General features: G+C 42.5%; 1 protein-coding gene across 1 annotated transcript; it reads left to right on the top strand.

Annotated features, from left to right (window-relative positions):
- The first annotated feature begins 20,280 nt into the window (after nucleotides 1-20,280).
- Nucleotides 20,281-62,126, top strand: LOC149194401 (uncharacterized). The gene is made up of 4 exons (XM_089407664.1): nucleotides 20,281-20,482; nucleotides 39,964-40,168; nucleotides 40,256-40,557; nucleotides 62,065-62,126. The coding sequence occupies exons 1-4, from the start codon at nucleotides 20,281-20,283 to the stop codon at nucleotides 62,124-62,126; spliced, it is 771 nt and encodes a 256-aa protein (XP_089263790.1).
- Nucleotides 62,127-72,089: the final 9,963 nt, after the last annotated feature.

Here is a 72,089-nt window from a genome sequence, read left to right as displayed (position 1 = left end):
CGACCCCTCTGCCACAATCTCCACTGCAACATCTCGTGTCGACCCCATCATGTGTCCCCAATGTGAACCTCTGCCATGATACTCTAGCATGATGCCAACGTATCTCTGCACACTTCTGGACCTCATGTCTGAACTAGTTGGGTAGCTAATCCAACCATCACGCTCAATCCATGAGAGTGAACATCCTCATGCCATCATCAGCTATTCCTCAAACATCTGCTACATCCTTGACTCCTCAAGAATCCATCTCCATAATCCATGCTCAGGTCCATGGAAGCTCCATCCATCTCATCTGGAACATGTCATGATGCTTGATGCCAAGCCATCCCTGCACCATCAGTCATACCTGCTCAACCATGTTTAAGGACTCACTGCCATGAGCAGCTAACAATGAGCCCCATCTTCTTCATCCATCTAAGAAGATGTAGAGGGAGTAGAGCCTGAAGGCTCTCCCTCACTAATCAATTCGATCCACCTATCAGAATCCTCAATCTCCATCCTTTGTAGATAAGCAACCCGGTCTTCCCTCTGGACATCCGGCCTCACATATAACTCCTCATCATCATCATCATCCTCCACCAACTCTAGCCTTCTTGTCAAATCCAAGATGCTATCTGAAAGTGTCTTGATGACCAATGACTGTTCCACAAGCTTTGTCTCAACACTAGACAACCGCTTGTTCACCTTCTCCTTATCCTCCATTTGCATCACTCCCAATTTACAATTAGGCCTTGTCACACCAATGGTTGGTACACCAATGGGTACATCTTCCCTTCCATCATAAATGTAGAGCTTCTTCAAATGTGGAACGATCATAGCATCAAATTGTTTCATGAAATCCATCCCCAATACAGCTTCATAGTCATCAATCCACACTATAGTGAAGTCCACCTTCCCGGTCCATTCACCAAGTGTAGTGTCCACCCTTTCAGCTATACCAAGAATCTCAATAGGAGGAGAATTCACTGTCTTCATTTGTGCCTTTGCCGGTACAAATTTCAGCCCAATTCTTCTCGCAGTATCTTTGCCCATGAAGTTGTGAGAAGCCCCACTATCCACCATAGTGAGCACATCAGCACCTCCAACCTTCATTCGAACATACTCCAACTTGTTCCTTTCAGGATCTCTTCTAGAGGCCACTTCCGTAGTAGCAGAAGCACCAAGTATCTGCATCATCCCCACAGAAGCATCTTCATTCTTTCCATCAGACTGTGCAATAGCGGCCACCTTCGGTTTAGAGGGACAATTCTTCACCATGTGTGGTCCTGCACATATCCAACACTTCAAAGGTTTCTTCATCTTCGAACCATCATCCGATTTCGAAGCATCATCCTTCTTCTTTTCTTTCGGCTTGTCGGACTTCTTTTTCTCATCAGAAGTCTCATCATAATGATCCACCAACCTATCAACCGCAGCAAAAGCCTCCTCAAGTGTCCTAATCTTCTGCCTCTTCACCTCATTATGTGCGCAAGGCTTCAACCCAATAATGAAGTTGAACACCTTGTCCCTTTCCGCCATGTCGGGAAGTTCCAGAGCTGCAGTTGCAAAGTCTCGCTGGTATGATTGTAGGCTTCCAGTTTGCTTGATGTACTTAATCTTCGTCCTTGCTTCCCACGTTTCATCCTGAGGATTGAAATGGGTCTACAAAGCCTTCTTCATGTCATCCCACGAAGTGATGTCATCAGCACTGCCATTGACAATCTGATCCACCCTCCTTCGCCACCACATCTTAGCATCCTTTGTCAAGAACTGAGCAGCCACCTTGACTTGTGTCTCACCATCAGGTAGACTCAACCGTTCCAAGTACTGCTCCATGTCCCATAGAAAGTTTCCAAGAGTCTTTGCATTCCTTGTGCCATCATAAGATTCTGGTTCCTTGACCTTCACATGAGGCACTCCTCCACCTGAGTTATGCCTCACGGCCTTCTTCAACACCGCGATCTCATCCTTGGCTTCATCAAGAGATTTATTTACCCTGTCAAGAGATCCCTTCAAGTTCACGATCTCTGCAAGACCTTGATCCCTTGCTTCTTCGACCTCTTTGGCCCTTATCTCGAGTTGTGTACACATAAGATCAATGTACTCATGCTGCGTTCGGAGCTCATCAAGTTCTTCCCTTAGCTTCGAGCTGGCCTCTCGCTCCTTAGTGAGCAAGACCTCCCTCGTATCCCAGGAAGACTCCATGGCTTCCATCCTCTGCAGTATTCTTTCCATAAGTGATAAAGTCCAGGCTTCATGGCTAGACCCAACTTGAGACCCGGCTGCCATCTCTAACAGCTTCTTCTTCCTTTGCGATCTAGTCTCCACCATCCAACACCCAAACCTGTTCGAGCTCTGATACCACCTATCACGCCCCTACACCTGCGGTAGTCTTCCAACCGCTTGTAGCAAGGTGTGGCGCCACCGAACGCTTTCTTTTCACCAATACTAACATTCGTGGACTACACCTACTTCACATTAACATACTTAGTTTATGTTTCACAACCAAGTAAAATGCAATTATCCTTTATACTTAATGAAGCCCATACTCATTCATTATCATCATGCAATTATACCAAGAACAACAACAATTGCAACAAGTATAAAGGGAAGGGGCAACTCCCCGTAATGTGAGTCTGCCCGAAAATATATTAAGAATATCAGTTTTACAATGTACAAGTGTGCCTTGCCAAACCAAGTCTACACTTAGCCAAATATTACAACGGAGAGGCAACCCTGCCTTTTACAATACATGTGCACCCTTGCACAAAGAGAAGTGCTCACCCGAGCCACTTAAAACCTCTTCACCAAGTCCTGCACAAATCTGTACATCCACCGCACCTCGGGCACACCTTGCCCACTCCTCGACTGACTCAAGATCACCTCAAGATCACCTTCAAGTGCACCCTCAAGAGGAGCACATGAGATATGCGTAGCTCCTCTTATTTCTGCGCACTATTCACTTGTCTCTTGATCTTAAGTGTAGAAGAGATGTGAAGTTGATTGTTTTAATGAGCTCTCAAAGCTCTCACATATATACCCAAAATTGCGTGGGTTTACAAGGGGTGTGCAGCCCCTTGGCCGACCCCCAAAACCACTATCCATGCGCCCCAAGCTTCATTTGTAAGTCAGCTTGCACAATTCTTCAATATCTCATATATATGTAATACGCTCCACACTTAGTCGCATAAGTGTTTTGCATATCGTCGCAAATAACGTCACATTCCGTCGGACATTTTGTCGGTGCCCCGTCACACATTTTGTCCGCGTGCCCGTGCGCTCGCCCACACGCCCGACTGCGTGCACGACTTTCCGGTGCCTGTCGCACTAATCTCCCGAAGACCTTACACGGGCGGCCCGGGTGGCGCCTGCACGAGGGGGGGCACCCTCGTGCAGGCGCCACTCGGGCCGCCCACGCCCTCGCCCGGCAGGCAGGGCGATTCCCAGAATCGCCCTGCCTACCGGGAGAGGGCGCGGGCGGCCTGGGTGGCGCCTGCACGAGGGGGGGTGTCACGCCCCTACACCTGCGGTAGTCTTCCAACTGCTTGTAGCAAGGTGCGGCACCACTGAACGCGTTCTTTTCACCAATACTAACATTCATGGACTACGCCTACTTTCACATTAACATACTTAGCTTGTGTTTCGCAGCTAATTAAAAGCAATTATCCTTTATACTTAATGAAGCCCATACTCATTCATTATCATCATGCAATTATACCGAGAACAACAACAATTGCAACAAGTATAAAGGGGAGGGGAAACTCCCTGTAATGTGAGTCTGCCCAACAATTTTATTATATCAGTTTTCCAATAATACAATCATCAAGTATACTTGGCAAAACTCCAAGTCTATACTTAGAATATTTTACAACCAAGGCATAGAACAGCCTTTCACAATCATGTGCACCCTTTCACAAAGAGAAGTGCTCACCCGAGCCACTTATACCTCTCCACCAAGTCCTGCACATACATACATTGAACTCCTGGGTATACCATACCCTCGCTTCAACCGGCACAAGACAACTCTTGAAACTGCACTTAGATAATGCGCATGAGTTATGCGCAGCACTATCTAAATCTGCACAGGTTTTTACCCCTTACTTGTGCGTAGAGAAGACACCAAGTTCGTTGGTGCAAATGAGCTCAAGGCTCTCCTCAACTCTGCGTGAGTTTGGAGGGGTGTCCAGCCCCATGGCCGACCCCACAGTTCATTACCACATGCCCACATATAACTCTATTACAAGTCGGCTTGTATGTAATTGTTTCATCGCATATAAAGGTGCGCTCCAACACTTAGCTGCACAAACACTTCGCACATTGTCGCACGTATCGTCACACTTATGTCGCATTATTTCCGCACTCCGTCGCAAGTCCGTCGCATCGTGCGCTCGTGCGTCCACCCACGTGCCCATGTGCCTACCCGCGCGCCCTCGTGCACGACCTCACTCGGCGCCCGCAAATCGAAGGCCTTATAGGGGCCGCCCTCGTGCAGGCGCCACCAGGGCCGCCCGCGCCCTCTCCCGGCAGGCAGGGAGATTCCGGGAATCGCCCTGCCTACCGGGCGAGGGTGCTAGCGGCCCGGGTGGCGCTCGCACGAGGGGGGGTGCCCTCATGTAGGAACCACCCGGGCCACCCATGCCCTCGCCTCGTAGGCAGGGCGATTCCCAGAATCGCCCTACTTACCGGGCGAGGGCGCGGGCGACCCGGGTTGTGCCTGCACGAGGGCGCCCCCACTCGTGCAGGCGCCACCTGGGCCGCCCGCGCCCTCGCCTGGCAGGCAGGGCGATTCCTGGAATCGCCCTGCCTTCCAGGCGAGGGCGCGGGCAGCCTGGGTGGTGCCTGCACGAGGGCGCCCCCCCTCGTGCAGGCACCACCCGCGCTGCCCGCGCCCTCGCCCGGCAGGCAGGGCGATTCCCGGATCGCCCTGCCTGCCGGGCGAGGGCGCGGGCGGTGTTATAGACATTTTTGTGCCTTACAACTCCAAGCATGAAATGTCCATAAACCAAGGGCTCCTAAGTCCCTAAAAGTGTTGTTCTAACCCCTAAAGGAACAAGGTCAACAGATTACAGCTTCTCCCAGAAGTTCTCCACCAGAAACTGCTCAGAATTGGTCAAAACAGGATCATTTCAGCTGCTCCACTAGCTAAGTGCGTTGCATTGCACCTAAATACACTATGAGGGTGCGTTGCATTGCAAAAGTCCCTTCTGTGGGGTGCGATGGGTGAGAAATGACAAATGGCAGTGTCATTCCGCGAGGTGGAGAGATAATGGAAGCTTCCAGAATCTTCTCCTGTGACACTTGCCTCACTAAATTCGACCAAGGATGAGTAAGAGGCCTTCAGTCTCCAAGTGGAAGCAAGAACTGACAGAGAGAAGACACTAATCAAATCACAAGCTGACTCATCCTCCTTACACATATCTATATATGGATCCCTCATCTCAGAGATCCAGAGGCTGGAATTTTGCATATTGTAAGGAATTGCTGTTGGTTTTTGAGAAAAACATCAGAGTATTGGGTGATCCATGCTTTGTTTGAGGTGAAGAGGGGCTTCTTTGCTGGGAGGTTGATGCTGGGTCAGGAACCATCGGTTGTAACTCCTCCTGGATCTTTTCTTGTTTATCAATAAAAACTATTTGAGTTTTGCCTCCATGCTTTTGTATCATTGATGCTTGTTACATTTGTATGGTTAACTTAAATATGATCCTAGGTTGTTTATGAATATAGATCCATGTCTTTGTATAGTGTTCTTCTTTTGTGATCTTACAAGTACTTGGTGAAGCTGGGCAAGTAAGGGAGCAGGTAGCTGGAGACTGTCAAAGAAGAGAGGGATTGGATCAAAGGATTAGCGCAAGACACAGGTTGGTTCTTTCTATTCCTCTCTACCTATAGTTCATAAAGGAAATACAAAAGTAGTTTTTCTCTATTTGTTTCTAAGGCAGCTGTCACACCTTAGTGGGATAGAGCAGTTCTAAATAGACACTTTTCCCTGTAACAAAATGGCGACTGCACTGGGGATTGTCTAATTAGTTTGTTTGTGTATCTCTTTGTTGTTTGTTTCATAAACTTATAAGTAGCATTCAAACTGCATTTTCCATAACAAATGCAAAGTAGACATCTGCTACTTCAATCCATTCACTGGATCTGTTTATGTTCTGAATAGCTGATTCACAAACTATCTGATTGCCCTTGTGATAGCTCTTAGACCCTCCTTAGATCTACCCCTGATTGTGCATTACTGATTGCTTTTACTCGGCCAAAAACCAAAGACTGAACTGCAAACTGTGACCCGGAACCCGGACAGATTCTCATTTCTGGCCCAGTGTAGGTACTGTTAAGAGATCCTGAATTTCAGCGCACTTCCTGAAAGGGCAACCTGCACTGCATTTCAGATTCTCTGTGTTACAGGTGCGCTGATCAGACTAGCCCTGTGCAGCTGTGGTTCTTGTGCTTCATTCTTTCCAGATCTGTCTCTGAATTTTGCTGCCTGTGATCAATATATGTCTGTTTAAAACCCCTTTTCCTTTCTGTTATTCCGCCTCCTTTGTACAAAAGAACTGTAGATGTTTTTGTGTGTTTGTTGAGTCGTTTACAGTTTTCCATTGCAAAAGTAGAATAGTTGTACTGTCGTCCTTTGATTTGGATCTGTCGCAAGTGTCGATTTCGATCATAGGAGAAAGTTTGATTGCTACTGATGGTCGATTATACTGTTACTATTGCCTTTGGTCTGAATTTGTGATTTTCTAGTGTCAAGAACAAGTGTTCATTTCAAAATCGCAAGGTGTCGTAATCATCTCTGTTTTTGATTTCGAAAAAGAGCTTGTTTATATTTGTCGCTTGAAAAGAAATTCAGATTTGTACATCAACTTTATTTTTAGCATCAATACTAAGAAAGTCGAAAACAAATACATGCATGTGCATTTGCATATAGACAGTCTGTTTGGCTTGATTTGCGAAAGTGCATCTACGGTGTGCTCTTTGCTCTTTGTGAAAAGATTGTGTCTTTCTTTTCCCCTAGTAGCTAGGATTTTCATTGCACAAAAGAGATAAAAGTTTGTTTATCATCTTTAGATTGCATTTTAGGAATTAAATCTACATCTCGTGGTGAACCCAAAAGGCAAACTTCATAAGCAAGATCAACTTAAAATAAATTCAATGAATCTAACAACGCTTTGGAACTTAATGCACAACATTTAGAGGTCTAGGCTAGAGACGTATTGCGGCGTCGTAAAGCCTGGTAACTGTTGTCCTCACTGATGGTTGGGTGATTCCTCCACTTTGAGGTGATAAGTGCCAGTACGGACTTGTGCCCCCACGTACCGTCGAGTATATTTTGGGAGACCCCTATAGGATTAAATCCTTTATCCATAGGAAGCCGTGTCTGCCGCCCTATCGATCGCAATGCACTGAACACATCATTCGGGGAGATTGACTGCTGTACCGTAAAAAGTATTCTGCAGTTTTGCGATTGGTTTGGTACTCCCTCTACCTAGACCTCCAGAGTAGTCCCTTTCGTTCCTTTTCAGACTCCTTAACAGAAAAGGTCCATTTTAGCACTTGTCACTTCAGGCTCATTAAAAATCGAAGGCGACTAGAGTCATCTTTTGTTTTTTCTCGACTCTTAAAAACTGAAAAAACAAGTTGTGTCAAAGCGTCTAAAATTCATTTAATTCGGAAACATACCTTCCCTTTATTTTAGTTGATTGAGTAATCCGCAATCGTGGAAGAAAGTCAATTGAAACCCTGTCATTCGCGGAGGCTTACGAGTCAACCGTCTTTGTCTCCGAAATCAAGACCAGTACGGACAAAGCGAACTCGTTTAACCGGTTCCAAATCTCCTAACAAAGTTAGAACAAATGTTCCAACGACATCAGAGACTCCGATTACTCCAAACATTTCTGGAATCCCTGCCTCTATAGAAGAAGTTCAACAACCACAGAAGGACAGTGATACTGATCCTAGTTTGAGAATAAACACTTGTGTCTCCGAACCAGTTCCATCTACAACCGGTTCGGAGAGTCTTACTCTTCAAACATCTGTCGCTAACGATTTCACACCTTCTTCGATACCAGAAATATTTTACGGACCTGACAGTCTTCCCCTTCCACCTGGTCTGATTGCAATAGAAGAAATTGTAGAAGATCCTCAAACAAGTACTCCAACGCACTTTGGAGTCGGGATCACTCTATATCCTTCTTCATCAGAAGTTAGTCTACCACCAGCGGAAGCTCCTGTAGAATCGCTAGGTAATCTTTTGGATAGACTACAAATGTCTGAACAACCGTCAACATCTAGGACTGTGTCATCTAACACAGCGACGGCAGAACTCCCTGCTATCACTCCGACAATGTTCGCCGGTATACCATCTGTCCCGACTAGCTCTCAACTGCTAGAAGGAGCCCACTCAGGGGCTATTTCGACAGTATGGTCCGTTCCTATTTGTTCATCCAGAATAATATCCGGAAACTCTTATGTTGAGTCTCAACAAATTGATCCATTTGGAGGTCAATTTGGGTAGTCCGGTCCCCAAGGGCAAACAATTCCCTTGAGTTCTGGATTACCACCGTATGGGGGGCAGTATACCCTTTCATTATCCCCTCCGGGAGGATATCCATACGGGAGTTCACAACAACATTTAGGTTATACTGGAATTACCTCAAGTGGTTGGGTACCTATACTACCTCAACAACCAAGAGCTGTGTACTCAATGCAACAATGCGTACCTATGTCGAATATCCCGACTACACCAGCTATTGTGATCGTGTCGCAAGTTCAAGCGCTGCATGTTGTATGCCAACCTCAGGTTTCTCAGGTTGTAATGCGACATCCCCTTGACCCTACGACTCAACCACAATCGCCAATTGGTGGAGCGACACAGGTTCAGACGGGTACAATTACCCCTCATCTTGGTCAAACTGTTAGTATCCGGCAACAACACATGGCTTCACAACCATGGCTGGTGCAATACTAGCGACCGCAATTCCAATAAGTATACCAAGGTTCTGAGTAGCAAATCTTTGCTAACAGTGGACAACCGTACATTCAAAACGGTCAAAATCAACCATTTTACAATTGTCATGTCCACCAACCTTATCAAACATACCAGCAACATATGCATTATGCCGGTATGCAAAGACCAACTGCTCAGGCAATCCCATCTTACCCTGGGTATGCTTCACCTAACCTGAACCAACAGTTACCCTTTGTGGCAACTTTAGAGTTACCTGTTTTAAATCGATTAACAAATGATCCAATTGCTTACGCCCCTTGGTGGCCAGCGATTCCGCATAAAATTCCATCATATATTCCTAAATTTAATGGAAATCCGGGTGAAGATCCATCGAGTCACGTGATGACCTTTCATCTATGGTGTTCATCAAACACCTTAAATGATGATTCGATAAGACTTCGCCTCTTTCAAAGGACGTTAACAGGTCCGACGGCAAAATGGTACATTGAATTGCCTAGAGCTTCGTTCGACAACTTCAGTACCTTAGCCACAACATTTTTAACCCATTTTCAATTACTAATAAGGTATGAAACGAGAACAAAACTTCTTACCAACTTCAAACAGACAACGAACACTCACATATCTAATCATATACATGAGTGGCGACGTCGTCGTAGGATGGTAAAAACGTACGTCCCCGATCAGCTCTTAGCTGAATGGTTTATCAAGTCATTACTGCCTTCCATCATGGAAGATGTGGTAAAGGGGGGGGTGTCGTAACAGAAGAGCAAGTTATCGCTCATACGCAATATCTGGACTTGATTTACACTCAGTCCGGCACGCTCTACGACAAAATACCTGATGCCCCTAGACTGGAATTCTCAATTCCTCCTCCTCCTAAATCAAACAATGACTCTCATGCCGGCGATGGCGTGATTGGCACGACAGACACGAAATCGACAAAGGCTACATCCAAAAAGGCCCGTAAGATTTCAGGTCAAAATGCAAAAGACGAACTTCTTGCTTCAAAAGTAAATGCCGTATCGACAGATAAAGGCAAAGAAACCAAACAACCAGGAAGCAAGAAGAAAGGCAAAGGGAAGAAGAAAAAACAGGAGGAATCATTACCTGAAAAATCTTCTTCAAACCCTCCTGGAAATAGGAAACCAAAAAATCTGTGCTTTATATGCGATGAGGATCATTGGACCTCAGATTGTCCACACAGAGCTGAGCTTAAGAAATTCTTCAAGAATTCGAAAACGTCCGCAGTGTTAACTGATCCGTTTCCAAATCCAGGGACAAATCTGGTTGAGAGTGGAAATTCTTCCCCGTCTCAAGTGCTAATGTTGTCGGTTTCAAAACAGCAAAATGATGCTTTGATATCGACAAGGAACAAGGATTATGGGAATCCACAGCTGTCGAACAACAAGGATAAAGATCAACCAAGTAGTTTGACAATGACTTCGACAGAAGTTGTGCCACCCACCATCCCTGAATTGACGATAAAACCGCCAAAGGGAGTAGTACACAAGTCGACATTTAATCCCCGCGCTAGAGCAGCACAACATTATAACGTAGTGGAAGATTTGGCCTAATCACCATCCGCTATGTCGACTCTTGAAGTACTACAAAATTGCCCATCCCAAAGGCAGGCTTTATTATCGGCCATTGGTGGGATTGACCCAAAGGATTCCAATCTTGTATCCTTCGATCATAAGGGATACGATCCTCAATTACCAGCTCAACTAGCTTTCCTTGTTCAAGTGAAATGCCTCAACAAAACTGTTCATCAAACGATTATTAATGAGGGGGCATCTACATGCATTATGTCGATGAGTTGCTGGAAAACTTTAGGATCTCCAACCTTTTCGCGATCTTCGACGACATTAAAAGCATTCGACGGAAGGACATATACCCCATATGGTATCCTAAGTAACTTGAAAGTTGAACTAGGAGGGAAAATGGTAGAAATAGATGTTCAAGTCATCGATGGGAATCTTGATTACAACATCCTATTAGGAAGACCATGGATATATGCCATGGCAGCTGTTGTGTCGACCTATTTTAGAAAGATTGCATTTCCCTTTCAAGGAGGGATCATAATCATCGATCAACAAAACTTCCTCCCCAATGGTTCTCAAGTTACTGGAAGCATTCCCATGATCCATGGAAGCCCCCATTCGCTTTAGAATATCGGAGTAGGCCTACTAAATGATCCTATACTAATGGGAACTTTCGCTCTCTCACCTCCAATCAATCTGGCGCAAGTAGCGACAATAGGAACCTGCAACATGATATCTTCTAAAAAGATCTCAGAAAACGATATCGACATGGATCATGCAATGTTTTTGCCCCCAAGCCCAATGGAAATATTATAGCAATCAATGTTCCTAGCATGGGAGGCAAACCCAAATCAACGCTCATCAATCATTTGGATAGATAGGTCTAGAGAATATGGTACTCCTTCAGATCCTTGGTCGCGAGTGCATGTCATCGACGAAGGAATTGTCCAATCTATGGTAATTGAAGGAGCACCATGGAATGATTCCCACCATCGTTCTCTTCTTCCGGATTGTGGAGAAGATACTCAAAATGACCTTTATCATCCTTCAGTCTTTGATTTTCTGTCAAATACTGTAAATATGGTGGATTCCGAGTGAAACTTGTCCAACATTGAAGAGACTATAGCCATAAATATCTCGACCAAAACAGATGTTGTAGAGAATATTTATGTTGGCAAATGTTGTTCTCCTTCAGAACTGGAAATATATAACGCTCTTTTTCATGAATTCAGAGATGTCTTTGCTTGGTCATACAGTGAAATGCCAGGCATTGACTCGAGTATCGTTGAACACAAAATTAATATGTATCCAGATGTCAAACCAGTACAAAAACGACTAAGACAGGTGCACCCCAAGAAAGCCGCTGCCATTAAGGCAGAAGTTGAAAAACTTCTCCATGCTGGTTTCATCTACCCGGTTCCTCTAACCGATTGGGTATCGAATATTGTCCCTGTTATGAAAAAACAAGGGACAATTAGAGTGTGCGTCGATTATAGGGATGCAAGTCAAGCTTGTCCAAAAGACAAATACCCTACACCCTTCATTGACCAGATAATTGATGAATGCACCGGATGTGAAATCTTTTCATTCATGGATGGATTCTCTGGGTATAATCAAATAAATATCCGCCCACAGGACCAGTCAAAGACTGCATTTATTTGTCCATGGGGCACATTCGCATATCGAAAATTACCCTTTGGTTTAAAGAACGCAGGGGCGACGTTTCAGAGGGCAATGAATTATGCCTTCCATGACATCAAAAACATCGTTCAACCGTATCTCGACGACCTTCCGGCTCATTCGTGAAAGCGGACTGATCATCCGCAGCATTTAAGAGCGATATTTCTACGTTGCCGACACTACAAGATACGACTCAATCCGCACAAATGTGTATTTTGCGTCAGTTCTGGTCGTTTACTTGGCTTTGTAGTCTCCAAGGATGGGATTCGTCTCGACCCATGTAAGGTCTAGGCAATCATAAATTTGCCTTCACCTTTGAATTTGCTTCAGATTCAGAAACTCCGAGGGAAAGAGAACTTTCTGAGGAGGTTCATTCTAAATCACGCCGAACTTGCTAAAGGTTATACGCGTCTTTTGAAAAAAGAGGTACCCTTTGTCTGGGATCAGGTTGCGCAGGCTTCCTTTGATGCTTTAAAAGATTCCCTAATGAAAGCATCATTAATGTACGCCCCTGATTATCAATGGGATTTTAACCTGTATCTGGCTGCAGCAGATACGACCATCGCAATGGTTTTAGTTCAAGAAGTCGATGGAATTGAGCATCCTATATATTATTTAAGTAAAAACTTAAATGATACAGAAAGCAAATATTCTTACGTTGAAAAGCTAGCGTTTGCAGCTGTTCAAGCGATACAGAGATTTCGACACTATGTCCTCTTTCGGAAAACTACCATTCTGTCAGATTGCAACCCCATGACTTATATATTGTTGCGACAGTTGCTGGGGGGAAAATATTCAAAATGGATAGCAATCCTACAAGAGTTTGATCTGGAATTTGTAAAATCCAAGTCAAAGAAAGCTCTAGTTTTCGCAGAATTATTGTGCGATCTCCCATCGTTGTCCAACGATGAAACATCTGAAGAATCAATCGTGGATGAAAGTTTTTTTCTGATATCTACAAGCAATGAGTGGTATGGGAATATAATCATTTATCTCCAAACACAAAAATTTAGGCCAAACACCTCCCACTCTGAACAAAAACGTATTCGATACCAAGCAAAAGACTACATGATCGTCAGTGATACACTTTACCGTCGCGGTATCGATACAGTTCTGAGGAGGTGCCTCACCCATGAAGAGGCCGAAAAAGTCCTGAATGACTATCATTCAGGCGCGTGTGGGGGGCATCAATCCGGATATGCTACAACGCAAAAAATCTTACGAGCAGGATACTTCTGGCCAACAATATTCAAAGATTGCATAACCGCAGTCAGAAGTTGCCATGCTTGTCAAATTTTCGATAGCAAAACCAGAAGACCACCCGCACCACTGCAGCCAATAGTTGCTGTTGGGCCATTCGCCAAATGGGGCATAGATTTCATGACATGTAACCCCACCTCGACCGGGGGGCATGGGTATATCATAGTCGCAGTTGACTATTTTACCAAATGGGCCGAGGCGATGCCTACATTAGATAATACTGGTGAAACACCTGCCCTCTTCTTTTTCAATCATGTAGTTGCCAGATTTGTCGTAACACAGGCTATAGTCACAGATCATGGATCGCATTTTCACAATCACATGATGGTCGAGTTAGCTGCCAAACTAGGGTTGTCTCATGATAGCTCTACTCCATATTATCCGCAAGCCAACGGACAAGTTGAAGCAATCAGCAAGGTCCTGAAACGCATGCTGCAAAGGATGATCGGAGTTCACAAAAGAAGATGGCACCTAATCCTGTACTCAGCTTTGTGGGCTTACCGAACATCGGTAAGAAATGCGACCGGGTTCACACCCTTCCAACTGGTATATGGCCTGGAAGCAGTCTTACCAATCCAGTGTGAAATCTCATCTCTAAAACTCGCAGTTGATCTCCTCCCTGGAACTTCAGAAGAAGAGGCTCGTTTCTTGGAATTAATCCAATTGGATGAAACCCATCGTGACGCCGCTTTGGCTAATGAAGCCCATAAGAAAGGAGTCAAGGCGCAGTTCAACAAAAATTTCAAACCCTGTGTCTTCTCAGAAGGTGACTTGGTCTTACTTTACGATCAAGAATCCGATAAATTGGGAGCATGTAAATTTAAGTCTTTATGGATGGGCCCCTATATTGTTAAACGAGTGTTAGCAAAAGGAGCCTACGAGTTAATGGATTATGACGGAATTCTACTGGTGCAACCTCGTAATGGGTTGTACCTCAAGCGTTACTATGCGTAATGGTAACCAGTATGATTTTGTTATGTTTTTGTTTTCGCTAAAGTGTTTATTTTGGTCAAGTAATCCACTTTTTACATTTATTGTAGATGTCAAACCTATTGGAGTCATGCGTTGGATATGCCAACGGAGCGAGTCGTAGTTTGCGGAACCTGTCCTCTGCAGCCTGGGCCATTTTTGATCCAAGCGGCGAGTTAGTAAGTTTCAGAGGTGTATGTATTGGTCGATCAACGAATAACATCGCTGAGTATAGCGCATTGATAGAACTTCTCTCTGATGCCATCACTCATGGTATACGCCGACTAATTGTCAGGCTAGACTCACAACTCGTAATACTACAACTCAATGGTATATATTCCGTCCGAAACCCAGCTATTTATCGCATGTTCCTAAGGGTTAAGATTTTGGAAAGACAATTTGATCTTATTCAATATCAACATATTTTCAGAAACTTAAACACATTCACTGACTCATTAGCAAACTATGTGTTAGATAGACATTTGCAACATTTATAAAAAGAAACACATCATCAATGTTTTGCATGTGGATCATGTAGCTCAACCAAAATAAAACTCCGAAAATAAAAAATATATATAACTGTTTATGGTTTACACATAATGTTCTGTAACCAAGACAAAATCGGTCAAACGACCCAAAAACTCAAAATGCTAGGGGGCACCCTAGTCTAATGATGCTCGTGATAGCAAGTCACAGCCTGTGCGATCATGCATAAGAGACGAGTCCATCGTCTGGGCACACCAGTAGTATGCCGCTGTAACCGCAAAGGTAGGTCAGCGGTACTCACATCTGGAATACCGAGAGTGAGGCCCTCAACCTGCTCCTGCAATGCTGTGAGAGTCTTGGCCACATCGAGGTCACGAAGAATAGCCCTTCCGACGGCCTCTCTTACTGGGGCAGCAACTGGTACTCTCAGGCGAACTACTGGACGAACGGGACCAACATCTGCATGTACACATGAGTTTGATTAAAGTCTTGATAGAATAAAGCACAAGGACATTATAAACAAAAAATGATAAACAAGAATATGGTCAAAGATTTTACCAATGGCGCCCCATTGCTCGCCATCCGATAGTACTAAATCTGGATCACCCTGGAAGTCCATGCCAGCGTATGGATACTCAGAATGAACCATCTCCTGACGATAAAACCACCTGAAGAAGGTATCGGAAAATGAAATCTGAGACTGGCCAGCATGCTTAGACATATGGTCAACCCATCTTTGCATACGTGGTTCAGTAGGAGAAGGTAAATCAAGTGCAATGTACTGCGGCTGCATCAGTGGTATCTTCTCCAAGCAAAGGCAGTCAAAATAGAATCATACCCAAAGTTCTTCAACCTTCCGCTCTTTATCTTGGTCAATTGTTCTTTCATCACGAGAAGTACTGCGTCACACCAGTTGAACACCTTCGGTTGGAGGCATGCTGCATGTAAGATCGGTTGGCTACATGAAGAGCCGCACCACTGGCCATCCTACCAAAAGTAAATAGAATAGTTCTGAGGGACCTGTCAGTGACATCACGGATGATGATCTTGCCGTCTTTACTCAGCTGAGATCCTTCTCTGTAGTACCGGTGGACATAATCTCTCACAGAATTGCCTCCTCGAGCTGAACCTGACAAAGAGATGGGGGCACCCCGCCTCGACAAGCCAGTCAAGAAATAGATGTCTACTACAGTCAAGGGGATAGATTTGCCCCTGATCTGGAAAACCTGATTGGTAGGATCCCAAGCATCGAGCAAACACTTCAGTAAGTTGATCTACTGTCTCATGCTAGAAATGCGGCAGAACTTCAGCAAGCCACAGTTCCGCAGTGCCTTTACTGTAACTGGATCATGTAGGGGAAGCATGTCCTCTTCTTCATGCTCACGTTCTCACCATGTAATGGTCACATTACTCCAAAGATCTCTGAAAAACAAACAAGAGAGGAGTTAGATCCTAATTTTGGTGAGAAACGGGAAAAAATTCCATAAAAAATTGTGCATCAAATTCCCTTTTTGCGCCCAACGCACCTGCAACAGTGTTCTAAGTGCGTTGAATGTCAGATTGCCCTTAGACAGGCCAACATTCAACGTAGTTTTCGATACACTGAGGGTGCGCTGATGGAAGAACGAGTTCTTCAAACCCGAGGAACTCAGAAAAGCTAGGAATCAAGCTCAAAATGAAAAATGGAAACCATGAAATGAAAGAGCTCAGGTTTAGCTCCTACCTGGTCTAGACGGCGTCGAGAATCGTCCACAGAATCTCCCAAAATCAGCTGATGAAAATCGAGGGGGAAAAGCACCTCCAAAGCTCCGACAAACCAAGTTCAAATGAAATGGTAAAGTGAGAGGTTAAAAAACACTTTTTCATTACTTTTACGTAGTTCAAAGTAAAATATTAGTGTTCTAACTCGTTTTCAAGCAAATATTGTTCATTTCTGACTTGTTTGATGAAGCAGTTGAAAATACAGTACGATCTTTGAAAGGACAAAGCTATTTATGGTAAAATCAAAGCAAGACCATCTAATCGAGCATTTTTAGCACATAGTTCAAGCTCGTTAAAAAATAAACATAAGACATGAGCAAATGTTTCCACCTGCATTTAAGCTCGTTAAAAAATGAACTATTCCCCGGTAAATAACCACCGTGAATGTAGTACTTCAGCCATTAAAGCCTTGGTCGTGTTTGCACCATCACCTCCACTTTTTCATTGGCCAATCATTCACCTCCATTTGATTGTTTACACATTTTGAGGAACAGCTGCGAAGAGTGATTTCACTAGCCATCCTTGTGACACTGCCGTGATTGGAAAATTCCAAACCTTACCTGGAATAAACTGCTACCCATTTTATCACTCGTTCCTCAAAAGACGAGTCTCCTTTAAGCTCTTTTCAACTGACTCGTAAAATATGAAAAGATTGCCGAGTCCTTGGCCTTCCAGCTCATTAAAGGGACAGGAAGTGCTATCCTTCATCTAGATTTTAATCTTTTTGGACCTGAGGGATTATTGCACAAAAAGATCGAGCGCTTGTTTTGTTCGGCTCGTTAAAACTATCGAAAATTCATCCCTTCTGTATTGTTTTATACTTTTTCGGACTTAAGGGATTAGATGATGAAAAAGGAATTTTGGAGTTACCTTTACGTTCCTTTTCAGACTCTCTAAAATTGAAAAGGACCGAGTTATTTTTGTCGTTAAACTCGTTAAAAAGATTAATAACGACAAACTTGTCTTTAGACGAGAACGAGTTTCACTATCGCTAGGCTCGTTAAAACATAGCAATGGGTTTGCCCGAAGGGAAAATTATAGAACAAGCATATGTTATCCTCCTCAAGCTTGACAAAAATAAAGAGGTACTGTTCAGCAATGACTGGGGAAAATTGGGAAGAAAACTCAAAGAATATTTATTGGTAGCAAGTCGCTCTTGAACGTGACACTTCCACTCCATGTCTGAGTCGGGTTGGGTTGTTTCATTCACCGGTCACATCGCCATGGTCACGCCATACCATCCACATTTGGGGTTAATGCTACCAATCCATCACATCAGTGTCGCCGACATGTTCAAGAGAAGTCATCCAGAGAAGTCACCTGTGTCTCACCCACTACCATACATTATACTCCATTCTTTCATGACCTCCACCCTGAACATTATATCATCAGATCATTTTCACCTCCATCGAAATCATTTGCTCTGTTCCGTGTCATTGATGTGGGATTCATTAAGGCCCTCCTGTGACGGATCACTTCTTGTCGACATCAGCTCATTATCCAAGAAGTTGATCTAGGAACACCCCATTCAGTACTTTGAAGCTTGCATGCCTCAATGGCAAGTTTCTCACTTCCGGCAACAGGTTTACATCAATGACCTTCGACCAAAAGATTTTGCGTGGTGTTCGACGCCAAGTCCTTTATTCACACCACGTGAATTGTACTGCAGTACCTTGAGGATCATTATCATTATCGGTGATTCCTCTCGTGCTTGTTAACAGTTTACATCATTGACTGGTAATCAAGCGATGTCTTTCCATGTTCGACTTCAAAACATTTCTCACATGGATCGACTTGTACTTCGAGTAAAGATTGGACGAGATTGAAGACCCAGGATCTAGTTTCATCCATCCGGGCTGCGATATATATTCAGGGAAATAAAGACATCAAATGTACAGCATTGCAGCACAGATAATCATCCTACCAAAAGGATGATGGCTCTATCAGAATTATCAGTCTACACTCAGACGATTGTCTGTCCTATGTACATGAAAATGAATTTATAAAACTGAGCATGGGAATGCCCGCCTCAGCTAGATCATGAAAACAGTATGAAGATAATGTATTGTATTGTATCTTATTACAGGTCTCCTTCCAGCATTGAAAGAACTTTGGATCCTCATAATAAAGCATTTCACTCGAAACCAAAAGGTTAACGGCCTCATACTTTAGGGGGCAATTGTTATAGACATTTTTGTGCCTTACAACTCCAAGAATGAAATGTCCATAAACCAAGGGCTCCTAAGTCCCTAAAAGTGTTGTTCTAACCCCTAAAGGAACAAGGTCAACAGATTACAGCTTCTCCTAGAAGTTCTCCACCAGAAACTGCTCAGAATTGGTCAAAACAGGATCATTTTAGCTGCTCCACTAGCTAAGTGCATTGCATTGCACCTAAATACACTGTGAGGGTGCGTTGCATTGCAAAAGTCCCTTCTGTGGGGTGCGATGGGTGAGAAATGACAAATGGTAGTGTCATTCCGCGAGGTGGAGAGACAATGGAAGCTTCCAGAATCTTCTCCTGTGATACTTGCCTCACTAAATTCGACCAAGGATGAGTAAGAGGCCTTCAGTCTCCAAGTGGAAGCAAGAACTGACAGAGAGAAGGCACTAATCAAATCACAAGCTAACTCATCCTCCTTACACATATCTATATATGGATCCCTCATCTCAGAGATCCAGAGCCTGGAATTTTGCATATTGTAAGGAATTTCTGTTGGTTTTTGAGACAAACATCAGAGTATTGGGTGATCCATGATTTGTTTGAGGTGAAGAGGGGATTCTTTGCTGGGAGGTTGATGATGGGTCAGGAACCACCGGTTGTAACTCCTCCTGGATCTTTTCTTGTTTATCAATAAAAACTATTTGAGTTTTTCCTCCATGCTTTTGTATCATTGATGCTTGTTACATTTGTATTGTTAACTTAAATCTGATCCTAAGTTGTTTATGAATATAGATCCATGTGTTTGTATAGTGTTCTTCTTCTGTGATCTTACAGGTACTTGGTGAAGCTGGGAAAGTAAGGGAGCAGGTAGCTGGAGACTGTCAAAGAAGAGAGGGATTGGATCAAAGGATTAGCGCAAGACACGGGTTGGTTCTTTCTATTCCTCTCTACCTATAGTTCATAAAGGAAATACAAAAGTAGTTTTTCTTTGTTTGTTTCTAAGGCAGCTGTCACACCTTAGTGGGATAGAGCAGTTCTAAATAGACACTTTTCCCTGTAACAGGCGGCCTGGGTGGTGCCTGCACGAGGGGGGGCGCCCTCGTGCAGGCGCCACCCTGGCCGCCCGCGCCCTCGCCCGAAAGGCAGGGTGATTCCGGGAATCGCCCTGCCTGCCAGGCGAGGGCGTGGGCAGCCCGGGTGGCGCCTGCACGAGTGGGGGCGCCCTTGTGCAGGTGCCACCCGGGCCGCCCGCGCCCTCGCTCGGCAGGCAGGGCGATTCTGGGAATCGCCCTGCCTACCGGGCAAGGGCTCGGGCGGCCCGGGTGGCGCCTGCATGAGGCCGCCTGTAAGGTCCCGCGGTTCGGCCCGAAGTGCAACCGCGACTGGACTGAGGCGCGCAGTTGGAAAGTTAAACGAGCAGTAGGTTGAACGAAGTGCGAGCTCCCTTGGATATGCGATGGAGTATTATGCACATAATGAAGGTTGGGCGAGCTACTTATATGCGTGAGGCATGGTGTAAAACATATGGAGGCCGACCAACAAATGTAGTGAAGCCGACGGTGGGTGATACGTTTGGAGAGGAGGCCGACTTGAAGATTAGAGCATTTGCGATGGCGTATATATTGGAGGTGCGATGGAGGCATTTCCATCATCGCTCAACAATCACTCTTCGCTCATGTGAGTAAGGTGCAGGTCTAAGTGCGCAGAGCTAAGGAGAAGAGGCGCAGATCGGAGATGTGCCCGTTCCTGGGCAAGGCCGCACAAAGGAGACTTGCTTGACTCGGTTGTGGGTGAAGGGCGCGGGCAGGAGTGCCCAACAGTTGGGTGAGGCGTGCATGGGTGTGTGGCGCTTGGCGGTTGGGTGAGGCGTGCATGGGTGTGTGGCACCCGGTTTGTGCGATGACTTGGCATGGGTTCTTGGGTGACTCAGGTGAGCCCCCGCCCATCATGCAAGTGTGCACGGTGACTTGATGAAGTGTTGATATTGTGAACGGAGGTGTGTCTTGGGCAGAGGCACCCGTGTGTGGCGACTTGGAGGTGCGCCCAAGTTGGGAAAACAACACGATTGTGCGACGAGGTGAACAAAGGGTTGGTGAGTCGTGTGGCAATCGTGCGGAGGTGCCGATGAGCTAGGCAACCGAGTTTGCCGAAATTGAAAATTGGCTAAGTGTAAATTTGGGGTTTCCTAAGATTTAACTTGTAAAGCTTTGTAACATTGAAGATTGTATAGTATATTGATTCGGGCAGACTCATATTGCAGGGAGTTTCCCCTTCCTTTATACTGTTGTGCATTTCTTTTGTATAATGCTATTTATGTGAATGTTATGGGCTTTCACTTTTATAAAGGAATACATTAAGAATACTTGGTAATGAAAATAAAACTAAGTATGGAATGTTAGGCGTAGTCTACAATCGTAAGTATTGGTGAAAAGAAAACGATTGGTAGTGTCGCACCTCGCTATAAGCGGTTGAAAGACTACCGTAGGTGTAGGGGCATGACAGTTGGTATCAAAGCAGGCTGATGACTGGGTTGACGATGAAGTGATGATCCCACTGCACTATCGTGACAGGTGGTATCAGAGCTCATGGTTAGAGTTGGTGAACTAAATAGGGGAGTTGATTCTACGAAGACCGAAGACTTTAAAGGGAGCTCAAGTTTTGCAGGTGACAGGTGGAATATCAGGATGATTCAGGTGAATGGTGAAACAGGTTTAGCAGAGGCGAAGCTTAGTGCTTGGGCCAAGCTGAATGACAAGGCATGGCAGGTTTGGAAGAATGCAAAGGGAAGCTCTTGCTTACCTTATACAGGTTAAAAAAGATGAAAGAAGAGAATCCCCAGATTCGAAAGGAACTTGAAGTCTTGGAAAAGAATGTTGAAGACGAACTTCTTCAACTTGGTTGGACAATGGAGCAAGATGAAGTTGCAGATTGTGCTAACAAGGAAGAGGAAGCTGTGATGACCAAGGATGTTGCAGATGTGACAACGATGGAGGATGAACTTGAGATTGATCAAGTTGGACCAGGATTGTGCAGTTTGTAGACATGGGTGAATGAGGATACTCACATGGAGGAACCTCATGATGATGTAAGTACTGTTGATACTTATGTTTCACTTGAGCATTTGGTAGATGGACCGTATGCAGGGAAGGGAAAAGTCAGTTTGCCGATGCTAGGGAGGATCTTACCATGGATGTCTACGATGAGACCTTGTATGGAGAAGCAAGGGTTGTTGATTGTTGCAGGCCTTGTTGGGGTTGTTTGTGACCTTATGGTAGAAGGTGCAGAGGCCCGTGACAAGGGAGGAACATGATGATTGTTGTGGAGGATTGGGTCATGCTTTAGCCACATGGAGAATTGGCTAAGTGCCCGACATGACTCATGGATAGATTGAAGGGCACACACTTGGGTATGATGATACTTGGGTGGACTTCTCATGACCGAGACCAAGAGAAACTCTTGGTGGAACCTTCAGTGGGGGAGCTATGATGGAGAGACTCATGTGATGATGATATGGTTGGGTGATCGAGTTCACTAGACCGAATATTGCAGACTTGGATGGGGATGACTGATTATTGTGATGAGTCTACTTGTTTGGACTACATGGGCAACTTAGTCATGGACATCAAGGTGGGAGACATGGAGCATAGTAGTCTTATGCAGGGACATGATGTAGGAGCACTTGTAGAAATGTCATTTATGGGAATCCAGTGAGGAGTGCTAGGGCAGGAGTGTTGTGCAGGTGGATCTGCTGGTGTGACATGGAAACTTACTTATGAGCTGATGGAGAGGTTGTGCAATCTTGTACAACAAGGCCATGGAATTGGATGGAGTTATGAGCAGACTATGGAGCATTCCTACTACATGGAGAGCTGAGGCATCTTGCAAAGACCTTTGGGCTGAGACTTGTATGCTTGCTGAGATGTTGGTTGGAGATGACTCATGGAGCTCATGATGACATGAGGTTGTGACTTTTGGGGACTTCATATATGGTGGACTTTGGAGGATCTGATGCATTGAGGAGCTGAGGTTAGAGACATTGATGCAGGATGGGGTGCATAATTTCAAGTACATGTATGGGAATGGCTTGAAAGAGTGACTTGATGTGGAGGATCGATATGAGACACTTTGAAGTGATGGAGTTACAATGATGATGATGCCTTGGTGGCAACACTTGGGCATGGGTTGAGCCAAGATTTAACCGCTTTTGACACATGGGAGCTAATTGATATATGATCAGGGGCAGCACATGGATAGATGAGACAGGTGTATACTTGTTTCTATGGCAGACTTGAGGGATGGCACATTGCAGATATGATGGAGGTTGCTTCATGGACCTGGATGTGGCACATCGACAGTCAGAGTTTGATGAGATGGTATCTTCATGTTGAGAAGGCACACATATGGATGATGATGTTGGGGTAGATGTAGCTGATTTCATGCAGCACATTAGTACCAGACATCATGGACAACATGTTGCAAATGAGATGAGGGCTACTTCATGGACCTGAGCATGGCTTACACGTATATGGAGATGGATTCTTGATCGAGTTGAGGATGTGATGGGATGTTTTGAGAAACGACTGATGGTGGCATGAGGATGTGCATTATCATGGTTTGAGCGTGACAGTTGGATTAGCTACCCAACTAGTTCAGACATGGGGGTCGACATGTACAGAGATGTGTTAGCATTGTGTTGGAGTATCATGGCAGCAGTTCACATGAGGACAACACATGATGAGGTCGACACGAGAGGTTGCAGGAAGCATGTAGCTTGGATGGAAGGACTAGCCTTCCATGATGGGGAGCAACATGTGGAGATTGTGACAGGGTGATCGATGATCATGGATTGAGATGATTTCCGATGTATGACATACAGATGGGGTATATACCTTGGTATGGTGATCTTGGTGACAAATGATTGCCGGGACGAGACATGGTGGAGACAGTGGTTCTACATATGATGCAGAGATGTTTTTAGTATGTGGAGGAGATGACATCATGGATGAGACAAATATTGATGTTGATCTTGGTGGATGGCTACCAGGATGGTATGTTGTCGGGGACGACAACGACTTCAGGTGGAGGAGGATGTAAGGTCCTACGGTTCCGCCCGAAGTGAGACCGCGACCGGATGGAGGCGCGCAGTTGGAAAGTTAAACGAGCAGTAGGTTGAATGAAGTGCGAGCTCCCTTGGATATGCGATGGAGTATTATGTGCCTAATGAAGGTTGGGCGAGCCACTTATATGCGTGAGGCATGGTGTAAAACATATGGAGGCCGACCAACAAGTGTAGTGAAGCCGACGATGGGTGATACGTTTCGAGAGGAGGCCGACTTGAAGATTAGAGCATTTGCGATGGCATATATATTGAAGGTGCGATGGAGGCATTTCCATCATCGCTCAACAATCACTCTTCGCTCATGTGAGTAAGGCGCAGGTCTAAGTGCGCATAGGTAAGGAGAAGAGGCGCAGATTGGAGATGCGTCCGTTCTTGGGCAAGGCCGCACAAAGGAGACTCGCTTGACTTGGTTGTGGGTGAAGGGCGCGGGCAGGAGAGCCCGGCGGTTGGGTGAGGCGTGCATGGGTGTGTGGCGCCCGGTTTGTGCGACGACTTGGCATGGGTTCTTGGGTGACTCAGGTGAGCCCCCGCCCGTCATGCAAGTGTGCACGGTGACTTGGTGAAGTGTTGAGATTTTGAATGGAGGTGTGTCTCGGGCAAAGGCACCCGTGTGTGGCGACTTGGAGGTGCGCCCAAGTTGGGCAAAAAACACGATTGTGCAACTAGGTGAACAAAGGGTTGGTGAGTCGTGTGGCAACCAGGCGGAGGTGCCGACGAGCTGGGCAACCGAGTTTGCCGAAATTGAAAATTGGCTAAGTGTAAATTTGGGGTTTCCTAAGATTTAACTTGTAAAGCTTTGGAACATTGAAGATTGTATAGTATATTGATTCGGGCAGACTCATATTGCAGGGAGTTGCCCCTTCCTTTATACTGTTGTGCATTTCTCTTGTATAATGCTATTTATGTGAATGTTATGGGCTTTCACTTTTATAAAGGAACACATTAATAATACTTGGTAATGAAAATAAAACTAAGTATGGAATGTTAGGCGTAGTCTACAATCGTAAGTATTGGTGAAAAGAAAACGATTGGTAGTGCCGCACCTCGCTATAAGCGGTTGAAAGACTACCGTAGGTGTAGGGGCGTGACAACGCCCTCGTGCAGGTGCCACCCGGGCTACCCACGCCCTCGCCCGACAGGTAGGGCGATTCCGGGAATCACCCTGCCTACCGGGCGAGGGCGCGGGCGGCCCAGGTGGTGCCTGCACGAGGGGCGCTGTAAGGCCTTCGGGAGATTAGTGCGACGGGCACCGGCAAGTCGTGCACGTGGGCGGGTGCGCGGGCGAGCGCATGGGCGCGCGGACAAAATGTGCGACGGGGCACGGACAAAATGTGCGACGGAATGCGACGATATGCAAAACACTTATGCGACTAAGTGTGGAGCGTATTACATATATATGCGATATTGAAGAAGTGTGCAAGCCGACTTACAAATGAAGCTTGGGGCGCATGGATAGTGGTTTTGGGGGTCGGCCAAGGTGTTGCACACCCCTTGTAAACCCACGCAAGTTTGGGTATATATGTGAGAGCTCATTCAAACAATGAACTTCACATCTCTTCTACGCATAAGATCAAGAGACAAGTGAATAGTGCGTAGAAATAAGAGGAGCTGCGCATATCTCATGCGCTCCTCTTGAGGGTGCACTTGAAGGTGATCTTGAGGTGATCTTGAGTCGGTTGAAGAGTGGGCAAGTTGTGCCCGAGGTGCGGTGGATGTGCAGATTTGTGTAGGACTTGGTGAAGAGGTTTTAAGTGGCTCGGGTGAGCACTTCTCTTTGTGCAAGGGTGCACATGTATTGTAAAAGGCAGGGTTGCCTCTCCGTTGTAATATTTGGCTAAGTGTAGACTTGGTTTGGCAAGGCACACTTGTACATTGTAAAATTGATATTCTTAATATATTGTCGGGCAGACTCACATTACGGGGAGTTGCCCCTCCCCTTTATACTTGTTGCAATTGTTGTTGTTCTTGGTATAATTGCATGATGATAATGAATGAGTATGGGCTTCATTAAGTATAAAGGATAATTGCATTTTACTTGGTTGCGAAACACAAACTAAGTATGTTAATGTGAAGTAGGCGTAGTCCACGAATGTTAGTATTGGTGAAAAGAAAGCGTTCGGTGGTGCCGCACCTTTTTACAAGCGGTTGGAAGACTACCGCAGGTGTAGGGGCGTGACAGGTGGTATTAGAGCTCGAACAGGTTTGGGTGTTGGATGGTGGAGACTAGATCGAAAAGGAAGAAGAAGCTGTTAGAGATGGCAGCTGGGTCTCAAGTTGGGTCTAGCCATGAAGCCGGGACTTTATCACTTATGGAAAGAATACTGCAGAGGATGGAAGCCATGGAGTCTTCCTGGGATATGAGGGAGGACTTGCTCACTAAGGAGCAAGAGGCCAGCTCGAAGCTAAGGGAAGAAATTGATGAGCTCTGAATGCAGCATGAGTACATTGATCTTATGTGTACACAACTCGAGATAAGGGTCAAAGAGGTCGAAGAAGCAAGGGATTAGGGTCTTGCAGAGATCGTGAACTTGAAGGGATCTCTTGAAAGGGTAAACAAATCTCTTGATGAAGCCAAGGATGAGATCGCGGTGTTGAAGAAGGCCATGAGGCATAACTCAGGTGGAGGAGTGCCTCATGTGAAGGTCAAGGAACCGGAACCTTATGATGGCACAAGGAATGCAAAGACTCTTGATAACTTTCTATGGGACATGGAGCAGTACTTGGAACGGTTGAGTCTACCTGATGGTGAAACACAAGTCAAGGTGGTTGCTCAGTTCTTGACAAAGGATGCTAAGATGTGGTGGCGAAGGAGGGTGGATCAGATTGTCAATGGCAGTGCTGATGACATCACTTCATGGGATGACATGAAGAAGGCTTTGCAGACCCATTTCAGTCCTCAGGATGAAACGTGGGAAGCAAGGACGAAGATTAAGTACATCAAGCAAACGTGAAGCCTACAAGCATACTAGCGAGAGTTTGCAAGTGCAACTTTGGAACTTCCCGACATGGCAGAAAGGGACAAGGTGTTCAATGTCATTATTGGGTTGAAGCCTTGGGCATGCAATGAGGTGAAGAGGCAGAAGATTAGGACACTTTTGGCAAGGCACACTTGTACATTGTAAAACTGATATTCTTAATATATTGTCGGGCAGACTCACATTACGAGGAGTTGCCCCTCCCCTTTATACTTGTTGCAATTGTTGTTGTTCTTGGTATAATTGCATGATGATAATGAATGAGTATGGGCTTCATTAAGTATAAAGGATAATTGCATTTTACTTGGTTGTGAAACACAAACTAAGTATGTTAATGTGAAGTAGGCGTAGTCCACGAATGTTAGTATTGGTGAAAAGAAAGCGTTCGGTGGTGCCGCACCTTTCTACAAGCGGTTGGAAGACTACCTCAGGTGTAGGGGGCGTGACAGGCGCCCTCGTGCAGGCGCCACCCGGGCCGCCTGCGCCCTCGCCCGGCAGGTAGGGCGATTCCAGAAATCGCCCTGCCTGCCAGGCGAGGGCGCGGGTGACCCGGGTGGCGCCTGCACGAGGGGGGGCGCCCTTGTGCAGCCACCACCCGGGCCGCCTGCGCCCTTGCCGGGCAGGCAGGGCGATTCTCGGAATCGCCCTGCCTGGCGGGCGAGGGCGCGGGTGGCCCGGGTGGCGCCTGCACAAGGGGGGGCACTGTAAGGCCTTCGAGTTGCGGGCGCCGGGCGAGGTCGTGCACGAGGGCGCGCGGGTAGGCACGCGGGCGCGTGGGCGGGCGCACGGGCGCACGATGCGACGGACTTGCGACGGAGTGCGGAAACAATGCGACATAAGTGCGACGATACATGCGACAATGTGAAAAGTGCTTGTGCGGCTAAGTGTTGGAGCGCACCTTTATATGCGATGAAACAATTGCATACAAGCCGACTTGTAATAGAGTTATATGTGGGCGTGTGGTAATGAACTGTGGGGTCGACCATGGGCTGGACACCCCTCCAAACTCACATAGAGTTGTGTATAAACAAGGAGAGCCTTGAGGTCATTTGCACCAACGAACTTGGTGTCTTCTCTACGCACAAGTAAGGGGTAAAAACCTGCACAGATTTAGATAGTGCTGCGCATAACTCATGCACATTATCTAAGTGTAGTTTTGAGAGTTGTCTGGTGCCTGTTGAAGCGAGGGTATGGTATACCCGGGAGTTCGATGTATGTATGTGCAGGACTTGGTGGAGAGGTATAAGTGGCTCGGGTGAGCACTTCTCTTTGTGCAAGGGTGCACATGATTGTAAAAGGCTGTTCTATGCCTTGATTGTAAAATATTCTAAGTATAGACTTGGAGTTTTGCCAAGTATACTTGATGATTGTATTATTGAAAAACTGATATAATATATTGTCGGGCAGACTCACATTACGGGGAGTTGCCCCTCCCCTTTATACTTGTTGCAATTGTTGTTCTCGGTTTAATTGCATGATGATAATGAATGAGTATGGGCTTCATTAAGTATAAAGGATAATTGATTTTACTTAGTTGCGAAACACAAGCTAAGTATGTTAATGCGAAAGTAGGCGTAGTCCACGAATGTTCGTATTGGTGAAAAGAACGCGTTCGGTGGTGCCGCACCTTGCTACAAGCGGTTGGAAGACTACCGCAGGTGTAGGCGCGTGACAATTGGTATCAAAGCAAGGTTTGCTCGTGAAGATTGAAGCTTGTGAACAGGTTCAGGTGTTGAAGCATTGAAGCCGGTGTACACTTGACATGTGAGAACAAGACTTCAGTTTGAAGCTGGTGAGCAGGGTTGCTCGTGACAGGTACTTGCAAGTGAAGGAAACCGTTTCACACGAAGTGGAACAAGGGTTGGTTCAGGTCGCAGGTGAATTGGTAAAGATGTCTATCTTGCAGAAATTGGGTTATGCTACCTTTGAAGAATTTGAAGGAAGTCTACTTGAAGAGTCAAAGGAAGTAAAACAAGGATTTGCAGAATGTGGCAAAAGGTTGTTTGAAACAAGGGATGCTCTTCGTGCCTTGGTCAAGGAAGTGATTCTGATGAGAATAGGGAAGAAGCCCTTCAACTTGCAGAGGAAGCAGACTTGATTGAAGCAGAAATCAAGGAGCTTGAGATGAGACAGAAATTGAATCAGAGGAAGTGGGATTGCCTATCTCTTGAAGTGAGGTATCTCTTAGCCTTGAAGAGGAAGGTTGAGTCTGATGGAAAGAATGAAGATGCTTCTGTGGGGATGATGCAGATACTTGGTGCTTCTGCTACTACGGAAGTGGCCTCTAGAAGGGATCCTGAAAGGAACAAGTTGAAGTATGTTCGAATGAAGGTTGGAGGTGCTGATGTGCTCACTATGGTGGATAGTGGGGCTTCTCACAACTTCATGGGCAAAGATACTGCGAGAAGAATTGGGCTGAAGTTTGTACCGGCAAAGGCACAAATGAAGACAGTGAATTCTCCTCCTATTGAGATTCTTGGTATCGCTGAGAGGGTGGACACTACACTTGGTGAATGGACCGGGAAGGTGGACTTCACTATAGTGCGGATTGATGACTATGAAGCTGTATTAGGGATGGAGTTTATGAAACAATTTGATGCTATGATCATTCCACATTTTAAGAAGCTCTACATTTATGATGGAAGGGAAGATGTACCCATTGGTGTGCCAACCATTGGTGTGACTAGGCCTGATTGTAAATTGGGAGTAATGCAAATGGAGGATAAGGAGAAGGTGAACAAGCGGTTGTCTAGTGTTGAGGCAAAGCTTGCCGAACAGTCATTGGTCATCAAGACACTTTTAGATAGCATCTTGGATTTGACAAGAAGGCTAGAGTTGGTGGAGGATGATGATGATGATGATGAGATATATGTGAGGCCGGATGTCCAAAAGGAAGACCGGGTTGCTTATCTACAAAGGATGGAGATTGAGGATCGTGATAGGTGGATCGAGTTGATTAGTGAGGGAGAGCCTTCAGGCTCTACTCCCTCTACATCTTCTTAGATGGATGAAGAAGATGGGGCTCATTGTTAGCTGCTCATGGCAGTGAGTCCTTAAACATGTTTGAGCAGGCATGACTGATGGTGTAGGGATGGCTTGGCATCAAGCATCATGACATGTTGCAGATGGGATGGATGGAGTTTCCATGGAACTGAGCATGGATTATGGAGATAGATTCTTGATGAGTCAAGGATGTGGCAGATGTTTGAGGAATAGCTGATGATGGAATGAGGATGTTCACTCTCATGGTTTGAGCGTGATGGTTGGATTAGCCACCCAACTAGTTCAGACATGAGGTCCGGAAGTGTACAGAGATGTGTTGGCATTATGCTGGAGTATCACGACGAGGTTCACATGATGACATATGGATCGAGATGACATCTTATGGAGAGCATACTGTGGAGGTGCATGCCTTGGTATGGTGAGCTTGGTGGCAGTGATCATTGAGCCAGAACATAGTGGGGAAGAGTCTCTACATATGTTGCAAGGATGTTTGCCTTGCGAAGAGGAGTTCACATCACAGTTGAGTGATGATCTTGGTGGATGGCTATCGGATGATATGTTGTCGAGGACGACAACAATTTCAAGTGGAGGAGGATGTAAGGCCTTCGAGTTGCGGGCACCGGGCGAGGTCGTGCACGAGGGTGCGCGGGTAGGCACACGGGCACGTGGGCGGGCGCACGATGCGATGGACTTGCGACGGAGTGCGGAAACAATGCGACATAAGTGCGACGATACATGCGACAATGTGCGAAGTGCTTGTGCGGCTAAGTGTTGGAGCGCACCTTTATATGCGATGAAACAATTACATACAAGCCGACTTGTAATAGAGTTATATGTGGGCGTGTGGTAATGAACTGTGGGGTCGGCCATGGGGCTGGACACCCCTCCAAACTCACGCAGAGTTGTGTATAAACAAGGAGAGCCTTGAGCTCATTTGCACCAACGAACTTGGTGTCTTCTCTACGCACAAGTAAGGGGTAAAAACCTGCGCAGATTTAGATAGTGCTGCGCATAACTCATGCGCATTATCTAAGTGCAGTTTCGAGAGTTGTCTTGTGCCGGTTGAAGCGAGGGTACGGTATACCCGGGAGTTCGATGTATGTTTGTGCAGGACTTGGTGGAGAGGTATAAGTGGCTCGGGTGAGCACTTCTCTTTGTGCAAGGGTGCACATGATTGTAAAAGGCTGTTCTATGCCTTGATTGTAAAATATTCTAAGTATAGACTTGGAGCTTTGCCAAGTATACTTGATGATTGTATTATTGAAAAACTGATATAATATATTTTCGGGCAGACTCACATTACAGGGAGTTTCCCCTCCCCTTTATACTTGTTGCAATTATTGTTCTCGGTTTAATTGCATGATGATAATGAATGAGTATGGGCTTCATTAAGTATAAAGGATAATTGTTTTTACTTAGTTGCGAAACACAAACTAAGTATGTTAATGTGAAAGTAGGTGTAGTCCACGAATGTTCGTATTGGTGAAAAGAACGAGTTCGGTGGTGCCGCACCTTGCTACAAGCGGTTGGAAGACTACCGCAGGTGTAGGGGCATGACAGGTGCCCTCGTGCAGGCACTACCCAGGCCGCCCGCGCCCTCGCCTGGCAGGCAGGGCGATTCCCATAATCGTCCTGCCTGCCGGGCGAGGGCGCGGGTGGCTTGGGTGGCGCCTGCACGAGGGGGGGCGCCCTCGTGTAGGCGCCACCCGAGCCGCCCGCGCCCTCGCCCGGCAGGCAGGGGCGAGGGCGCGAGCGGCTCGGGTGGCGCCTGCAAGAGGGAAGGCGCCCTCGTGCAGGCGCCACCCGGGCCGCTCGCACCCTCGCTCGGCAGGTAGGGCGATTCCCGGAATCGCCCTGCCTGCCCGGAGAGGGCGCGGGTGGCGCCTGCACGAGGGGGGGTGCCCTCGTGCAGGTGCCACCTGGGCCGCCTGCGCCCTCGCTCGGGTGGCCCGGGCGGCGCTTGCACGAGGTTGGGCGCCCTCATGCAGGCGCCACCCGGGCCGCCCGCGCCCTCCCCCAGCAGGCAGGGCGACCCTACCTGTCACGCCCCTACACCTGCGGTAGTCTTCCAACCGCTTGTAGCAAGGTGCGGCACCACCGAACGCGTTCTTTTCACCAATACTAACATTCGTGGACTACGCCTACTTTCACATTAACATACTTAGCTTGTGTTTCGCAACTAAGTAAAAGCAATTATCCTTTATACTTAATGAAGCCCATACTCATTCATTATCATCATGCAATTAACCAAGAACATCAACAATTGCAAACAAGTATAAAGGGGAGGGGCAACTCCCCGTAATGTGAGTCTGCCCGACAATTTTATTAAGAATATCAGATTACAATACAACAGTGTGTCTTGGCCGAACCAAGTCTCACACTTAACCAAATTTTACAATAGACAGGCCACCTGCCTTTTTACAATACATGTACACCTCTTGCATAAAGGATAGTGCTCACCCGAGCCACTAATTCACTTTACCAAGTCCTCCACAAGCCATACTTCAAAATTCACCCAACACATGGCACGCTTGCCAACCATCAACCAAGATACAAGTCTGCGCAATCTCCAAGACTTAATGCGCATGAGATATGCGCATCTCCTTCTCCAAACTGCGCACTTTTCCCTCTTGCGTAGATGCTATGAGTGAATGCGTTGATTGCAAATGAGCTCTTCATGCTCCTTTATATATACCCAACTCTGCGTGAGTTTGGAGGGGTGTCCAGCCCCATGGCCGACCCCACAGTTCATTACCACACGCCCACTCATAACTCTATTACAAGTCGGCCTTGCTTCATTCAATCATCGCATATAAGTGGGAGTCCAACACTTAGTCGAATTAAGTGTTCCTCCATATCATCGCACTTTTATGTCGCATTTCCTCCGCGCTCCGTCACATCCGTCACACATCGTGGTTGAACGCACCCGCGCGCCCGCCCGTGCTTTTTCCCGTGCATGTGCACGATCGCCCGCTGTCGCCTTGCTGCACGAAGGCCTTACATCCTCCTCCACCTGAAATCTTTGTCGTCCTCGACAACATATCATCCCGGTAGCCATCCACCAAGATCATCACTCATCTGTGATGTGAACTCCTCTTCGCAAGGCAAACATCCTTGCAACATATGTAGAGACTCTTTCTCCTCTATGTCCCGGCTTAATGACCACTACCACCAAGCTCACCATACCAAGTTATGCACCTCCACGATGTGCTCTCCATAAGATGTCATCTCGATCCATGATTGTTGACCTCCTGTCTTCATCATGTGTCCTCATGCGAACTGCTGCCATGATACTCCAACACGATGCCAACACATCTCTGTACACTTCCGGACCTCATGCCTGAACTAGTCGGATGGCCAGTCCAACTGCCACGCTCAAACCATGAGAGTGAACATCCTCATGCCACCATCAGTCGTTTCTCAAAACATCCTGCCACATCCTTGACTCATCAAGAATCTATCTCCATAATCCATGCTCAGGTCCATGGAACTCCATCCACCTCATCTGCAACATGCTGTCCATGATGTTTGGTGTCAATGTGCTACATGAAATCAGCCACATCTATCCCAACATCATCATGTGTGTGTGTGTCTCCTCCATATGAAGAGATCATCTCCTCAAACCGACTCTCGATGTGCCACATCTAGGTCCATGAAGCAATCCTTCATCATATCTACAATGTGTCATCCCTCAAGTCTGCCATAGAAACAAGTATGCACTTGTCTCATCTGTCCATGTGCCAAAAGTAGTTGAGTCTCGGCTCAACCCATGCCCAAGTGCAACCACCAAGGCATCATCATCATCGTTGTAACTCCATCACTCCAAAGTGTCTCATAACGATCCTCTACATCAAGTCACTCTTCCAAGGCATGCCCATACATGTACTTTGAAAGTATGCATCCCATACTGCATCAAAGTCTCTGACCTCAGCTCCTCAATGCATCAAATCCTCTAAGTCCACCATGTATGAAGTCCCTAAAAGTCACAACAATCTCATGTCAACATGAGCTCCATGTGTCATCTCCAACCAACATCTCCATGTAGTAGGAATGCGCCATAATCAGCTCACAAATCCATACAAGTTCATGGTCTTGTTGTACAAGAGTGCACAACCTCTCCATCAACTTATAAGTGATAAGTCTCCATGTCAAACTAGCAAATCCATCTGCACAACATCCTTGCCTTAGCACTCCTCATTGGATGTCCATGACACCTCTACAAGTTCTCCCACATAATGTCCCTGCATAAGACTGCCACGCTCCATGCCTCCAACCTGATGTCCATGACTATGTTGCCCATGTAGTCCAACCAAGTAGATTCATCACAACAATCGGTCATCCTCACCCAAGCTGCTATATTCGGTTTAGTGAACTCGGTCACCCAACCATATCACCATCACATCATGAGTCCCTTCCATCATAGCTCCTCCACCAAAGTGTCCACCAAGACTATCTCTTGGTCTCGGCCATGAGAAGTCCACCCAAAACATCACAAGTGTGTGCCCTCCTCAACCTGTCCATGAGTCATGCCGGGCACTTAGCCATGTGGCTAAAGCATGACCCAATCATCCACAACGATCATCAAGTTCCACCCTTGTCAAGGGCCTTTGTACCTTCTACCATAAGGTCACAAGCAGCCCCAACAAGTCCTGCAACAATCGACAATCCTTGCTTCTCCATACAAGGTTCCATCATAGTCATCCATGGCAAGATCCTCCATAGCATAGGCAAACTGGCTTTGCCTCTCCCTGCATACGGTCCATCCACCAAATGCCCAAATGAAACATAAGTATCAACACTTACTTCATCATCATGAGGCTCCTCCTCATTCATCCATGTCCACAAACTGCACGATCCTGGTCCAACTTGATCATCCTCAAGTTCATCCTCCATCATGGTCATGTCTGCAACATCTTCAACTATCACGGCTTCCTCTTCCTTGTTAGCACAATCTGCAACTTCACCTTGCTCCATTGTCCAACCAAGTTGAAGAAGTTCATCTTCAACATTCTTTTCCAAGACTGCAAGCTTCTCTCGAATCCGGGGATTCTCTTCTTTCATCCTCTTCAACCTGCATAAGGTAAGCAAGAGCTCCTTTTCACCTTCTCCCAAACTTGCCATGCCTTTTCGTTCAGCTTGGTCCAAGCACTAGACTTCACCTATGCTAAACCTGCTTCCACTGTCACGAGAAACCTTGCTCAAACACCAGCTCCAACTGAGCTCTGATACCAACTGTCAAGTTGTGTATCAGCTTCAAACCTTCACAAGCAAACCTTGCTCTAACACCAGCTCCAACTGAGCTCTGATACCAACTGTCATGCCCCTACACCTGCAGTAGTCTTCCAACTGCTTGTAGCAAGGTGCGGCACCACCGAACGCGTTCTTTTCACCAATACTAACATTCGTGGACTACGCCTACTTTCACATTAACATACTTAGCTTGTGTTTCACAACTAAGTAAAAGCAATTATCCTTTATACTTAATGAAGCCCATAATCATTCATTATCATCATGCAATTAACCAAGAACATCAACAATTGCAAACAAGTATAAGGGGAGGGGCAACTCCCCGTAATGTGAGTCTGCCCGACAATTTTATTAAGAATATCTGATTACAATACAACAGTGTGTCTTGGCCAAACCAAGTCTCACACTTAACCAAATTTTACAATAGACAGGCCACCTGCCTTTTTACAATACATGTACACCTCTTGCATAAAGGATAGTGCTCACCTGGGCCACTAATTCACTTTACCAAGTCCTGCACAAACCATACTTCAGAATTCACCCAACACATGGCACGCTTGCCAACCATCAACCAAGATACAAGTCTGCGCAATCTCCAAGACTTAATGCGCATGAGATATGCGCATCTCCTTCTCCAAACTGCGCACTTTTCCCTCTTGCGTAGATGCTATGAGTGAATGCGTTGATTGCAAATGAGCTCTTCATGCTCCTTTATATATACCCAACTCTGCGTGAGTTTGGAGGGGTGTCCAGCCCCATGTCCGACCCCACAGTTCATTACCACACGCCCACTCATAACTCTATTATAAGTCAGCCTTGCTTCATTCAATCATCGCATATAAGTGGGAGTCCAACACTTAGTCGAATTAAGTGTTCCTCCATATCGTCGCACTTTTATGTCGCATTTCCTCTGCGCACGTCGCATATAGTGGTTGAACGCACCCGCGCGCCTGCCCGCACTTTTGCCCGCGCCCGTTCACGATTGCCCGCCATCGCCTTGTTGCACGAAGGCCTTACACTGCCTGCCGGGCGAGGGTGCGGGCGGCCCTGGTGGCGCCTGCACGAGGGTGACCCTGCCTGTCGGGCGAGGGCGCGGGCGGCCCGGGTGGCGCTTGCACGAGGGCGCCTGAGCTCAGGGGGGTTCGGGTGAGGCAGGCGGGTGGGTGAGGGGGCCGGCCGGGGAGGCGGGTGAGGGCGCCCGGAGGGGTGGGGCGGGTGGGTGGGCGAGGGTGCCTGAAGCGGTGGGGCGGGCGGGTTGGAGCGGGCAGGTGAAGGGGTGTAGGGTGTGCGGGTGAGGGGGTGCGGTAGGGAGCCCGGGCGGAGGGGTGTTTGGGAGAGGCAGGCTGGTGGGTGAGGGCGCCGGGAGGGTTGGAGCGGGTGGGTGAGCGGGTGCAGGGTGGGTGAGGGAGTGCTCGGTGGGCGGGTTGGGGGAGAGGTAGGGAGCCCGGGCGGAGGGGGTTCGGGTGAGGCGGGCGGGTGGGTGAGGGCGCCGGGCGGACGGGCGGGCGAGGGCGCCCGAAGGGGTGAGGGCATTGGGAGGGTTGGAGCGGGCGGGTGAGGGGGTGCGGGGTGGGCGGGTTGGGGGAGAGGTAGGGAGCCTGGGCGGAGGGGGGTTCGAGTGAGGCGGGCGGGTGGGTTAGGACGCCGGGCGGGGGGCCGGGTGAGGGCGCCTAGAGGGGTGGGGCGGGCGGGCGGGTGAGGGCGCCCGGAGGGGTGGGGCGCCGGGAGGGTTGGAGCGGGCGGGTGATGGGGTGCGGGGCGGGCGGGTTGGGGGAGGTGTAGGGAGGGCGCCCGGAGGGGTGGGGCGCCGGGAGGGTTGGAGCGGGCGGGTGAGGGGGTGCAGGGCGGGCGGGTTGGGGGAGATGTTGGGAGGGCGCCCGGAGGGGTGGGTGAGGGTGCCCGGGTCGGGCGAGCGGGTGGGTACGGCGGGGGCGGAGTAGGGAGAGAGTTGGGTCGGGCAGGCGGGTGAGGACGCCCGGGCCGGGGAGAGTTGTGGGGGTTAGGCCGGGGCGCCCGGGCGGTGGGGCGGGTGAGGGCGCCCGGGCCGCCGGGGTGGGGGGGTTGGGATGCTTGGGGGGGTGAGTGGGTGAGGGCGCCCATGCCGTGCGGGGGGGTGGTGGGTGAGGGCGCCCGAGCAAAATGTTTTATTCGTGATTTACTTTTTTACACTGGAATGTTAATGCATGTCCTTTTGGAATATGAGGGGCGGTGGGTGGGGCGATTGTTGATTAAAATTTATGATATATTTTCGTTGTTAATTTAAGTTAATATGTTTTTATTATTTACTGATTTATGTGTTTCTATTTTTCAGGAAAATGGCATCAAAGAGAATTTCAGTGAATCTTTCTGGACCAAAGACTCATAAAGGTGCATCTAAAAGAAACATTGGTGAACGAACTCCACCTGAGCTCATGACTACAAATCTTTCAAGCGCCTCAAGTGATAAGAAGATGATTTCAGACTAGAAGAATTCAAAAGAGGTGAAATTTCCATCAAGAATGTGGTATGTGAAAGAAAGAGAAAGCGCAAATGTGAATATATATCGAATGATAATGGAATTTTTGAGGTGATGGGAAGAGTCGTAGATATGTGTTCGGTACCGGACATTGAAGTTGTTTACGTACTTACAAAAGCTACCAAGTCACATGAAAGGGTTAAATACCAACTATCATATTCATTGTATGACACGAGAGAGGTATCTACAAAGTTGTGTAGTCAAATCGTAAATGAGATGACACAAAACATCGTAAGTATTATTATTTATAATTGTATTTTGCGTTTTTGAAAGTGTCTCACTATGTTTTTTAACTTTGTTTTTTATTGACATATGATATTTTGTTTGGCAGAATTTCGTTGAAAGTTGTTCAATTAGGTTGGGAGGCATTCATTTCATTGAGAATGATATCATGAAAGTTGTTAGTAGTTTTTACTCAGTGTCAGAAGAAGATATGGAAAATAGGCAAAATGAAGTAATTGATAATGCTACAAAACTACATCCAAAGAATCAGAAAAAAAGGTCTCTGGTGGATAAATCTAGCAAGGGTAAACAAGTTACTTTTCAGAACGATGAAGTTGAAATTGACAATGAAACATATGTTGTCATTACTGAAGATGACATTGGAAATGAGAAGAGCCATAAATCCAAAAGTAACAATGCCCAAGAATAACTCTGGTGGGAATGTTATGACCAAGAAAAGTAAAGTTGATGATTTTGAAGCAGTCATTACTAGCAGTCAAGAACCTAGTGAAACTTCAAAAGAAAGCAGAGAAATCATTACACCAGGAGCTGATTTAGAAGATGGCATTATCAAAACAAAACAAAATGTCATTCGAGAGAATTTGACAAAGAGAAACTTAATTGATGGTGGTCGCACATTTCAGCTTAATGTCAGCAAAACCTATAAAGCAAGTGAAGGACAATGTCAATATCAAGTTAGAAAGCCACATCATCTGCATGTTCACAACTTGAAAACATTGATGAGGTACAATCCATATGCTCATGTGGTTAGTTATGTGCTTCTTGTTGATCCACTTCAAGTTCCCAACAAAGAAGCATTTGATAAGTCAAAATGTTTTGAATACAATTATTATGTGCTTGGGGGGAACCATTCTGTAGAAGCTCAAAGACAATTGATGGAGGAATATCCTAATAACCCACGTTTTGAAACAATGAAATGTATCATTTACGCTGGTTTATATGATACAGAAGCAAAGTTAGTGGCATGGGATCATAATTCAGATAATGAATATAGGATGTCTATGACTTTCATCCAAAGGGTTAGATTTATTCATAGTGAATTTGAAGAAAAATGTGGTGGGGATAGGACAAAAGTTACTGTAGATTTCCGAAAGGAATGTTGTATGGAAATAGGATATCAAATTGAAGAGAAAACCAATTCAAAAGGTGGAAAAGGCAACAAACATAGTGATTTATTCAAAGGTGTTGATAACATTTTCCAATTGGCATTTAGAACTGGAGATGTTTGGAGGTTGATTGATGAGATTTTTGGCATCTGGGAAGACATTGCCATTAAAAACCAGAAGGTCAAAAAGTCTAAGCCATTCATATGTGGCAACAGTAAAATAGCTCCTGAAATGAAGCATCTTCCAGACGATATGACTATCACGCCTTGGAGGCCGATGCAAGGACTGAAAGATGAAAAAATTGTCAAAACAATATTATCTCGTGTGAGGTCAGGAGAATTATCATTGGAGGAAATGTCTGAAGAATTTCAAAAGTAAGTTTCTTGAAATATTTTTATTTATTTCTAGATTATAATTATATTTTAAATAAAACATGTTGTTCTTGGTAGTATTTGTTATACATGTCATTATATTAACTTTTTGTTACTTTATCTATGCAGTCACAAAGTTTACATGAAAATTCAAGAACAAATGCTTAGATTTTTGAATGAAGATAGTTGGGATGATGTCGTACGCAACTATCCAGATTCAAGTTCTACATCAACATTAAAATCTTTTTATCTTGCATTTAAAAATGTATCTTGATTTATACATTCATTTTTATTCACTTGTGTACTATTTTTAATTTATAACTTACACATATATTTGTTTATTTTATAAAAGAAGAGAAAGGATGATAATAGAGTGCCAGATAGTTTCAAAACCTTTATCGAAAAAAATAAAGATCGAAAGACTAAGGAAGCAACGTATTAAGGATATTCAACTTGATCCAACTCTTAATCATTTCATTTGGAATGGGCTAGACACTATTCAATATCAAGTAATACAAGGCGACTGTGAAGACATTGCTAAACTCATACCTAAAAGGGATTATGCCCTAATCATTGTAGATATTCCCCATGGTTTCAATATTCCAAACATTGACTATGATAGTGACCCTTATACTTATCAAGCTTTTAGTAAAGTGGTTGCGGGATTTGTAGAAGTCACGTCATCACCATTATGGAGATTTGTGACATTTCATTCAGACACACAATTGGCAATGATATTGTCAAGCTTCAAGGGGAAAACAAATTCAATGATGCAGCTTACATGGTAAGACGTTTAAAATGTATGTTTGATTAATGTTGAAAAATTTATTTATGTACAAGTTAATTTAACTTTTACTATTTCATGTTACAGGGAAAAGTCAAATCTTCTTCACAATGAAGATCAACAATTTATAAATGATTGTGAGTTCATTCATATTGATAGTTGGGCAAAAGATGATAGCCATATGTCTATGATTTTTAATCGGGTAGACAGAAAGAGTCATAGCCAAATACTGAGTTATGATGCTGTTGTGAGAAAACTAACATATGAAGACAAAGAAGCAAAAGGAGAGATAGTTAACATTTATCAACAACCACAATTATTGATTAACTATCTTATAGACATTTGTTCAAATGAAGGAGATTGGGTTTTGGATTTATTTTCTGGATCAGGTAAGTTTTATTATATGGAATTGAATTTCAATATGTTATTTTTTTAATTAATGTCATTGTACTAATTTAGTTCATTATTTCTTTTGTGCTCGATAATTAGGTACAACACTAGCATGTTGCCTTCAAAAAGGAAGAAACTGCATTGCAATTGAAAAAGATCCAGTGCAGTGCAATCTCATTCAGCAAAGAATTAATGCTCTTCAATTTCTTCCAGATGAAATGCAAGAAATTGGGTTGAAGAAAGGGGACTTTAGTGAATCACGTGTGGCAAAAAAGGCAAAGGAACCCCAACCACCATTACATGGAATGTTTGGAAAGACATACATTGGGAGTTTCACAGACATCAAAGGCCCATTAGAAGAGGAAAATGAGCAAAATGAAACAAAAAATATTGTGGAAGAGGACAATGATGAAACTCTAGAGGACGAACGGTTTGGATTACGTGACATTGTTGATTAAATTTAAGTTATGCTTGTAAATCAAGCTTTGCAATGTTTTGACTTTGACATTTTATGAGAAGAATAAACACTCAATTAGGGTTGTTATATGTTCAATATTGGTAATATGTGATTTTTGCATTGATTTTTAAGTTAATCATTATTTTTTGAAAAAAAAAGTGATTTTTATTATTTTTTTGACATGAAATTCATAGAAAAAGCTATTATTTAACCATTTTTAGTTAAAATTATCGTATAAAAATTGTGATTTTGACATGTCAATTCTAACAAAAAATTATCAAAACGTGTAGTTTTTTAGTTATATTTATGTTAAAAATTGTTATTTTTATGTCCATTGTTAAAAAATATTGTTTTTTAGAAACAATTATTTCATGTCGATTGAAAAATTAATTAAGGATGTATAAATATGTAGAATATCGAAAAGTCCAAATATCGACCTTCTAATTTAAAAATGTAAAACAGTAAAAACCTCACGAAAAAAAAATTTAAAACTATAATAAAAAACAAGAAAATGTGAAGAAAACGACCACTTCAAAAATTATCAAATTTACTAAATAATTATTTACATTTTATACATTAAAAAATTTAAAGCCAAAAAAAAGGCTTTTAAAAAAGGAGTGTGATGCAGAATGCTCACTTTTTTAAATCAGCATGAAAATCACTACCATTCTAAAACGTAGTGTACATAAAAAAAACTAAAGTGCCAAAAACTATGCTCTAAAAAAAACATGTGTGTTTTGCATCACCCATTTTCAAAATCAGGTCACTTTTTAGCTATCTCTATGAAACGGGTAACAATATCAGTTCTTGTTTCAAAGTTTACATTGTTCAAACTGCTATTTATAGTAGTGCTATTTTTAGCACTTCTATTTTTAGCATTTCTTGTTGCCATTTTCAACACTCTGGCATAGGTACATGGGACACTCACACCATGGGGCCTTAAAATTCATGCAGCATATTACCACTAGTCTCCCAAAATGCACCCTAGACCAACATGATGTCTCCAAGGGTTTCACATTGGGGAAATCCACCTTCTAGGGCCAAGATAACAGAGCTAGAGAAATCTAGGAGCAAGTCCACTTTGATGTATGTGGACCATTTTCTACAACCTCTACAACAAAACACATGTATTATGTATTTTTGATTGATGAATTTTCTAGAAAATTTTGGATTTTCTTCATGCGGAAGAAGGATGAAGTTTTCTCAAAATTTGTTGAATTCAAAGCATTGGCTGAAAAGGAGACTGGTCAGATATTGAAAGCCCTAAGAAGTGATAATGGAGGAGAATATGTTTCTTTCACATTCAAGGTATTTTGTGCCAAAGAGGGTATTATAAGAGAATTGATAGCAACCCATAACCCACAACAAAATGGGGTGGATGAAAGGAAAAGAGGAAGCATAGTGGGAGCAAAAAGATCCATGTTGCATGATCCGGGGCTGCCATTACATCTATGGGTAGAAGCATGCAACACCACAACTTATTTGCAGAACAAGAGTCCTCATAGAATACTTGGCATGATCACACCCAAAGAAGCTTTCTCTCAGAGAAATCTAGATGTACCTCATTTTAGAATCTTTGGAGCTACTATGTATTTTCATGTCTCCAAGGATAGAAGGAAGAAACTCAAGCCTATAACTAATATGGGAGTCTTTGTAGGATACACAAAGACACCACATAACTATAGGATGTATTTTCCCTCACTCAAGGTGAAAATATTGAGGAGAGATGTCAAATTGATGAGGATAAGGCTATGAGATGCTCTCTAGAGTGAGAGCTGAGTATATGGCTCTCATGACATAACTCATTGAGAAAAATCCTTCTTCATTTGAGGAAGCAGTTTCTCAATCAGTGTGGGTTGATGCCATGGTGGAATATGAATACATCCTAAAGAAAAATGTATGGGAGGTGGTGCCAAGACTAGAGAATAAGTCACTTGTTGGTTCTAGATGGATCTACAAAGTGAAGCATGCAACTGATGGGAGCATCGAGAAGTACAAGACCATATTTGTGACCAAAGGCTTCTATTAGGTATAGGGGATGGAATATTAGGAAACATTTGCCCCAATGGAAAGATATTCCTTGACCAGAGCCATTCTATCATTAGCTATGCAGATGGGGTGAAATATCCATCAGATGGATGTGAAGACCGCCTTTCTCAATGGTGTTGTTGAGGAAGAAATTTACATAGAGAAAGCAGAGGGATTTGAGAAATATAATAGGGAGACACGTGTGTAGACTTAGGAGAGCCTTGTATGGTGTCAAATAGGAACCATGAGCATGGTACACTCAGATTGAAACATATCTTAGTGGATTTGGCTTCACCAAAAGTGAAGCAAATGCCAATATCTATCACATTGTGGTGGATGGAAAGCTGCTTATCTTGGTTTTGTATGTTGATGACTTGATACTTATAGGGGATGAGTAGTTGATCTAGTTTTTCATAGAGGACCTTGCGAGAAAATTTGAGATGAAGGACATGGGCTTGATGCATTACTTCCTTGGGCTAGAAGTACGGTAGGGTGATGGTGAGCTGTTTGAGAGTCAAGGGAAGTATTCCTTTGAAATACTTCACAGATTTCACATGGAGAACTGCAAGCCTATGGACACTCCTATAACTACAAACTAGAGGAGGGAGGATGCCTCTTCAAGAGAGGTAGTAGATGCTACCATCTACATGCATCTTGTGGGTTCCTTGATGTATATGGTGAACAAAAGGCTCGACATATGCTATGCAGTTAATAAGTTGAGTTAAGCGATGGTGAAGCCTACCAAGTTGTATTAGAAGTAAGAAAAACATGAGGTGAGGTACCTTAGAGGCATAAACAAGTATGGATTATGGTACAAGAGGAAAGAGGGAGTGAAACTCTAAGGCAACACTAGCTATTTTGGGTGCTCAGCTAGTGGAACATCGGTTGTAGACTAGTGTTGAGTGTACAGGTGTTGTATGCATTCAGATGATAAGAATAAGGAATTGCACAATTCAATTTGAGTAATTTCATAAATAATAGGGGCTAATTCAGCAAGGAACAACACAAGGAAATAGGAGCTCAAGCCGAGGAAAAAGTTGAGTAAGTTTAGGTCAGAGGCCTTCAGTGAGAAAAGAGATAGGTTACGCACTTGTAGGGTGTTCTTAGTTGAGAAAATAAATTGTAATAAATCTCTATTCATTTGATTAATTCAAGCACACATTGGGTTTTTTAGTATATTTCTTTCCCCAGATAAAAATACTTGTTGCATGTGTGTTATTTCTTCTTTCTTGTCTAAGATTTTTGTTCTAAATTGTGAATTAATTTCCTTAGAGTAGTAGAATAGGTTTTCATCTTGTGATTTTGATTAAAACTTCATGATAAGCTGTAAATTCACAACCTAATTACTACATGGTATCAGAGAATGTTTCAAATTAGATCAGGAATTTCGAAATTGGTTCTCAGAGGTTCGAATTTGAAGATCAATGTAGCAGGATTTCTTTAGAGCTGAGAAGATGGCCTTCAATGGACTAATGCTATAGTATGCCTTAGAAGGCACCTCAAAGTTGCTTGAATGGTGGACCACATGGAGGCAATATTGGATGATATTTGATTGCTTGAATATATCAAGACAAATATTCCAGTACCACCAACAACTAATGTCTAGGACCTTGCACAGTGGAAGAAAGATGTAGCCAACGCGAGGACAATAATATTGGAGGGAGTATGAGATCATATTGTCTCGAATTTCCACAGAAAAAAAACTTCATTCGCGATGTGGAAATAACTGACATAATTGTTCAAGAATAGTATCGACCACAGGAAGCTAGCACTCAAGGATAAACCTTGAAGTATCAAGATTCAAGATGCAGAAGAATGACATTATACGAAAATATCTAAGCAAGTTCACCTAATGTCGTGATGAACTAGGCAGGGTTGGTGTTACTGTCCTTGAAGATGACTTGGTAATCCTAGCCCTTCTGGGCCTTCCCGAGAGTTGGCATAACTATCAAGATTCAGTGAACGAGAGGGAGAAAATATTGAACTGGGAGTGCTTATGGTATGATTTTGTATAGGAGGAAATAAAATGGAATACCAGAGATGGGACTTCATCCAAGGGTGAGGATGAAGAAAAATTTGCATTAGATGGAAAGGAAAAGAAGGGAAAAGGGAAGAAATCCCAATCCAAACCAGAACCCAGTCAAGGGGGTAAGAAAAAATAATTTAAAAATAAAATGCTTCCATTGTCATGGATTCAGGAACTGTGCCACAAAGTGTCCATAGAAGAAGACAATAAATAAGACCTTAAGAGGAGAAGAAGGTGAAGCTTTGGCTTCAAAATTTAAGCTTGAATTTACCCTCATTGCATGCATGGCTAGCACAATGATGAGAAGCATGTGGTACCTAGACTCAGGTGCATTGTTCCACATGGCAGGGAATAGAGACTTTTTCAGTGATCCAGAGGAGAAATATTTGCAGATGCACATCGAGATTGGGGAAAACAAAAGGTATAGCGCAATGGGGATTGGTACAATCACCTTTTAGAGGGAGTTAGGATCCCCCCTAAGGATCAAGGATGTCATGTTCATTCCAGGCCTAAAGAAAAATATTGTCTCTGTTGCAGTTTTGGAAGACCGTGGTTATGATGTAATCTTCAACAAAGGAAATACAGTATTGTGACACATAGCCATGGGATAGGTGAAGCAGATCAGGGTTTGTGTGAAGAACCTGTACAAAATCTAGATGTAGAGGATTCTGCTTCATTGAGCACAAAGGCGGAGAAGATGCAGAGCTGTGATGTCAGTGAACTTTGGCATATAATACTTGGACATTTGCATCATGGCACTCTAAATATCATGCAACAAATAACCACATGCCTCCCCAAAGGATCACTTGATCAACAAGATTTATACAAAGGATGTACCTTGCGGAAGTACACAAAATCCACATTCCATGATCGGGACAACAAAGCACATGCAGTGCTTGAAAGGATCTAGTCTGATTTCTATGGACCTTTCTCGACAGCCTCCACTGCCAGGCACAAATATTTTTTCATTTTCATTGATGCCTTCTCAGGAAAGTGATGGATTTTGTTCATGCAGAAGAAGGATGAGATATTCTCCAAGTTTGTAGAACTCGAGGCACTAGTTGAGAAAGAAACGGGCAAGAAGGCGAAGGCTGTCAAGAGCGATAATGGAGGTGAGTACGTGTCGGATGAATTTAAAAATTTCTCTACAAAAGAAGGAATTCAATGATATTTGACAACACCCCACAACCCACATCAAAATGGGGTCACTGAGAGAAAGTATTGTAGCATTGTGGGAGAAGAGATGGTGTTGTCGCATGATGAAGGCCTACCTATGCATTTGTGGAACAAGGCATGAAACACAATAGTCTATTTGCAGAGCCAGAGTCCTCATCGGATTCTGGGCATGATTACACTAGAGGAGGATTTCTCGAGGAGAAAGCCAGATGTGACGCACTTTAGGATTTTTAGAGCCTCTATTTACTTCCATGTCTCCAAAGAATCAAGAAATAAGCTAGAGTTGACAACAAAATTGGGGATATTTATGGGTTACACAAAAACCCCCCACAACTACCATGTGTACTTTACATCCCTTAGAATGGTAGTTGTGCAAAGGGATGTAAAATTTGATGAAGATAAAACCATGTAGTGATTTCTTGAGAGGGAGCTTCAAATCCCACCTAAATAAGAACTTTTAGCTCAAAAGGAGGAACCTCAAGAAGTTATGGAGTAGCCATAAGTTGAGGAGCATAGAGTGGAAACAACACCTCAAGAAGAACCATCCAGAGAAGGAAGAAAAAGGACCAGGGAAGCTGAGAGACTTGTGTAGGATGCGAGAGAGAATGTGGGCGATCCTTCAAATCAGTGTAGGAAGAGAAGGTCACCAAATCACTACACTGGCTACTTGCCTCTAATGACTAAGCTTGTAGAGACTAAGCCATCCCCTTTCGAGGAAGAAGTAGAGAAACCTGCATGGGTTGATGCAATAGTGGAGGAATATGAATACATTGTAAAGAAAAATGTTTGGGAAGTGGTCCAAATAACATCAGACAAATCAGTTGTGGGTTCGAGATGGATCTTCAAGGTAAATCATGCAGTAGATGGAAGCATAGAAAATTACAAGGCTAGATTTGTGGCCAAGGGGTACTCTCAAGTTGAGGGGGATTGAATATGAGGAGAAATTTTCTCCTGTATTAAGGTACTCATTGTTGAGAATAACAACAAGAAATGCTAAAAATAACATTCAGAATATTCCAATTTTAATTTGTCCTTGAATTAAAATTCGAATTTAGTCTCACCAGCTGCTTGAAAAATAATTAATTAATTCATCTTGATTAATTAGTTGCAGAAATTCAAGCTAGAAGTCTTTGTGAAGTCATGCAACGATTATCCCTTAAATTAAGGAGATTATCCCTTAATTAAGGAGATAAGGATGAGTTGTAATTAGTTAGCTTAGTTAACTAAGTTATGTCCAGTTAAATTAGTTCCAAACACTTTGAGGAACTAATTGTGAGTTTGGTCAGTTAATGCATGCATGCATCAAACTAGTGTACTCCAGATAACTGAAGATTCTCTCATAAATAACTCATGCTTGTCTATTCATACAAAGACCCAGTTGATATTAAAGAGAGGGACAATGTACTATTAGTTGGAGGAATTTTCCTATGAGGGAAACTCATCCATGCAGAAGGAATAAGGTTCCTTGAGGATTGCACAGTTTTACAGGGTGTGAGATTAGTGTGAGAGATCAATGTTACACTTGGTAACAGGAGGATCACCTAGGAGGAAATGTGCAAGGAAATAGGAGGCTTGGAGGGAAGAGGAAGAAGGTTTGTGAGAAGCCTTGTTTGCCTGTGAGCATCCAGGAGGATTGTACTAAGAGCTGGTTAGCTGTGAGAGCTAAGGCTTTGTGTAATTCTGAGATATTTCCACCTTGTATGATAATACAGATAGTGGGGTTTTTAGCTGAGGCTTTCCCCTGAGTATTCTCCTGTCTTTCATGTGTATTGATTCTTATTCTCTGTTATATGTGTTCTGCTAGATCTTGCTCAAATCTATTAAGCTTCCACAAGTTTGATTGTAGAAGTAGATTAAGTATTTTTCTTTAGTTATATTGCATAATCAGGTTAATCTATAGTCAGAATTTCTACATGGTATCAGAGAAAAGGTGATCGAAGCTGTGAACAAGTATACTGAGAAGGGAAATTTTAAGGTTGAAGTTCTTAGTTACAGGTGAAAAAATTGAACTCTTATCGTACTTCAAAGTTCACCAATGGCGTTCAATGGCTTGAGACTCGAGTATGCTCTGGATGGCAACTTGAATTACATAGCATGGAAAGATCGCATGGAAGCAGTATTACAAGACAATGGTTTGAAGGATTTCATTGATCAAGAAATCCCAAATCCAGGTTCAACTAATGCACAAGAGTTGGTTGAATGGAAGAAGTGTGTGGTGAGGGCAAGACGAATCATCCTTGAGGGAGTTCAAGACCATATTGTCTCGAGTCTCCATGGGAAGGATACTCCATATTCAATGTGGAAGACATTGAAGGACCTCTACCAGAACAGTAGCTGCCAAATGAAATTGGTGCTCAAGGACAAGCTTCGAAGAATCAAGATGGAGAACAGTGATACTATTTCCACATATCTGAACAAGCTCATCACCTGTAGAGATGAGCTTGGAAGTGTGGGAATAACTACTGCTGATGATGATATGGTGAGACTCGCTCTCCTTGGCCTTCCAAAGAGCTGGCATAGCTACCAGGACTCTGTGAATGGAAGGGGGAAACTTCTGGATTGGGAATGGCTATGGTCAGATCTCAAGCAGGAGGATATCAGGAGGAGCACACAAGATGGTTCTTCATCCAAGGATGATGAAGTAAATCTGGCCTTAGTAAGTAAGGCAATGAAAGGGAAGGGGAATGCATCCCATTCTGAATCGAATTCTTCTCATGGATGGAAGAAGGTTGACAAGTCTAAAGTGAGATGCTTTAACTGTCATGAGATGGGTCATTATGCTACTAATTGCCCATTGAAGTAGTCCAAGAAAGGATCCTTGGAAGGATCGGAAGGTGAGGCGTTAGCCTTTCAGTTCGAAATGGACTTCATCATCATCGCATGCATGGTGTCATCGATGATGGGTTGTGGTTGGTTTCTTGACAGTGCAGCCTCATTCAACATGATCGACGATAAAATTTTATTCAGTGCCTTGGACGAGAAAGACCTCAAGATGTGCATAGAGATGGGTGACGATGAAAGGTACAGTGTTTCAGGAGTGGGAACGATTGCTTTTCAGAGGGAGCATGGAGCTCTTATCACCTTGACTGATGTGAAGTATGTGCCTAGACTGAAGAAGAATTTGGTATCGATTGCGATGTTGGAGGACAAAGGCTACGATGTTGTCTTTAGTAAGGGAAAGGTTTTCCTTAGACACATCACCATGAGATAGGTGAAATAGATAGGTTTGCGAGTTAAGAACCTGTATGCTCTTGAGGTTCAAGATGCATGCAAAGCCTTGAGGAGCAAGGAAAATGTTAGAGACTTGGTGCTTGAGAGGGAGAGTAAATTACCTTTGAACATGCAGCCCCAGAAGAAGTCTCAGACAATTGTGGAGGAGCCACAATTGGAGAAGTGGGAAGAGGGATCACATGCAGCCATACCTCCAGGTATGAGGTTGGGAGATGTGAAGTGATAGTCACAAGAAGGCTGTAATTGGACAGGGTCCATTGAGAGGTTTTATCTCATGGATTGTACCTTGCTACGGGAGCCCAAAGTACATAGTAGCGGGAGGAATCAGTGGGATTGATGCAGTCAGAGATTTTCAGTTGACAAAGGAAATAGTAGTCAGAGACTTTGATGACAGAGGCATCATACTGATTCAGGTTGGATGTTTTTTTGTTTTTGGAGTTGTTGGAGCAACAACACTAGAGAGAAGTGTTGCATGTAGAACATTCCAAAGGTTCAGGATCGGGATCGATTTGATTTCCTTTCTTGTTGAGAGGGAGTGTTGAGAATAGCAACAAGAAATGCTACAAATAACATTCAAAATATTCCAATTTTTTTTTCTTTCATGAATTAAAATTCGAATTTAGTCTCACTAGTTGCTTGAAAAATAATTAATTAATTCATATTGGATTAATTAGTTGGAGAAATTCAAGCTAGAAGTCTTTGTGAAGTCATGCAACAATTATCCCTTCAATTAGGTAGATTATCCCTTAATTAAGGAGATAAGGATGAGTTGTAATTAGTTAGCTTAGTTAACTGAGTTATGTCCAGATAAATTAGTTCCAAATAGTTTGAGGAACTAATTATGAGTTCAGTCAGTTAATGCATGCATGCATCAAACTAGTGTACTCTAGATAACTGAAGATTATATCATAAATAACTCATGCATGTCTATTCAAACAAAGACCCAGTTGATATTAAAGACAAGAAAAATGTATTATCATTTGGAGGAATTTTCCTATAAAGGAAACTCATCCATGTAGAAGGAATAAGGTTCCTTGAGGATTGCACAGTTTTACAGGGTGTGAGATTAGTGTGAGAGATCAGCGTTACACTTGGTAACAGGAGGATCACCCAGGAGAAATTGCGCGAGGAAATAGGAGGCTTGGAGGGCAGAGGAAGAAGGTTTGTGAGAAGCCTTGTTTGCCTGTGAGCATCCAGGAGGATTGTACTGAGACCCGGTTCACTGTGAGAGCTAAGGCTTTGTGTAATTCTGAGATATTTCCACCTTGTATGATAATACAGATAGTGGGGTTTTTAGCTAAGGCTTTCCCCTAAGTATTCTTCTATGTTTCATGTGTATTGATTCTTCTTCTCTGTTATATGTGTTCTGCTTGATCTTGCTCAAATCTATTAAGCTTCCAAAAGTTTGATTGTAGAAGTAGATTAAGTATTTTGCTTTAGTTATATTGCATAATCAGGTTAATCTACAGTTAGAATTTCTACACTCATCCACTAGATCAATTCTTGCTCTAGATGAACAGATGGGTTGGACGATCCACCAGATGGATTTAAAAACAACATTCCTCAATGGAGTTTTTGAGGAGTAGGTGTATATCGAGAAACTAGAAGGCTTTGAGACTTATGATCGAGAGTCTCATGTGTGCATACTCAATAAAGAATTGTATGGTATGAAACAAGTACCCCATGCTTGGTACACTAAGATCGATAACTATCTCACCGGTTTGCGCTTCACAAAAAGTGAAGGGGATGCAAACCTCTATTAGATAATGGTGGAAGGAAAATTTTTTATTATTGTCTTACATGTTGATGATTTGATTTTAGTTGGTGATGGAAAACTGATCATATCTTGCAAGGAGGACCTTGAAAGATAGTTTGAAATGTAGGACATGGTTCTTATGCACTACTTCCTCGGATTGGAAGTATGGCAAGGAAATGGGGAACTGTTTGTCTCTCAGGGAAAGTATGCCAATGAGATACTTTGAAGGTTCAACATGGACAGTTGAAAACCCATGGAGAAACCTCTAGCAATCTACTATAGGAAAGAGGATGCCACTGCAGGTGAGGAAGTGGATGCTACTATTTATCGATAGTTGGCGGCTTCACTAATGCATCTTTTGAACACATGACCGAATATGTGCTATGTAGTCAACCAACTGAGCCAAGCTATGGTTAGGCCAACCAAATTATTTTGGAGGGCATCTAAGAATTTTCTACGGTACCTCAGAGGCACTACCCAGTTTTGAATATGGAACATACGAATAAAGGGAGTGAATCTATGTGGATTCACATATGTATATTGGGTAGGGAGTCCATCAGATCAAAAGAGTACATCGGGTGGGATTTGCAGTGTTGGGTTTGCAACCGTTTCTTGGTAAAGCAGGAATCAAATATCTATGGAACTCATCTTGGTAGAAGCAGAATACGTGGCTTCTAGTTAAGTAACATGTGAGGTAATCTGAATGAGAAAGATACTTGTTGGATTGTTTGGTCATATGATGGATCCAACTGTGATCTACTATGAAAATCAAAGTTACATCAAGATCTTTGAGAATACTTTTTTTGATGATTGATCCAACCATATAGATATCTAGTATCACCATTGTACAGAGGCGGATAATGTTGTTGGAGTACATTCTGATAGAGGAACAAGATGCTAGCATTTTGACAAAGGCCTTCTCAAGAGGGAATTTCGAGTTCCATAGGTGTTGGATAGGGGTGGTTGATAATCACTTTATTGCTGAGAGGGAGTGTTGAAAAATTCAATAATAAAGTCTTAATTTGATTTGCCTTGATTAAAGTGAGAAAATTCGAATTTCCACATCAATAGACAACTTGGATGATGTTAAATTGTGTGAGATGGATTGTGTCACCCAAATTACTTAGTAAATTCCAGTTGGAGGAGTTATATTTTAGTTCAACATGTGTGATTTCTAATTTGTAGCAATCAACGTCACTTATCTCATGTTGTTTTCTATTAAACTAGTTCCAACCTTTGGAGGAACTAGTGGAAGGTTAGTCAAACTCAGTGATCATCCACTTAACTGATTAATCACCCTAAAATATTTAGTGCATGAAGATAATTACAGTTACCCAATTGAGGTGGAGATTCCAAGGAAGTGTAACATGAGTTGTAGACTAGTCTTCAGTGTACATGTGTTGCATGAAGTCATATGATCAACCTAAGGAATTGCACAATTAAATTTGAGAAATTTCCTAAATAATAGGGGCTAAATCCTCAAGGATTAGTGCAAGGGAATAGGAGCTCAAGACGAGGGAAAATTTGACTAAGTCTAGGTAATAGGCCTTCATTGAACAAAGATAGGTTATGCACTTGTAGGGTGTGCTCAGTTGAGCAAAACAATTATAATACATCTCTATTCATAAGATTAGTGCAAGAAAACATTGGGGTTTTTAGCAGATTTCTTTCCCTAGATAAAAATACTTGTTGCATATGTGTTATTTCATCTTGCATGTCTGATATTTTGTTCTAAATTATGAATTAATTTCCACAAAGTAGTAGAGTAGGCTTTTGTCTTGTGGTTTTGACTAAAACTTCATGAGCAGTTGCAAATCTACGACCTAATTTCTACATGCTTATATGGAGTGGAGGAAAATACACATTGTAAGTATCAATTGTATACTAGTTGAGTGTACATTCTTGGAGTTTAAGTAGTTGAACCATTCCTTGGGAACTTTGCAAAAAAATAAGAGAAAATTCCTATCTTTTAGGAGCTAATTTTCTCTATGATTACACAAGGAAATAGGAGCAATTTGGGGCCTTGAATTAGCTACATGTTTGCCAAGGTAGGATAGTTAGTAGGAGAACAAATTTACACTGCAGGTTGTGCTTCAAGATCGATGCAAGACATTGTAATAGTAATAGTTTCTCATTCTCATATGATTAATGAAAATCAGTGGAGGGGTTTGTCCTAGTTGAGTTCCCCTGTAAATCATTGTGTTCTTATGGTGTTTTAATGGTTGCGTGTCATTTCATGAGTTTCTAAATTGTGATTTCCATTCTGCAGAATAGTAGAGGAAATTTGTAATCTCTTGATTTTAGTTCGATTTCATCCGTAGTAGCAAATTTCTATTAATTTCTAAAAAAATAATTTTTATTCTAAATCAATAATGCATATTGGTGAATTGTGTGGACCCTCACTCCCTCAATTATAGATCAATCTACTAAATTCTAGCAAGATTATAATTCATCTAAAACATGTTCATTCTTGTGTAATTATGATCATACTTAATCATAATCCATCTATGTGATATCCCTTGTTATTTGAAAGAGAACAATCTAAACAATATAGATATAAATATATTTGTAGAAAGAAAATAAAATAGAATTAGCGTATGGAAACAATAATTGTGAGTAAACCTTTCTTGATATTCATATTAGGGATCAATGCTCAGTTACCTCCTCAGTGGGACAACCTTCAACTAATTAGAGCTTCAAATACAATTATCATTCAGTTGACACCTAATTACATAGCTTCTACTATCATATATAGCTTCTAACTGACAAAAACCCTAACCACCTAGTGGGATTCCATTAATGAGGCTAGGACAATTGATCATAATCCAAGCCATAGAGATCGTAATCCATCTATATCATGTTCATTAACAGATGAAACAGAACAATAAAAATAATATAGATATAATTATAATTATGAAAAGCAAATAATACAAAATTAGAGTATGAAAACAACACTAATGAGTAAACCTTTCTTCATATTTAGAATATAGATCAATATTCCCTTATCTGTTTAGTGGGACAACCTACATGTAAGTAGAGTTAGAAATACAATTATTATTCACTTGACACCTAATTACATATCTTTTACTACTATATATAGTTTCTAACTAACCAAAACCCCAACCACCAAGTGGGTGTCCATTAATGAGGCCATAACCACCAATTAATGGATCTTCATTAATATGGACAACTCACATGTATTGATTTCATACTCTACTAATTTTTGGACCTTATTGATGTCTCTAATACATTAAGTAACAACATATTCTCCTAACTAATGGACTTAGGGTTAGAGCCTAACATGTCGCCCCCCTTACAAAGATGTGTTCTCCTAATGTTTCTGATGAGGAAAGTAGTGGAGAACCTTTGCTGGTTCCCATATATCATTTTCAAATTGTGTATCCTTCCTTTGAATCAAGGATTCCTCAATAGTGCCTTAGGGAAGACAATGCTCACATTTATTGAAAACAACCTCATACTACAACCAATTGGAATTTTCCCTATCTAGTATAGTAAGGTTATTTTGTACTATGATAAATGGACATAACAACTTTCTTCAAGTAGGACACTTGAAGGACTAGGTGGATCTTATGATAACTTAGAAGAGCCAAATTTTAAGTAACCCTTTGACTATTGAAAACAAAGTTACCAACTTAATGAGAATTGTAATCCCAAAACGAGAACTCTAAGCCCAGAAAAACCCCTATTTTCCCGCAAAAAACATGAAAATACACCTCGAAAATGAAAAAGTGGTGATGTTGCATAAATATATTTTGTTGGATAAAATTTCAACAATTTTTTAGAAATGGAAGTGAAAACCAAATTTTTATGTGCAAAAATATGAAAAAACACCCTGAACACGAAAAACATTGATAAGTGTTGATGCCACATCAATGTTTTTTTTTTGGTTTTAAAATCCTAAGTTTTTTTAACAATGGCTTTAAAAAATAAAATGCTTGTGCAATAAACACGAAAAAACACCCTGAAATCGAAAAGTGTTGATGTTGCATCACAATTTATTTTTATTTGTTTAATATTCACATTTTTTAGCAATGACATTAAAAATAAAATATTATGACTTTGAAAAACTTTACAATTCTAATAGCTTTTGAAAATAGTGTTACATATAAAATATCACAAGTCCAAGAAGCCTTAAAATTACAACAATTTTCAATCACGACGTTAAAGATATATATCATGACTCCGAAAAACCTTAAAATTTTAACATTTTTCAACTATGACATTAAAGATAAAGTATTACGACTCCGAAAAACCCTAAAATTATGCATACTTTCACAATTAACAATGTGATTTTTAGAGCGTTTAGAATATTGTATAATTTTGTTGAGGCATCCAAGAAAATCACATAGTATTTCAAAAACCTTAAAATTTCGACAATTTTTCGCCATGGAATTAAAACCAAATATCATGAATGCAAAAAACTTAAATTTTCATCATATTTCAATCATGAAATTTTAGACTGAACATCACGACTAAAAAAAACCTTAAAAATGAATACCTAATCAAATAGTCACTATATCAAGTGTATTTTTTTTAAATGATCAAAGTATAACTTTTTTAAAATATTAACATAAGACAACTTGACACATTGCAACAAAAACTTGAAAATTAACTATCAAATTGACACACAATGGGGATTGATTTGACCCAATGCGATGAAAACTTAAAAATCATCCACCAAATTGACACGCAAGGGTGGACTTGACGAACTGTAATGAAAACTCAAAATAAACTATCAAATTAACATATAGTGGACTTGGGTTGCTAGTCGAGCATCATTACAACACCTGCAACAAAAAAAAAGGCTAAATAAATAAATAAATAAATAGATAAATAAAAAAATGAAAAAAATAAATATTAAAAAAATAAAAAAAATTAAAAAGAACCAAAAAAAGAAAGTTAAAAAAATAAAATAAAAATGAAGGTAAAAAATAAATTAAAAGCAAAACAAATAAAATATAAATTCAAACGTAAAAAAGGTAAAATAAATTCATGCATATTCTTTTAAAATAATAAAACATAACCCATAAGAGAGGAAAAAAAAAGAAACAAATAAAAAAAATTAAAAATAAATAAATAGAATAAATGAAAAATAAAAGTTATCTTACTAATAAACAAAATATGAAATAAATTAAAAATGTCTTCCAAAGCCATCACATAAATCATTTAAATTGTCGATGTGTTTCAAATTAGCTAATGTGGTTCATTCTCAAGATGATTAAATTTAATTGTCTAGATGATGAACCTCATTAGTTGGTTAGAAACATGTTGGCAATTTAAATGATTTATGTGACAGATCCTGAAGACAAATATTTGAACAACTCTTCTCACAAAATCCTCCATTCAGATACAATAAACATATTTTAATAGAAAAATACAAAAAAAAAAATTTAAAAAAATCAAATAATTTAAAAAAAAATTATATATATATATATATATATATATATATATATATCTATATATATATATATATATTTCTTTACTAATTTGTGTGAGTCTTGAGATGATTGCGCATTTAAATTTTGGCTTGAGAAACCACGATCTAGGGGCATATAAGTTGTCAAAATCACTCGGAGATCGCACTTGGCCTGAACCACACTAACCCTTAACATGTTTTCTCATGGAGTTTCGAATTGGTAACTTTTACATCATAGGGACGAGGGTCAATTCCCTCGCCAATTCCTAGAATTGACCCCACCCTCAGCTTTCATCCTCAATGCATAGAGTTGAGGGCAAGTTCAATTCTAGGAATTGATCTCTTAACCAATGGGGCTAACGGGCCACTGAAGTGGTGGTTAGAGCGATATCCCATTGCTCTAATTACCCTGTTGGAAACCCTTTGGCCTTGACTGAGCCGAGAAAATATTTTGAAATTGATGCCCTGCTCGGTCGTGGCCAAAGGGTCATCGACAAGGTGATTGGAGTGGCTCGCCTGCCACTCTAGCAGCCCTACAAGTATCCCTTTGGTTCCGACTAGGTGGGGCATTGTTATGCCCTTGCATGGCTAGGGTCAAAGGGCCATTGATAGGGAAGATGAAGCACCCCACCTTGCTAGCGACCCTTTCACCTTGGCTTGGTAGGTGAATGTACACCCCACATAACTAGGGACCAAAGGGCTACCACTAGGGCATTTGTAGTGGTCCGATCATGACTCCAACTACCCTGCTAGTGACCCTTTGGCCCTGGTCGGGTAGGGCATTGATATGCCCTGCTTGGACGGGATAAAAGCGTTGACGACAAGGCAACTAGAGTGGTGCATTGACCATTTGGCCTTTGGTTGGGAGGGGTATCGATTCACCCCTTCCAGTTGGGGACAAAGGGTCATCGGTAGGGTGGCTAGAGCAACATGTGCACCATTCTAGATGCCTTGCTGGTGGCCCCTTGGCCCTAGTTAGGGAGCAACCTCACCTGCATTTTTATTTTTATTTTTTAAATGTTTTTTTTCTTATTTTAATTAATTTATAATCTATTTCATTTATTATTATTATAATTTTTTAGATTTTGTTATGTTTATTATTATTTTTATTTTTATTTTTTATAAATATTTGTATAATATATTTATTTATTTGTTTTTTTTTCATTTATTAGTTTTTCTAATATATTTTGAATTCCATTTGTTTTATTTATTTATTTATTTTTATTTTTTAATAAAACACACACACACATAATTATAATTTTGAAACAAAATATGAAATAAACAATATATGAAATAAATTAAAAATATGTCTTCCGAAGCCATCACATAAATCATTTAAATTGTTGATGTGTTTCGAACTAGCTAATGTTGTTCATTCTCAAGATGATTAGATCTAATCGTCTAGATGATGAACATCATTAGCTGGTTAGAAACATGTTGGCAATTTAAATGATTTATGTGACGGATCTTGAAGACAAATATTTGAACAACTCTTCTCACAAAATCCTCCATTCAGATACAATAAACATATTTTAATAGAAAAATACAAAATTAAAAAAAAAAATAAAACTAAATTAAATTAAAAAATTAAAATAATTTTAAAAAACTTTATATATATATATATATATATATATATATATATATATATATATATATATATATATATATATATATATATATATATATATATATATATATATATATGTTTGCTAATTTGTGTGAGTCTTGAGATGATTGCACATTTAACTTTTGGCTTGAGAAACCACGATCTAGGGGCATATAAGTTGTCAAAATCACTCGGAGATCGCACTTGGCCTGAACCACACTAACCCTTAACATGTTTGGATTTTTTCTCATGGAGTTTCAAACTGGTAACTTTACATCATAGAGTATCTTAATAGTACACCCATCACCATCTATTCTATGCTTCGTGGGCTAAAATATTCATATTAAAATAAAAAAGAAATATTAAAAAAACATTAAAAAAAATAATAATTGAAAATGCCAAAGCAATTTGTGAAAAAAGAGTGACGGGGTCAATTCCCTCGCCAATTCCTGGAATTGACCCCACCCTCAGATTTTGTCCTCAATGCATAGAGTTGAGGGCAAGTTCAATTCTAGGAATTGATCTCTTGACCAATGGGGCTAATGGGCCACTGAAGTGGTGGTTAGAGCGATATCCCATTGCTCTAATTACCCCGTTGGAAACCCCTTGGCCTTGACTGAGCTGAGCAAATATTTTGAAATTGATGCCCTGCTCGGTCGTGGCCAAAGGGTTGTCGACAAGGTGATTGGAGTGGCTCGCCTGCCACTCTAGCCACCCTACAAGTATCCCTTTGGTTCCGACTAGGTGGGGAAATGGTATGCCCTTGCATGGCTAGGGTCAAAGGGCCATTGATAGGGAAGTTGGAGCACCCCACCTTGCTAGCGACCCTTTCACCTTGGCTTGGTAGGTGAATGTACACCCCACATAACTAGGGGCCAAAGGGCTACCACTAGGGCATTTGGAGTGGTCGACTCATGACTCCAACCGCCCTGCTAGTGACCCTTTGGCCTGGTTGGGTAGGGCATTGATATGCCCTGCTTGGCCGGGATAAAAGCGCTGATGACAAGGCAACTAGAGTGGTGCATCGACCGTTTGGCCCTTGGTTGGGAGGGGTGTCGATTCACCCCTTCCAGTTGGGGACAAAGGGCTATCGGCCGGGTGGCTGGAGCAACATGTGCACCATTCTAGATGCCTTGCTGGTGGCCCCTTGGCCCTAGTTAGGGAGCAACCTCACCTGCATTTTTATTTTAATTTTTTAAATGTTTTTTTTTCTTATTTTAATTAATTTATAATCTATTTCATTTATTATTATTATTATTTTTTTTTAAATTTTATTATGTTTATTATTATTTTTTCTAAATATTTGTATAATATATTTATGTATTTGTTTTTTTTTCATTTATAATTTTTTCTAATATATTTTGAATTCCATTTTTTTCTTTTATTTTTTTATTTTTTAATAAAACACACACACACACACACACACACACACACATAATTATAATTTTAAAACAAAATATGAAATAAATTAAAAATATGTCTTCCGAAGCCATCACATAAATCATTTAAATTGTCGACGTGTTTCGAACTAGCTAATGTTGTTCATTCTCAAGATGATTAGATCTAATCGTCTAGATGATGAATCTCATTAGCTGGTTAGAAACATGTTGGAAGTTTAAATCATTTATGTGATGGATCCTAAAGACAAATATTTGAACAACTCTTCTCACAAAATCCTCCATTCAGATACAATAAACATATTTTAATAGAGAAATACAAAATTAAAAATAAAAAATCAAGTAATTTAAAAAAAACATAATATATATATATATATATATATATATATATATATATATATATATATATATATATATATATATATATATATATATATATATATATTTGTTTGCTAATTTGTGTGAGTCTTGAGATGATTGCACATTTAACTTTCGGCTTGAGAAATCACGATCTAGGGGCATATAAGTTGTCAAAATCGCTTGGAGATCGCACTTGGCCTGAACCACACTAACCCTTAACATGTTTGGAATTTTTCTCATGGAGTTTCGAACTGGTAACTTTTACATCATCGAGTATCTTAATAGTACACCCATCACCATCTATTCTATGCTTCGTGGGCTAAAATATTTATATTAAAAAAAAAGAAATATTAAAAAAACATAAAAATAATAATAATTGAAAATTCCAAAGCAATTTGTGAAAAGAAAGGGACGGGGGTCAATTCCCTCGCCAATTCCTGGAATTGACCCCACCCTCAGCTTTCGTCCTCAATGCATAGAGTTGAGGGCAAGTTCAATTCTAGGAATTGATCTCTTGACCAATGGGGTTAACGGGCCATTGAAGTGGTGGTTAGAGCGATATCCCATTGCTCTAATTACCCTGTTGGAAACCCTTTGGCCTTGGCTAAGCCGAGCAAATATTTTGAAATTGATGCCCTGCTTGGTCGTGGCCAAAGGGTTATCGACAAGGTGATTGGAGTGGCTCGCCTGCCACTCTAGCCACCCTACAAGTATTCATTTGGTTCCGAGTAGGTGGGGAATTGGTATGCCCTTGCATGGCTAGGGTCAAAGGGCCATTGATAGGGAAGTTGGATCACCCCAGCTTGCTAGCGATCCTTTCACCTTGTCTTGGTAGGTAAATGTACACCCCACATAACTAGGGGCCAAAGGGCTACCACTAGGGCATTTGGAGTGGTCCACTCATGACTCCAACCGCCCTACTAGTGGCCCTTTGGCCTTGGTCGGGTAGGGCATTGATATGCCTTGCTTGGCCTGGATAAAAGCGCTGATGACAAGGCAACTAGAGTGGTGCATCGAACGTTTGGCCCTTGGTTGGGAGGGGTATCAATTCACCCCTTCCAGTTAGTGACAAAAGGCTGACGGTAGGGTGGCTGGAGCAACATGTGCACCATTCTAGATGCCTTGCTGGTGGCCCCTTGGCCCTAGTTAGGGAGCAACCTCGCCTGCTTTTTTTTTTTAATTAATTTATAATCTATTTCATTTATTATTATTATTATCTTTTAAATTTTGTTATGTTTATTATTATTATTATTATTTTTATTTTTTCTAAATATTTGTATAATATATTTATTTATTTGTTTTTTTTCTTTAATTATTTTTTCTAATATATTTTGAATTCCATTTGTTTTTTTATTATTTATTATTTTTTAATAAAACACACACACACACATAATTATAATTTTTAAACACACACACACACACACACATATATATATGGTAAGATATATATATATATATATATATATATATATATATATATATATATATATATATATATATATATATATATATATATATATATATATATATATATATATATATATACATACATATAAGTTTATAATTATAATTATTTGTTTTTTTTGCTAAACTATTACTTTGTTTTTCTTTCATTTTTTTCTTCCATTTTTTTTGTTTTAGATATTTTTACAATTTTTAAGTTTTTGTTTTTTTTTTTTTTTTTTTTTTTAAGTCGTTTATCTTTTTTTTAGTTTGTTCTTGTTACTTAAATTTTTATGCGAATAATTATTTTTGGGAGAAAAAATTCAAATATTATCATTTTTGGACATAAAATCCATAAAATTTACTATTTTTTTCAACTTCTTCTTCTTCTTCTTCCTTTTTTTTTCCTGTTAAAAAATTTCCACAAAATTCTTTTATTTGAAATGACAGTTTTAGCAAATAGGTTTCAAAATGTGTATTTTTTTAAATTATATATATATATATATATATATATATATATATATATTTTTTTTTTTTTTTTTCTAAGTAAGGTTAATCTATTAATATGATACAAAAATGGGGATTACAGTGAGGCTTGGCCACAGAGGAACCAAGCCTCAATCAGCACACATCCATAATAATTGTCTTTGACTGCCCCAATAGAGGGGAAACCAGTCCAAAAATATGTCCAAAAATAACCCACACAGGGGTAGCGAATTTAAACAGAGCATTACTGAGACAAGGTAACCAGACCAAAAGTTTATCCTGAAGACACATAAGAATAAACATAAACTAAACCAAGAACATGAAAAAACTTCCACCTGGCTGGCACGACACATGGCACTCAGTCTTCCGGAGCTGGCTCCTCCACAATTGGACATGCCCAATCATCCAGGTTGTCCGACTTGCCACGTCCTAGCGCCTGATGGCCTTCCTCCATGCTGCAAGCCTCAACACGCGGGCCTGACGTGTCACCCTGACGGCTATCAGAAGCCTGCGTGTAACTGTGTATGCCCGTCTCAACATGCTGACTGCCAGCAATAGCTTTGCCATGCCTTCTGGTTCGACCTTCATCAGCTTCCGGTTCACCATTGTTGCCCTGGTTCCTGCTGCTCGGGCCAGCTCTGTTCGCCTCCTCCATAGGATTATCTAGGGGAACATGCGGCTCAGTCTCTTCCATGATGGTAATTGAGATAGTTGCTACGATAATAGGGTGGCTCAACGAACTACAAAAGCAAAACTGCGAGGTGTGAGGAGCAAGATACGAAGGCAGGGGAAAGGTTGCAGTGTGAACAGCTGCATCTTCACGACTTGAGTTATGGAGCCAGGCTCTGCCTCTGCCACTTCGCGTATCTGGGTACCAGCTTGTGAAACTATGCTAGTTGGGATTATCTGCAAAGGAGGCAGGAGAAGCAGAATCAGGGCTAGGCAAAGTAGGGGAACGAGAGCTTCCTGTTACACAGTAATTTGTCACCGTTTGTCACCGTCCCTGTTACCCCTCTCCCGCACACTGGAGGACTCATTCCGGGACCTGTGAGAAGTGACATGACCTGAAACCACTTGCATTATTGTTATAGCTCCAAATCTCACTCTTATGGTTTGTGATGCTGCACTTATGGCCTAGGGCAACCCCTCCTTCCAGACCTGGTCCAAAAATTTAAAAAACAGTGTTTTATTCCCTATACGCGACTTTGCCCTGTGTTAAACGCGTGTACACGCGGGTCTGTCTTACCCAACCCGCGTGTATCTATTAAAACACTTAAAAAAATATAATTTCCTCTTTTTCGGGCGGTGATCACGGGTTTACCTGCTGGATCACCTGTTAGTGCCCGTGGCCCAACTGTTCCCAACCAACTCCTAACTAAAAAACTACTTTGGAGAGGGTATAAAAAGACATCAAAGGGAAGGCCAAGGGGGAGAGAAAGGAGAGCAAGATTATTATGCTGAGATTTTTCCCTTAGACCAGGTCTGAAGTCCTTGGTGCATTCTGCACTTCCCCCATTTTGCATAGGAAACCCTTGTTTCCATGTGTATTGGTGATCATTCATCCTTGACATCATCATTGAGTAAGACTTGGAAGGAGCTCTTGTTGGAGGCTGGAGGCTGGAACGAATCCGGGAGGAAGCTTGCTTGGAGCCTGCTGAAGGTGTTCAGGTGATATCTTTCCGATATATGTACTTTATTTGCCTTTATATATAAAGAAACACGTCTTTGTTCCCGAATAATCTTTCTTTATGCTTATGAGATTCTTGTGTTGAATTCTTATGAAAGTGGTTACTTAAAGACTTTTTATAACTAACTTTATAGCATAAAGATGATTTATATATAAACTTCTATACATGTACTGTTGTGTTCTTTGATTTGTTTGTCTTGCAGGTCAAAGAAAGAAGAAGGGAACTCCAAGAAGGGTTTGCACCCTAACGGTCTTCTCGAACGTAGGACCTTAGGTATGTACCCTAAACATTAGGATTTGCTTAAAAGTAAAAAAGATGGCTGTGTGTGTGTGTTTCTTTGTATAAGCAATTTTCAGTCTGGTAGAGTCTTAGCCCAAAGGACCCTAGGGGTACTTTCCCTTCAACCAGAATTGGCGACTCCACTGGGGACAACACTCTTGTTGTTCCTAGTTTGGGTAGTCCTCAAGCCAATCAAGGCTCAGTCCCTCTGTTTGTTGGTTCTGACTGTCTGATATTTTCTTGAACTCCAAGCTTTTCCAGTTTTTCAGTTTGTGTTTTTTTATTTTTCTTGAAAGACTTCAGATACGCACTTTTTCTGGATTACAGAAGCGTATATACGCAAGTTTCACTAAGTAAAACCGCGTATACGCAGGTTTCCTTAGTCACAGTCGCGTATACACGCATTCTGCAAATAATTGCAGGCGCGTATATCACATAATTTTCAAGATTTATAATTTTTCTTTTGCTGAATGTTTGTCTGGTGGTTTGGGTCAGTTTAAAACAGTCAATTCCCAGTGACAGTTCTCTGTTTAACAGGGGGCATCTTGTTTCGAACTCTCTCTAGTTATAAGGAGTGCTAGTCTTGTTTTTCGTTGATTGCAAGCGTCATTGATTTTTGACACACAAGATTTCTGTTTAAGAATCTTGATTGCTCTGTTTCGGCAGAGTGGGAAGATTGTCTTCAAATCTTTGTGTCCATTTTGTTTTCATGACATTTGTGTTTGCTTAACGAAATCATTTATATGACCATTTACTCCTTTGTTTCGGGAAATTTGTTTGTTACCAGTTTCTTGAAACTTGTCTTTTGATATTTTGGACTTTCATTGCTGCTTTTGATTGTCAAAAGCATTTTCGAACACATTTTATTTTTGTTGAGTTTTCATCATTTGAAAGGTGTCAATTCACAAAAGTGTTTGGTGGCTTGTTTATCAATCATTAGTGTCAGTATTTTTGAGAGTTTTCCTTTGAAAAAGACTTTTTGGTTTGATTGAAAGAAAATCTTTTGAAAGTTTTTGAGTTTCGCTTTCTTAAACTTGCTTCTCATTTGATTTCTTTTTTTGCGAAGTGAAAGTGCTTTGTTTTTATCTTAAACTTGTTTTTATTGTTTGGACGAAATGATTAGTAACAAATCATCTTCTATCTAAGCATTTCAGTGGCAAGACAAAATTTGGTAAAGCAGCAACTTTCCTTCTTTGTTTTTAGAGTAGTCTTTGAATCGTGCATCCACATTTAGTTCTTGCATTAGGGTAAGATTTGCATCTCTTTTTAGGCATATTTAGTTTTGTTAGTTTTTGTGTGTGTGGAGTCTGAAAAGAAAAAGGAAAAATTTTTTGTTTATATTACAAGTGCCTTCTGAACCTCATAGAAATTGCTATTCATCGAAAACAAAAGTGCATATGCATGTAGCTAAGTTTTATTAATTTCTTTTGCGTCCATAAAACACCACAAGTTTTACCTCCATTACCTTTGACTTAAAGAACAGCCTAATAAAATCAAGCGCTTAATTAAAATCCACTAGAACTTTTTGTTTTAGTTATTACACCAACAAGTTTAGGATTTTAGGGCCTTGGATTAGGCGAGTGGAGAGTTAACTCTCCAAGGCCACACAAAACGTCAAACATAAGAGTCTGATTAAAGAGAGTAAATCCAATAGCGTTAGGAAGACCAGGAAAGCTCCGGATCTGGGAGTTAAGCACGAGGGTCTGTGAAGACAGGGAAGAGAGATACCCCCTCTCCTACTTGTCCGAACTTACCTCACGACTGTTCCGCCTGGATTCTGCGACGAGTTGGTACCCATAGTTGCCTCTCCTAGGGATCTGCATAGGTGGCTGCGGAGGGGAATCCCGTGGCACCTGAGGTCGACGTTGTATCACTCTCGACAGTACTTCCGGAGGGCACCCTTGCGAAGCTTGGGGGCTTGCACCGGCGCAGACTGTTGTTAGGAGGTCAGCGTAACTTCCTCTGATACCTTCGCTGATAGGACTGGGCCCTCATCATCCCAGACTATCCTCGGAAGGCCCTTTGATTCACTTTCTCGTATTTTGGTGTCCGGTCTCAATCACCCGGAGCGGAAATACTTGAAAGTTGTTTGACTGGCTGTATCTTTAGGAACTTTATACTGTGTGCTCTGTGCTCCTAGTCGGCTTAGCTTTTAATTTTTTGAGTCTTTAGTTAGATCTTAACAAAAAATTCAAAGTGGCTGACCGGTCTCCAAGACGGTCTCGAAGACTTCGTGGTCTCTCGCCACCTAGTTTAGAGCCTTCTCCTAGAAGGCGCAGAGGGAATACTACCGGTGGGGTCCGTCCCACGCCGGTTGACGCATCGGGGATTGATCCTCCTCTCGGGGATATTAGCGGCTAAGCAAGGCCTGGTACTTTTGAACAAGAGAGGGACACTCCAGTCTTTTCTCAAGTTCGCTTTCAAGCGGAGAATAACGTAGAGGTAGAAGAACTTTCAGAATCATTAGTGATTCCAAATTCTCCACTACCATCTAGTTATCCAGACGTATTGCAATACGTTGGGCCTCCATTATATAGACCAGCGAGTCCAGGTTACGCTACGCGCTTACCATTTATAATCACTACTGGAAGCATGGCTTCCACGAGCGCTGCGACTATGCAGACCCCAACATCGGTGCAAGGGGGAGGAACCATTTCCATCCCCTCCGCTTCCTTGTTCGGATCGTTTGCTAGCACATCTTTGGTTGGGTCTACCTCCATTCCGTCCACGAGTGGAAATGCCCAAACCAATGCTTTTAGTACTGGTTCCTTCCTTTTTGGCACCCAATCACAGGGTATTCCGTCAGTTCCGTTCAGTGCCGCTACGTCCATGATGGGCGGATCGGCTTCATTTCAGGGTTTTCCTTTTGGAAGTGGTCATATCCCACATTCCAACCCAACGGTAGGATCCATGCCTTTTTCTTCAATAGGACAAAGCAGCAATCCTTTCCAAGGTTGGAATAACCCTGGGGTTAGTAACGCAGGAACTGCGAATCCATTCATTGGCCAACAAGGAAGTAGGCCGTATTCCACGGTTAGCATGTTTCAAAGTATTCCTCCCCTCGCTTCGGCTTGGAACCCATATCAGGGGTTATCGACTCCTTACAATTCTTTAGGAGGAAACTTTGCAGGCTATGGAGCTTATACGGCAGGAGTTGGTCAAACTCCGAATTTTGCTGGACCACAAGGCTTGCCTTTTGGTTCAGCTGGTTCTATTGGTCACTTGGGGCAACCTGGTGCCTCTCAAATCCCAGGACAATCTTTTCAGAACTTTGGGAGTTCTGCCCAGTCTGGGTGGAATCCCCTAGGTCCTCCTAGGCTTCCATTTCTGGCAACGTTAAACTTGCCAGATCTCACTAAGCTAACGAATGACCCTATCAGATACAATCCGGCCTAGCCTCCGGTCCCAACCAAACTCCCTTCGGACATACCAAAATTCGAAGGGAAGAGTGGTGAAGATCCGGGCGATCATGTAACCACATTCCATTTGTGGTGCTCATCTAACTCCCTCATCGAAGATTCGGTTAGGTTGAGACTCTTTCAGCGCACCTTGACTGGTAATGCGGCTAAATGGTACATAGAGTTGCCAGGGGGCAGCTTTACATCGTTCGCTGACTTAGCCAATATCTTCTTGAATCACTTCCAGTTGCCTGTCCGCTATGATGCCGGAACTGAACTTCTGGCTACCTTTCGTCAGGATAAGGCAACCCACATTTCTGATCACATACAGGAATGGAGACGGAGAAAAAGGCTCATTAAAGCCGAAATCCCTCCGGAGTACCGTCTAGAGTGGTTTTTGAAGTCTTTGCAACCTGAGATCTCCAAGGATGTCTCCATGTCTGGGGTCTATTCTGAGGAGCAAGCCATTTTCAGGGCCCAGCAATTAGAACTGATCTACTCTCAGTCTGGGATCCTCCAAAAGTACTTGCCAGATGCTCCTGGATCTAAGGTTGATTTAGCTAAGCCAAAGCTAGGTCCGCACGCGGATGGTATCGTGGGGTCTGTAGACTCGACTACAGTGAACTTGTTGAATCAATTGCAGCAGTTGTCATTACAAACTGCTCCTGACAACCAAGTCACAATGTCTAATCTTCAAGCTTCCCAAAGTTCTTCCATTAATGCCGTCCAATCCAATAACCCCAAAGGAAATGAAAATTCCGATGGAAAAAAGAAAGGACGTGGTAAAAAGAAGAATCAGGATGGGAAGCCCGATGCAAATAAATCCGGCAACAACGCTGGTGGTGGTGGAAATGAGTCGAGAAAGAAAGTTAAGTTTCCTTGCAAGTTATGCAAAGGAGACCATCTAACTCATCTCTGCCCTAGAATTGAAGACGCTCAGCGCTTGTTAGGACAGCAAGGGACTTCTAGTTCGCAAGCTGTGTTAACTAACCCGTTTCCCCAAGGGCAGCAACTTCTTGCTGGCGCAAGTTCGAACCCTGGTACCTCCGCAGGGGGCAACCAGGAAGGGGACAAGTCTTCAAATGTATTCATGATGGGTGCTCACGCTAATGTGGCCACACGGTCACGCGATTATGGTGAAGGTGAAAATTCTAAGGGTAAATCAGTTCCCGAAAATAACAACCCACTTCATATTGAGCGACCTTCTGTTGAGACTATACCTCGGGTGCCGAAAGGTTCAGCTAAACGCGCGACTATCAACCCTAATATTAGGGCAGCCCAGAATTACTCCATTGTCGAGGATCTGGCTCAGAGTCCATGTGCTATGTCCGCGTTAGAGGTTCTCCAGACATGTCCTACTCAACGAAGTGCCTTGCTATCGGCAATGGGGGCAGTAGATCCAAGTAATTCCTTAGCTCTCTCTTTTGATATGAGTAATGTCAAAAAGAGACTTCCTCATCACATGGCTTTCCAGATAAAGTCTACCTACCAGAAAACGAATATTTTTCGGACGGTTGTAGATGAGGGAGCTTCCACGTGTGTCATGTCCATGTCATGCTGGAAGGCCATTGGATCACCGTCGGTTGTTCCTTCACCTACCCTATTGACAACATTTGATGGTCACTCTCATAGGCCATACGGGATTATCCCGGCCTTTCCTATATGTGTTGGAGGAAAGGTCGTTAATATTGAAGTAGAGGTCATAGACGCTAACCTGGATTATAATCTCCTCTTAGGAAGGAACTGGGTATACGAGATGGATGCCGTTGTTTCGACTCTGTTTCGTGTCATTTGCTTTCCTTATGAGGGGAAAATCGTTAAGGTTGACCAATTGGACTATTGTCCAGCTGATCCTCAAGCAAACTCTGACTCTACCATTCCTTTAGTGGGTAACCCCCGTCCGCCTATTGAGAGTCTAGGAGTCGGGATGTACTCTTCATTGATGGGTACGTTTAACCTTCCCCCTCCTACAGCTGGTATAGATACAATTTCATCCTCCAGGGATCCTTTACGGAGAGAGTTTGTTCAAACTCCTTATTCATCGAATCCTGGAACCTTAGCTTCATCCGTGACCACATCAGGTGACGACAAGGTGGGTGAAATAGAATCTCTTATGTCTGCAGCAGAACCTAGATGTGAATCTATCGATAACTCTGTAGATAACCATTCTACTATTTCCTCTGGGAAAGAAATAGATGGTGATGTGGCTCATTTTCGGACCCTTGATTCCACCTCTGCATCGGATTGCTTGGATATTGTTTTTCCATCGGATGAAGCGATATTCGAAGCAATGACGGCCGTAGATCGACCTTTGGAAGATTTACATCGTCGGTTATACTTTCATTCCCCTGTGCATGAAGTAGAATCTCGGTCCTCCAGTTCGACTAGTGATGTTTGTACGGTCCCTTTGGCTCCGACACATTTATTTGCCGAAGAGAGTATATTGATTGGTTCGATCGTCGTACCTATAAACATCCCTAGGAGTCAGTTGGCGGAGCCCCCTGACGGGCTCTACCTCAGGAAGTGCTTTGCTTAGCTTTGGCCAGGCAATGGCTTCTTTGTATTTTATGTATATATTTGTACATATCTTATCGAGCGTTTTCTGATATCAGCACTTTTTGGTCCGCTTTGGCAGGTGTTGATGAATGATTTGGTTTATTTTGGATTCGCCGATGGTGCTAGTCGGCACACTCGGAATCTTGCTTCCGCAGCTTGGGTACTTTATTACCCAACTGGTCAGTTGATGACATCGAGAGGCGTGTGTATCGGTCCTGCTTCAAACAATATGGCCGAGTATACAGCTGTTATCAATTTACTATCCGAGGCAATCTCTTATGGGATCGACTCGTTGGTAGTGTATCTTGATTCTTAATTGATAGTGTCTCAGTTAAATAACATTTATCGGGTTAGAGATCCATCATTATATCGCCAATATTTAAGGGTGAGGTTGTTGCAAAGATCATTTATTTACATTAATTATTTGCACATTCCAAGATCTCAAAATTGGTTAGCTGATTCTATCGCTAATCAAGCATTAGACTGGCATATCAATCATTCATCATCATAAAATCATGCATCAAAAGGTCAAACTGTATATATATATATATAGCAAAGAGTCTCGAGTGTACATATGTGTGTCCAAAATATACAAAATTGGGACTCAAATGCCCATAATCATGTCAGGCATATCTAATGCCTCGGCTCTGGATGAGCAGCTAAATAACTAACTATAGCAGTGGCCACGCGCCGAAAGACGCGAACCCAGTCATGTGGCATCCCAACCACATGACGCTGCATATCTGGAGGAAGGTCCTCTATCTCGGCCATCGGTACTTGGTAGCTCAATCTTGCCAAGTGTCGCTGGACGTTGTTGAGGGTCCTTTCCGCATTTGCAGCCTCCTCTTCGGCTCCTCGGCCATGCCGTCCATGCCGTGGGAATCCATCTGGTCGCACGGGCCCAATGTCTGGAACATGATCATCATATCAGTCATTTGAATCTCATCAAAAAATAATATATTTTTCAAAGTTCATCATTATACTTGAAAAATCCTAAAAATCATAAAATCATAAAAATAAAAAAGAAATCTTACCGATCTCGCCCCATGCTGCATCTGGTGGCAACACTAGGTCAGGATCTCCTCGGAAATCCAGTCCAGCATAGGGGTAGTCGTCTATGGCGATGATCTGTTGCTCCCACCAAGCAAAAAAGTCGTCGTTGAATGCATTCCTGGGCACTTCCCCACCCCCCAGACGTTTCATCAAGTCAGCCCACCGGCCCATGCGTGGATCACGTGGACTACTGATGGGAACTGCTACCCTGGGGCGGAGTGCGGGAACCTTCTCAAAGAAAAAAGTACATAAAATGGTTCCGTACCCAAAGTTTTTGGTCTGTCCCCTCCTGATTGAAGCAAGCTGTTCTTTCATGTTGGCAAGTAGAGGAGTACACCAGTCAAACACCGTGGTGAGACAGTCCACTGCTACGCTCATGTTTACCCGTGATGCCTGATGTAGCGAAGATGATCCGTTCACTCAAGCTATGGTGAACAAGATTATCCGCAGTGACAAACTCGCCACGTGTGGGATCGAGATCTGACTCCCGACCTTCCGATGACCTGGGCAGTAAAGTTGTACATAGTCGTCTACGCTGAGACTATTCCGAGTCCTGCCCCGGGAGTGTACTACCTCTCCCCTTCGGGAAAGGCCCGTGATGAAATATATATCTTCCACTTCTATCCTGAGTGGCATCTGATCAATCATAAAAGCTTCTTCCTCGACATCCCAATAATCAATAAGTCTCTCGAGCAGACGCACATTTGCTTTCATATTCGGCAACTTGAAGAATTTTAACAATCCGCATCCCCGTAAGGCATCTAATGCCTCATCATTGTCCATAACTTCATTATCTACAGCTGAGTGCTCTCTTTCACGCCATGTGAGAGTCATCCTGGAAGAAAAAATCATTTTCATCCATTAGTTTTATGTATAAAAATTTTTCGCTGCGCACACGCGGTTTACCCTCTACACAGTCGCGTGTAGGGCCGTCGTATACGCGATTTATATACATCCAACCCGCGTGTACGCCGCAGAGCGATTTTTTGCAAAAATCTAACAGTGAAACATTAATTAAACTTCCTAAAAACTATCACAATTGATTGCAAGACAAGTTTAGTGCTTACCTGGAAGTTTTCGGCAAGTTTGAACGGTGGAATAAGTCACGGGGAAAGTTTGCTCCTTTTGCTCCACAATTTGCTCTCCAAGTCAAA

This window comes from Pinus tabuliformis, chromosome 2_2 (genome assembly GCF_031772625.1).
Source record: "Pinus tabuliformis cultivar Carrire ecotype Pingquan chromosome 2_2, CPIR1, whole genome shotgun sequence".
Classification (NCBI taxonomy): domain Eukaryota; kingdom Viridiplantae; phylum Streptophyta; class Pinopsida; order Pinales; family Pinaceae; genus Pinus; species Pinus tabuliformis.
This window is presented reverse-complemented; position numbering and strand designations above follow the sequence as displayed.

What these genes read in the sequence shown, in the direction of transcription:
- LOC149194401 (XM_089407664.1), top strand. Translation starts at nt 20,281, where the DNA reads ATGAAGGTTGGGCGAGCTACTTATATGCGTGAGGCATGGTGTAAAACA. An exon ending in AACAATCACTCTTCGCTCAT is followed by an intron (nt 20,483 to 39,963) that starts GTGAGTAAGGTG and finishes TAATCATTGTAG; the next exon opens with ATATTCCCCATGGTTTCAAT. An exon ending in TCAATGATGCAGCTTACATG is followed by an intron (nt 40,169 to 40,255) that starts GTAAGACGTTTA and finishes TTCATGTTACAG; the next exon opens with GGAAAAGTCAAATCTTCTTC.